This window comes from Amblyomma mixtum, chromosome 1 (assembly GCF_055824585.1).
Source record: "Amblyomma mixtum isolate Tamu chromosome 1, ASM5582458v1, whole genome shotgun sequence".
Lineage (NCBI taxonomy): Eukaryota > Metazoa > Arthropoda > Arachnida > Ixodida > Ixodidae > Amblyomma > Amblyomma mixtum.
The window spans coordinates 201,423,359-201,484,306 of NC_143012.1; the positions used below are offsets into that span (position 1 = coordinate 201,423,359).

The 60,948-nt window shown below is 47.2% G+C and overlaps 1 protein-coding gene and 1 long non-coding RNA gene across 2 annotated transcripts; both read right to left on the minus strand.

Moving 5' to 3' along the window:
- Positions 1 to 15,369: 15,369 nt before the first annotated feature.
- LOC149370545 (uncharacterized) lies at positions 15,370 to 48,826 on the minus strand. The gene is made up of 10 exons (XM_089577970.1): positions 48,677 to 48,826; positions 45,518 to 45,649; positions 44,909 to 45,005; positions 32,953 to 34,020; positions 29,879 to 30,336; positions 26,538 to 26,704; positions 25,827 to 26,123; positions 22,458 to 22,718; positions 20,210 to 20,455; positions 15,370 to 17,409 (listed from the first exon to the last, which is right to left on the minus strand). The coding sequence occupies exons 1-10, from the start codon at positions 48,774 to 48,776 to the stop codon at positions 15,631 to 15,633; spliced, it is 4,605 nt and encodes a 1,534-aa protein (XP_089434096.1). The 5' UTR covers positions 48,777 to 48,826; the 3' UTR covers positions 15,370 to 15,630.
- Positions 48,827 to 49,726: 900 nt separating this feature from the next.
- On the minus strand, positions 49,727 to 60,118 carry LOC149370546 (uncharacterized). The gene is made up of 3 exons (XR_016291464.1): positions 60,079 to 60,118; positions 51,720 to 51,799; positions 49,727 to 49,818 (listed from the first exon to the last, which is right to left on the minus strand). It is a non-coding gene; the product is annotated as an uncharacterized LOC149370546 (long non-coding RNA).
- Between the last annotated feature and the right edge of the window lie 830 nt (positions 60,119 to 60,948).

Consider the following 60,948-nt stretch of genomic DNA (forward strand, 5'->3'; position numbering starts at 1 on the left):
CTTTTTGAAACTATCCTGTGTCTGTTTAATAAGATAAGGGCCGCTGGACGTTTTCTGAAAGCCTGGAAAGAAGCAATTATTATCCCAATATTAAAGCAAGGCAAAGAAGACACACTTGCGGACAGTTATCGGTCAATCGCCCGAGCCAGCTGTTTATATAACCTGTTTGCAAAAGGACAAATCGCTGCCTTGTGCATTTCCTTGAATTCAGTGGTCTTCTTGACCAGCACGAAGCTGGATTTAGGGCTAACCGGTGAACCACTGACCCGCTCGTTGCATTCGAATCTTACGTAAGGGATGCTTTTGGGCATAAACAGAACTGTTCAACTGTTTCTTATATAGAGAAAGCATACAATACAACATGGTGTTTATGACCGGCTCGCTCTATGCATTTCGGGAGATATGGTGAACACCAATTAGGTTTATCTGTCTGAACGAACATTCAGGGTCCGTGTAGGGAATTCCTTATCTAAGCAGTGTTCGAAAGAGAATGGTGTCCCTCAAGGCGGCGTTCTTAGGTGCACGCTTTTCATAGTCAAAATGAATTCATTAACCAGCATCCTAACTAGATCAGTACCCTAATGTGTTTATGTTCACGATTTACAAATAAGCTACAAGTCATGTTGTTTGTCCACCTGTGAGCGGCAATATCACCTAGGAGGGAACAAAGTGTCAAAGTGGGCACACAAAAATGAATTTAAACTCAACTCAGAAAGAACACTACAAGGACTATAAGTGTACTCTTCACATAAAGAAAAACTTGGTATTAGGCCCAACCCCGACATCACACTGAAAAAGAGCACAAATTTATTGGCGTCACAGTCGACGAAAAGCTTACATTCGTCATATGCACTAAGCAGTTAAGACTTGAAAGCATGAAGGCACTGTACCTTCTAAAGATGCTGTCACACCAGTCTTGGGGTATAGATCGAGACTGTTTGCCGAGTCTTCTAAATAGCGTAGTTGTATCACGTGGCCCAGTAGTGTACGAGCCAGCACGAAGGACCACTTTAAAAATGCTCGATGCACTGTGCCACAGGAGTCAGCGGTTCGCTACTGATGCTTTCCGTACAAGCCCAATTGCCAGTTTCTACGTTGAGGTGGACCGATCGTCACTTGAACGACGGCAAAAGTTTAGAAGTATAGCATACGCCACGAAGGTATTATCTCGTGCTGATCATCCATGCAACGCGCTACTGCGATACCAGACCGGTGCACTGCTGTTTTCAAACTGGCCGTCTGAAACTCAACCTTTACCCACCATAGTCGCCACACATGTCCAAGACATATGAGCATACCAGTCTTCAATATTCTGGTTTCCTTCTCCTAAAGACTGAATTTCTGCCTGGGAAGTGCATCCAGTTGACTGTGACACATCTTTTTGTGAGGTTGGCAAGTACGGGTCGCCAATGGGCACAAAGCAGCACTTCATGTACCTTGAAGCAAATTATCAATGCGCAGTTTTTTGCACAGATGCCTCCAAGACTTCTTCACTTTCATCTGCAGCTCAGAGCTGTCAGTTTTCTTAGACAAAACAATGAACAGACACACAACCATATTTACTACAGAATTTCATGGTATCCTCTTTGGTGTTAGATCGATCCTGCAAAAGAAAATCCCAACCTCTGCTATTTACTCAAAGTCCTTATGTGTGGTTGTGGCCCGATCCTCTGGGAACCCCTTTAAAAACCCTTTCATAAATTTCCTCTTGAAATGCCTTCTGTGTGCACAAAACATTGAACCATAAAATTACAATATGCTGGGTACCAGGTCATTGAGGCATTGATGGAAATGAACAAGCTGGTAGCCTTGCTGCGTCAGCTGCCGAACTGAGTCAGATGGATATAAACGAACTTTCATGCCAGGACCTCAGACCACATATTAGGACTACAAACCGCAAAGAATTGCAGCAAGACTGAGGCGAGCAGAGAACAAACTGCGCACATTAAAACCGAGGATTGGAAGGTGTACAGAAAAACAACACAGATGCCAAGAAGTTGCTCTTTGCAGGCTGAAGATAAGACATACACTTATCACACACTCACAACTTTTAAAGAATACACCGGCACCACAGTGTGCGAGATGTGGAGCCGACATCTCAGTTGTCCACGTATAAATCACGTGCCCGAGATTGGGAACAAAGACGACAGCACTTCCCCGAGCTGTACACATTTAAAATACCAATGCACCTTTTTTTTATTTTCCGGTGATGACCGCATGTTTTCATTTCATAAGATTCTTAAATTTTTAACTTATGTAGGCTTTTTACAAAATATCTCTTATTTCAAGTAAGCTCAGCCACTCCTCATTGCTGAAGAGAAGGCTGCTTAGCCGTTGCTGCCAGATGCTTCGCACTGCTGCTCTAGCAAGGACTGTTGAGGTTACCTGGCTTCGCCTTTGATATTTAAGAATTCTTCAACCAATCTTTAGGCGCTATGCACCACTTTAAGCGATTAAACATGAATTATGCACCTTGCTGACACACTATAATCATGGACTTACTCACTACTCTTAGGCCCTATACACCCAGTGTTGATTTTAGCATCTGTACGGTATTTTAACCTGAGCCAACCAAAAACCTAGTGTTTGGCGTTTTTTGACCTTAGATGGCCTTGCGCCAGCTATAAAAACCCAGCATCATCATCAGGATAAGAAAGTCCATCGTTGTTTTGTGAGAATGTTTTCTGAAGATCACACTCCTTATAACCAACTTTGGTTTTACTGCTTTTTAGGCTGCAACAACTTGATGATTCATCAAGATGAACATCTTGTTCTTTCGCAAAATCTAGTTCTACAAAGGAACAACTCTAGCCGAGCAATAAGGAGCCATCGCATTCTAAAAAGTGCAGTCTGACCCAACGTTGCGAACTGAGAAAAACTTAAATATTGGAGAGGCTGTATTTTTGCTCTACCAGCTTTCTTATCTCAAATCAAAGCCCTCTCTCTATAGGAAGTACGTTTCATCTTTCATTCCATGCTGTCCAGTAGCGATCGCATCTGGCTGTTGCGTCCTGTTTCAGGTTTCTGCTCTTCTTATGGAATTTCTTCGTGCTCGCAAAGGGGTGAAAGTAAGGTGAAGAGCAAAGATTAGCGGACAAGGGATGGGAAACGAAGGGCTCGTTTGACATACATGACAGAAGCCAAGTCACCGAAACCAAGGAGCGTTTGGAACATTTTTTACAGTTATTTTTTTTAATACTTCTAAATTAATAGTGTAAGTACTTTATGGCTTAAAGATAATTGATAAGCAAGCAGAGGAAAAACAAGCACATGCTGCCGGTTGGAGCCCACGACCTTCGAATTTACTATTGGGATCCCACGGGCGGCATACAGTAGTTTTTACTTCTGCTTTCTTATCAGTTATCTTTAAGCTATAAAATAACTACACAATGAATTTAGAATTAATCAACACCACACATTTTTAAAAAATTCGCTATGCTCCTTGGTTTCGGTGTCTGTTGGCTTCCGTCATGTATCTCATAACGCGCACACTTCCGTTCCCTTGTCTGCTGAATAGTTTAACAAGGGCCTCAATATGGCAGTCTTGATGCCAAAGGTAGCATAAGAGGGTTCTCGCACAGCTTCAGCCCTCTCCATTGGATCACATTCCTACGTGGCACACGCGGTCATACAGAACGTACTACATCCGCCGCACCGCTACGGACGAGGGTGGCGCTGGTGAACACTCTAGACGTTCGGTTACACTTCACATAAATACCCCTGAAAGCGGAAGATGCGACAGCCGTCGCCGTAGCTCATTTGGTAGAGCTCCGGACGTGAAATTCGGAGCTCGTGGGTTTAAATCCCACCGGTGGCATCTGGTTGTTTTTTTCTGCTCTCTTGTCAATTATCGCTAACCCATTAATGTTTACATATTAATTTAAATTTACACTGCAAATTGAAAAGAAAATCATCTATGCTTCTTGGTTTCGGCGAGTGCTGAATTCCGTAAAATAAAGAATAGCGGCATGCAATAAACTCCAGTTGTTACGAAAAATGAAGACCCCAAAAAATAGTCTTGAAATGTCGCGTGATGCCTTTCCGGTAAACACTCGTGTTCGTTTTGCCCATCAGTTGGGTGCGCAAGGGCAGCATTCTATCGTTTTTGCCTGCATTTTCATTGTGGTTTTAGCGACGTCCTGAAAAAACGCCTGAACAGACCAGAAAGAAAAATAAAAACCTTGGATATTCCTGTCTGCGGCTACGCTGCGCGCTGAGGATGACGTTATAGGCACTGCCTGCGACACCTGGCGCTCCACGTTGCAAGTAAAGAACGTCATTTTCTAAATATGTATTCAGCACATCATAACCACACATGGAAAGCAGATTCTAAATTTGTTACTCAACCTTCCATAGCCAAGGTCTAGAAATTGGTTGTTTTTTAAGTCAAAATGGCACTTTTCACCGGATTCCCCTATAGTCATCCACAAAGTGCGCCACCTATCAGCGCAATGATATAGACAAACCAGTTGTGAGCGAAGCGCCATTCACCGGTCCTTCAGCTGCCATGCACCGGTGGCCCTCGATAGGTCAGCCAGCTATGGGACTTTGGGTGCCCAAACCTCTCTCAAAGACCGAACAAGACTCAACTCTGCAGATCAATGAGTCAGCCTGTTGTTATACACTAGCGGTGTCGGATACCAAATTCGAAGCCCAAGGGTGAAAGGGGGCGCACGATCCTGCAGTGTTTGTCACGGAACTGCACATTAGTCTTTCACATGGAGGGAGGTTTTGCAGGGTGCAAGGTGTTCGTGCCACAGACTCTTGTACATATAGAAGCCAACGATTTCTGCTAAACGCATTGGTTTTCCATTTGGATCATTCGAATCGCGCTTTAGTTTGATGCCCTAAATTGGCTTACAAAACTTGAAAGCTTTTGGCCGACATCTAAAATGCTTTCGCTGTCGGAGGAACATGACAATTACACCTGGTCAAATGTTTAGGGAACCCCCCATTGTGAAGTGAATTTGTAATAAGGCAGCAAATTACCCATTGCCATACTGCTACAAAAGCAAGCTATGCAGCTTCCACAGAAACTTCGTAGTTGAAGCAAAAATTGCCGGAGATTACGTTATTTCCTAATGCGAAATTTGAGCGCAGCACACCAGCTGTTTCAGCTTTTCGATACACTGAGGCAAATAATTCGAGCAAGACATGTGTGTACTATTACAGACAACTTGTTATTTTTCACACATATTAATTCCTAAATAAACACTCCGCCAATAGTTCTTGATTGGCATGAAGGAAGCTTTCTGGTCGGAGCAATAGATAAATATATTCTCGGCTTGCTGCACCAATGCCTGGCCCTCAGATAAGAGGTCTATGCAAGAATTTCGCGAGGTTGTCACAGCGATGGGATGCGTTACAGGTAAGAGAAACGGGATGTTTTCCCACATTAATGGTAAGGAATTCCTGTTTGTTTGTCTTTATATCTAAAGTCCATACCCACTCTTCCACCCTGGCAGGAGGCAATTAATGGTTGATCGCGGGAGTTCGCTCACCGTTGTCAGCGCTAACGCATGCAGCCCACATCGCTCTCTCAACACGCCACGTACCTATAAGCACGATTCCGGCATCCACGGACCCAGGGAGCCAGTTATGCGCACTTCATTTCCTTAAAATGATCGGAGTGTAAAATGTTCTCGACGCCAACGCCAATGAACACAATAAACGCCGATGGCCTATGGCTTCAGCGCCGCATTTCTGGCACAACGTTGTCCATGCCTGCAGCCCCCATCTCTCTCATCACCCCACATACCTATAAGCGCGTTTAAGGCGTCCACTGACCCAGGGAGCCAGTTATGCGCTTGCCTTTCTTTCAAATAGTCGGAGTGTAAAACGCTGTCAACGGAAAAGCCAACAAACACAAAGAACGCCGAAGACCTTAGGCTTCAGCGCCGCGTTTCTGGTACAACGTTGTCAATGCAAACGCAAACAGCGCACGTCTGTCACTACCGCCACTTAGCTTAAAGCAATGTTGAGGTGTCCACTGTTCCAAGACAGCAGTTATGCGCCTTCCCTCTGGTCCAGGTGTGCAGCGAGATGTGTGACACAGATAGTGCGCCATTTCCTTTACTCAGAAACTAGTTTTACCAATTTTGTCCTCTGGTTTCCAAGCTCTCGCTCCATTGCTTTCACAGCTTAAAGCGTGACTAAGGTGTCCACTGCTGGCTACAACGGACAATGGAGACGGACAACGGCGACGGCGACGCCGCGAAACGCAGGAACGGGCGCCAAAGAGTCACCGGAGCGCTCGTTCTGCCAGCTGAGCTAACCGGGACGGCTAGCCGGTACCTCCGCTTTACCAGAGCACTCGCTCACCCGCTGAATTAACCGAGACGGCTAGCCGTTCCGCTCACTTTTGTAGGGCGCTAAGATGCTGCCGTCCAGCATCTACGTAAATTAATACTATATTTTCTTTTAGATTTTCCAAAATGCCACTGTTGTCTTCACTGCAAAGCAAGGAGTTTGCATTACCGGCTCCCCCCGCTGTGCATGTATATCTTAGCCAAACGCATGACGTACAAGAGTGACGCACGATATATTTGGAGGTATAGGAACATGTCGACGACTTCAAGCAACCTTTTTCATTGTATTCAAATCTGCTGAAAAAAAAGTCCACCAGAATCTTCAGGCCGGTGAGTAACGCCGTTCGAAAAAACATATTGCGTTACCGGCTCCGCGCTGGAGCCAGAAAAGGAAAAGAGTGTTCGCCAGAGAAGTATAAAACTGTCGCCGCATCAAGCGCGTTATAATGATTGGCAGTCTCCCGAACTAGCCTTTACGACTTTGACAACGCATGCAGTGACAAAAGAGCCATTGCATAGCGTTGTGCGTTTACGCAAGCATTACCTGAGCCAATAATGCCCCCGCTTTTGGAAATTTCCACACGAATGTGGCGACTGCGGAGATGAGGGCAGGTACACAGCAGGTTAGCTTTAGCCGCATTTTACTAACACTGCGAGAAATTATTTAAATAGGAGCTGATTAATATCTAGATGTCGCCAAGTAGGTTATTTATCTCCGTACAGTAGACAACGCGAAGATCAAGGAGGACGAAGAAACAGAGACGATGCTGTCAGAGTAGACTTGGGCAGGGCATGTGATGCGAAGGCAAGATAACCGCTGGTCGTTAAGGGTAATAACGGAGTGGATTCCAAGAGAAGGCAAGCGTAGCAGGGGGCGGCGGAAAGTTAGGTGGGCGGATGAGACTAAGAAGTTTGCGGTGATATGGCGGCCGCAGCTGGCACAGGACAGGGCTAATTGGAGAGACATGGGAGATGCCTTTGCCCTGCAATGGGCGTGGTCAGGCTGATGATGATGATGAAAGTGTGAAGATAAAAGCGAGCCTGAAGTGTTTTTTAATTCGCTTTTTGTCGAGACAGGATAAATGGCCTACGCTGGCCCTCGTCCTTCCCGCTCATATTTTGGCAGCTATGTGCATTGAAGTCTTAGTGATCAAGCTGCGAACGCTCAGCTGCTGCACCTGTGTTAATTATTTGTTCATTCTGTACGCCCGCTCGCATTTGGCGTTGTGACCAGTTTTGCTAACTCTATACCTTTATTCTCTGCAATCATTATGCCTCTTCGCCTACCAGCTCTGGAAGCCTAAATAAAGCGATCCTCTTTGCCAAACCATACGAAACAAATTAAAAACAGAAAGAATATCAGTTATACTCCTTTACAAGTTTTCATCTCTCGCGCAATTCCTGTACAATGTTGCCCTTTTCTTCAGTAAAATGTTTGAATAGGAATAATTTAAGCCCATGATACGGAGTGTGTGGTTTCCCAACCTAAAACTCGAAAATGTTAAAATTTATTACCATTACGCGTATGCACTGGCTGCACAAGCCACTGTATCTTGCCTAGAATGCAAATCAGGCAGCGTACACGTGCACGATGCGTACTACACTTTGTCATATGCCATATCATTTCTTGGCATTTTGTTTACAGGAAATTGAGAGACGTAAGCCTACTTTTTAACACCGGTGATAGAACGCCTAAAATATATTGTAAAAAATGTCTACCGCTTATACTATGTTCATCCAATAGCGCTAATCGATGTCTTGCTTCCTCTTTTCATTGTTATTTTCTGGCCTCGGTGAACAGGTTTATGTGTCATGAATAAAGTTATGTCTGTTGGTACGAATAACAGTACTGACAACTAAATTAAGCACTGCAGATTTTGGAATTTTTATGGCTTCATCTTTTCAGGGGCAAGCGTCTCCAGTGCGAACAGCGTCCGCGTGGAGGATTCCAATACACAATAGGTACTGAAATAACAATACAGATTTCAATTAATATTCCTCCTCAGGGTTAGTTACATGGCGTGGAGTAATGCTCCAGTCTTTTATACCATTTGGGAAAATATTTGCGCATTTTTTTAATTCCCACGGAAAAAACTGTAACCGTAAGCGCGTCAGTGTTACGCAGCGTATTCTCTCTACTTCTGAGTATGAAATTGAGAACAGCCCGCCTTGTTTTCCTCGACTCACCACCGGAAGCGGCCAGAAATATACTCAGTGGCTCTGGCAATGCGAATGTTTGAATAGGAAGGGTCCGCCGAGGAGAAATTAGCTATTTTAATCGACAATTTGCTTATACCACCGCCACTTCGAATAATTTTTTAATATTCCAGTATATATAGAGTTAATTCTGCCTCGGTTTTATTAAAAATCGTAATCACATTTGACACTACGCCGCTGAAAGATAATCACCGTCTCCTAATTTCAATCGTCCTAAATCAATCCCGTTTCAATCGAATTTAAGTTGTCGGGTAGACAACGCTAGATAGTTATTTAGTCTTTTACATGTATAGGCGCCTGCCAGTGTGCATTTCTGAACCTCTAAATGAAGAAAAGTGACCGGCTGTACTTTCTTCTTTAGATTTTTTTTTGGCGGAAATCAATGCCAATTCCAGTAGCCTTGGTACAGTCGCCGTATCTTTAATATTATGAGCCTGAATAAACTGATGGTCGATTGAACTAGTCGGAGCCCTGCTGAGTCTCAGTTTGCCTGTATGACACAATTATTTCACAGTGAGATTGTGGTGTGTGATAATATGTGCGAGGTAAATTGATTACATATTAGTTCGGCTTATTTTTGCGTGCTTTAAAAATTTCATTTGGCTGGGAATTTTTTACGTAGATTCCACCTTACTATTATATAGACATCCACGGCTTTCAGGACACAAATTTCAAATGTGTACCGAATATGGCAGTATTTATAGCGTCGGCATTCTTAAATTTAGTTTCAAATGTTCTGATCCGTTCCATACCAAGCAAGATGCGAGCTCAGCTTATTCGGGTTCTGATATAACGCTTCGTACATCTTTATTCTAATCCCACCATGGGTGGTTTCTCCGGTTTCCGCGTCTCACACTTACGCAACAAAATCCCTCTAAGCGGTTATTAGCTTTTAGACTGCCCTTTTTATCGTCCCCTTTTCAATGCAGAGAAAAAACGCAACTGAAAAATATTTATTACGATAGCTATTTATAGCTCTGTTCATGAGCTAATGGGCGCCGCCGTCATAGTGTGCCGCACAATAATACTGGACAATAATACTGCTGTCTGGACAATAATACTGCTGCTGGACAATAATACTGTTGTCTAACATGGGGTCGCATTGCCATGTGTGATAAGATGAGCATTATAGCTAGAATGAGCCACTTCTGGACATTATTCAGAGTACTACCACTACTGGCCACTACTCTACTACCATTACTGGCCATGCGTCGCTCTTGGAAGGGTGTGTAATGCGGGTCATTTATCTCCGAAAGCGAAGCGAATTTCAAGCGTCTCATTTCTTCAACATCAGTTTTAAACGTTCGGGAGGCAGCCCTTCGCTAGACATTCCTGTGAAAGGTCAAAGGGAATAGATGCCTTTGAGAAAGCTGTGCTTAGAAGTGGCGACAGAATAACTGAGGCGTTGCCAGCTTTAAAGAGGGCATCGATGTCGACGTCATTGCTGACCTTTTCTACGGGGTACAATGACAGCGCTATTAGTACAGCAGTCAAAGAAGGAGATAAAAAAAACAATCTGTCGAGAAGCCGCTTTTTTTCTTCCAAGAGCGAAACAAATTACTTGTTCACAGTTCCCAGAATTCAAGTGCCGTGACTTCTTCTAGTTGATATGATAAGCCTTGTAGCCTCTATCACGAATCGATTTTCTAATTAGTGCGCTAGCCCCATCGATGGGAGCATCTGCCATTAGCGAGCAGTAGCGCATCTCTTAGCCGCCGCATCACAGCGCCAGGAGTGGTTTGAAGACTCCCAGCGATCTATAAATGTAAAGACGAAAATGACAAATTCCGCATATATGGGCTTATATGAGGGCATATATGGACCCTTTAAAACTATCACCGCATGTACTCAAAGCGGAGTTTATGCCCGATTTTGCCGATCTTTTTGAGCTTGAAAACCAAGCCTCGAACCTAAACTGAAGTGAAAACCGAAGTGCTAGCGCGCCTAATCCGCGTTTGGCCTAACCATGCTAAATCGACGCAATTTTTTTAATACAAAAATAATAGAATTTACAATAAAAACGGATCGAAATCCGCTCGTTCGATTTGCTCCAAGGCTAAAATAGTGTGTTTTTAATCTATTCAGAGTGAATCGAGTTTCTTCAAAGTTTTCGAATACCTCCGGAGTAACTTGTACGGTGTTCGAATAAGATCCGCCGTAGTTTTCTTCTATGACAGTGTTCAAAGCAGGACCCACTCCGACGCCGCACAGCCTGCTTCCGCAGTCGGTCTGAGGGTCGAGCGCCGCGACGCGTGCCGTTGTAGTCGCGGCATGCTTATTGTTCACGCATAGCCTACAACTTTGGGTGACACGGCAGACCTAGACAAGTTCCACAAACCCTGCTTTCATATCCGATCTCCAAGGCCGCGGCTCAATGGTAGTACTCGCCACGCTGATCTACTGAAATGCGGCGCTAGAGAGTAGTAAACCGCATTTTCCATAGTTTAGGTCACTTTATGGGGTTTAACGTCCCAAAGCGATTCAGGCTATTAGCAACGCCGTAGTGAATGGCTCCGGAAATTTCGACCCCCTGGGGTGCTTTAACGTGCACTGATATCGCACACTACACAGCCTCTATAATTTCGCCTCCATCGATATTCGACAGCAGCAGCCGGGATCGAACCCACGTTTTTTGGGTCAGCAGCCGAGCGCCGTAACCACTGAGCCACCGCGGCGGATAGGGTGACCGTCATAGCATTTATACGATGATTTTGTGTTGCACATTCCTTATTGAAGGTGAGTGCTGCATCTTTTGGCAGCTGTGACTTCACAACTATTGTGTAGCGCTATACCGCAGTGCCACCGCAAGCGGTTCTCTTGTCACTAAATAAATCGTTTGCCGCTCAATATCGTAAAGTAGCGAATATTATCAAAAATACTTGAATCACATTCGATTCGGCAGCAACGCTTCACTCCGCGTATTCAACTCGATTTTTATGCGAAGCATATCACTAGACAGATTCACAACAGCGCTACGGAACGAGGACAGAAGGAACACGAAAAACACAGGACGGGCGCTGTCCTAGAGGTACACTACAGCCCTTCGCCGTGGTTACGCGCCGTGCACACCACGTGGTACAGTGAATGTCACACAACGCGACATACCACGTGACACATGACGTCACGACAGAGGAAGACGGAGGTACACTACAGCCCTTCGCCGTGGTTATGCGCCATGAACACCACGTGGTACAGTGACGTCACACCACGTGACATACCACGTGACACATGACGTCACGACAGAGGAAGACGGAGGTACACTACAGCCCTTCGCTGTGGTTATGCGCCGTGCACACCACCGGGTACAGTGACGACACACCACGTGACATACCAAGTGACACATGACGTCACGACAGATCGCCGTCACGTGCTGGGAGAGGGAGAACGATGCCATCGAGCCTAGCCATCAATATGCTTCGCATCTGACCAGGGTTAACCAAGTTAAGCCTCAGCCATTTTTGAATAAGCTCACCCTACTTCTTAGCTGCTAGCCATTAGGCTGAAAGCCTTTAATTGCTCATACTCGTGGTGTCCGCCCATGCGCTGGAATGCTGCTAATTGTGGCCTCTTCTCCACGCAGCGGCGCAACCTCCTCCCCTCCTTAGCAACAGGCGCGCCGGTGGGGGGCGCAGCTGTGCACAGCAACCGTAACGTCACACAGTAGTGGTAGAACGAGAGCGCGCGTCGGCGGTGGCAGCTGCACCGCCGCTCCTTCTCTAGACGTCTCGTTGCAGCCGAGTGAGTGAGATGCATGGCTCCGAAACGGCCCAGACATTCCCTCGTTTACTGCAAGCAACTTTGGGTAATTGAAAGGGATATCGGCGAATACTGTGGCCATTCCACTGGGGCGCCATGTACAACATGGCATATGCAGTGGGTTGACCACAAGGCTTTCGCCAAGCACACTTTAAAATTTCCAAAGTTTCTTCGGTAATTTTTTGTTATGTGGAAGTTGGGTAAACGAAATAATGCAAAAGTTTTCTTTTCTTGCGAAAGCAACACTCCGCGAGTCGCCGAGCCACTTCGTGGAGCTCAGGCAAGGCCATAGTGCGCATGCGCGAGGAGCAGTGACGTCACACGACGCACAGTTGGCGCGTCGCCGCCGTCGCTGCGTGGGTGACTCAGAGGTCCCGCCGCCGGGCTCACCAGTTGCGCATGCGCAGTAGCAGCACATAGCTAGCGTGCCGGGGCCTCCGCCGCTGCTGCGCGCTCTCCATCGCCTCTCTCTCTCTCACTCTATTCGTTGCTTTCGCAATCCTACAGGTTTAACCAGAGCTAAACCACTGCCATTTTTTTCTTATTACTGGTAATAATTATGGCTGCTGCTTAACTAAAGCTGAACTATCTGTCTCGTACGCACAGCAGCACGCGGCGTAATACAGTTTAACCTTTCATCCATAACTTAAGAACTGTTAAGTTGCCTCGACTGCGGGCTCTTAGGTATAGAAGCAATATTTGGAAGCTCATTTATATTTTATTCGCTCATGAAATTCTACGAAAGAAGTCTAATTATTTACGTACCATAGGAAATATAGGCATTTTTGTAGGTTCTTTTCAATGTTCTTGGTATTAAATATGTTAGTCGCAACATCATCGAGCACATCAAAATGAAGTTGAATATACATTTTAGGTACACATATTTGTAAGGAACGGAAAATTATATGTATCCAATACAAACTTCAGTGAAAATTATGGTAAATATTTACAGTCAAGCCCACTTGTAGGGGCCGCAGTAGTAAAGAATGCTCACTTTTTACGAGCTATGGGACGTTGCCTTCAGAAAACATACTAGAGCAATGGCATTGCATCTCAGATACAACGAACGATCATGACAGCGCAACTCGATAAGAGCGAACGAGGACGCTTAGTAAACTCGGCTAAGCAACCGAAAAACGCACGTTTACGGACGGCGTGGAGACCGAAAAGTGTTTCCGTGACGCTCCGTGCCCCTTCCAAAATCACCGAAAGAAAGCTATAGAAAGTCCGCGCTGAGCGCACTCTAACGCACTGAAGTGTCAATCTTTGCATGCACATGAGCAAGTTGGTCTGAAGTGGAAACGGAAGCATAGACCGCGGAACAGGGGCAGCGTTAAATGCGAAGCAACTGCACGCAGTCGCTAATTAATAGCAGCTATCAGAGAACTTAGACTGCCAGTCACATGTTATGCCTTGTTTGCCCTGCCGGTCACGTGACGTGCGTTCTCCGAGCAGTTCGGCAACCTTCGTGGTGCTGTTGGGCGAAAGCAGAGGCGCATACAAGAGGCAGTGCAGTTCATACGTTATGCACGCTGTTGCGTTGCACTAGCTTCACAGCTGCATCCGCAGAACTTTGACGAGCATCGGTGACGCACAAGCCGGCGTAGACAATCAGCTGCCACGAACGCTCATTTATAATTACCAGTATAGCGCTCCTAAAGCAGCTCATTCGCGGCAGTGATGTCGGCGAGAATCACAATTCCACCCATACCCAGCTAATCTGGACAAAAGCATTTTTCAGCGAGAGTTTATGAACGCAATGTTTTCATTAATTCTTAGATTTCACTATTACAATCAACGTATTCGCGAAGCTACCGTCGGCATCATTGCAATTTTATGCTGTTAACGTTTTTTCTATCAGCAAAAACGCTCTCCATTGGTTGTCAGTTCAGTCTTAACCGCTCAATGCGAACGATGGAAAAACTTTAAAGACAGATTTTGCTACGTATCGAAAAATTGCCTATCCCTGCAGAAAAAATTTATACGGTGCAATAAACTCATACAGTTCGTCATACAAATATCAGACTTATCATACAGAATTATCGGTTCGGTTCATGGGGTTTAACGTCCCAAAGCGACTAAGGCTATGAGAGACGCCGAAGTGAAGGGCTCCGGAAATTTCGACCACCTGGGGTTCTTTAACGTGCACTGACATCGCACAGTACACGGGCCTCTAGAATTTCTCCTCCAAAGAAATTCTAGCCGCCGCGGCCGGGATCGAACCCGCGTCTTTCGGGTCAGCAGCCGAGCACCATAACCGCTGAGCCACCGCGGCGGCTACAAAAAAAAATTATCGTACAAATGTCATCATTTCTGTAAAATCATACAGTCATCATAGAGATGTCACAGAATATCACACAAATTGAATGATATATAATACAAATTGTATGATATTCTATGATCAAGCCTCTACGAGGTTACTGCATCATAGAACTTTTTTTCACCAGGGATTCGCAGACTCGACAAATCAACTCAGAAAGCAATAACAAAGCCACAAAAGAAGGCGCCAACAAGCCTTCATTTCTCAGCCCTTGCAGCCCAAAGCCTAGGATAACCACAGTAGGATTCATGTATATGCCACTTCCTTCCTTTCGCCCCTTCTGCGCCCTTAACCCTTCCCGTCCTCAAGCTTACTCTTCCAGCCCACTCGCCATCGTAATTAAATTTGAAGCTGCACACTGGACTCTCAGTTGTCATCCCGGAAGGAGAAGCCGAACAAACTCCAAAATCATTGTTTAATTTAACTTTGCGTGTTTTTCCCTGTTTGCTATATGCTATTTTCAATGCAAAAAGGAATTCTGTCAAGTTGTTTAGCTTTTGATGTCATCTGTGCTCTGAAAGCTTATGTGGGCTATTGAAACTTCTTAGAGCGACTACAGCGAAGCGAGGAGCGGTAGTTGAGCAAATCTCATATATCTCAAAGAAACCTAGCACACTTCAGAATTCGGACCAATCTTGAAGTAATGCCTCTTATGTAGGTTGTCTCAGAGTACGCTCATTGGTCGTTTGGGTGCAGTACTTCATTCTATAAAAATTGAATGCGCACGGGCGCCATGCGAGCACGTAGTCACATTGTTTTCCCCTGTTGCTCGAATGGGCAAGTAACTTATCGGCATGGTTTTGAAGTTCAAGCTAGGACTGTAGCCACGAGGCACATCGTTCATGCATACAGTCTGAAGCGTCATGCCATCAGTATTCCGACAATGATCACAGTTGGTATCTGCACGTAACAACAAGGGAGACTCACGACGATGCATTGATTATCAAGCAGTAATTCTGCACTTGTATTAGGTAAAATAAAGTAGCGAATTATTTCAAAGCAAAGACTAAAAATAAATGCAGCTAAAACTCATTTTTTGTGTGGCTTGCGAGAAAACCGAAAAAAATATGGCGGTCGCTCCGACAGACGTGAAGAGCACGAATGAAAATCTGAAGCCGCGGAAAAGGGACGGCCCCGGAGAGCCGCGGGTCTCGGTGAACAGCAACTGCGGACGGCTGCTATCCTATTGCCTGAGCACGCGTCTGAAGCGTCCCGGCCCAGTACGATTTGTCGGCTGTCGACGCAGGGCACCGCCAGTGACGGCGAGTTCACGGCGCTAGTCTCGACGATGGAAAAAGACGTCGATGACTCGGGCCTGTCGCGATGCAGCTCAGCGCTCGAGCCGCTGCAGTGAAACAGCGTCAAAGACGTTGCTTCTACCCCACGCATGCAGGTTCCGCTGTCTTCAGGACCACAATTCGCTGGGTTCAATGCGTCCATGGAGAGATCGCTGACAGCCTCGGGTGGCGTCCGGACGCGTTCCTCAGGAGGCAAGATTCCGAGCTTGGCCAGGAACGCCGAAAGTTTCCGACTGCTCGTCGCACCACTGAACTCGGATGGGACACCATCGCTGAGGCTATATTCGCTTCTTAGTGGGGAGCGCGAGACATGCCTCTCCGTAGTTTCGGCAATTCCTTTCTCCGTTCTCGATAGACCGCCTGTCGAATGCTTCGACGATGAAGGCAGCACGGCATGATCTTTGGCTGACCTGGTAGAGTTGTGACAAATGCTTCCTAGTGCGTTACCACTGTGGGACATTTCACTCGCAGATGGAAGAGATGATGCGCTCTGAGATATGTTGGGCAAAGAAACTGATGACAATTTCGCGGAAAGCTTCATAGAAGAGCAGCTCACCTTCACACCGCTTGACGATTGCTTTGGAAAGCGGCAATCAATGTTTTCCAAGCACATGGCTCTCCTATCCTTGCTTGCAGATCCTTTTCTGGAGACCCCGAATTCTGTTGTTCCAGCAATTTCCAAAAGCCGTTCTTTTAATTTACGTACCCTGCCGCTAACACCACTCCGCGGTCGTGGCACCGGTGTAAAAGAAGGCGCGTCTTTAGAAACGACAGAGCCGGTAAACGGGATATTCCTGACCTTCCGAGGCAACGCCGTAGGTGGCTTAACAGCTGGCTTCTGTATCTCTGAGCCGCCTTTAGCAGCCGGGTACAGGTGGCTCTGCCTAATCACGACCGAAGCCTGGAGGTCTGCGTGATCCAACTGATGATCCTGCTTCGAAAACGTTCCCAGCGTGTCCTTAGTCGAAGCTTCGCTGCAGTTCGCTGACAATACCGTGTCGCTCACCACTGTGGAGAGGATGGCATCCCTCTGGACGCTGGCCCTGTCAGCACCGCACTTCTCGGCGCAAGGTGGCCTGGCCATTGAAGCGGCAATGCCTGACCAAAAGTGGGGCTTGCAGTACGCGGAAGGCAGATCTACACTGTGTAATGTCTCCTCGTCGCCATCGGCCATCTCGGTGGTTGTTGCGACCGTCGAGACGAATCTGAGCGTCGTTTCCTCGGTGTCATTTGCACCATCGATGCTTCCAGCTGCTGATGAGGCGGCACTCGATGTGAGAGAGGTCAAGTCACTTGAGTGAAGTGCGCCTCGAGAAGTCCGCCACGTCGCCTTTGTAGCGCTGACAGCTGACCGCCTCTGCAGAGGTTCCGAGAAATGTTTGCGCACCGCGAACGGACTTCGCAACCGCAATCGCAAAGGCTCGGATCGGGCGTGAGCAGGGAGAGTTTGGCGCTGTGTACTGCGAGGTGTCACGGTGCGGCGCTCGGTGGAAAGAGCAGTGACGGCCACCTGCGTTCCATCGAGCACAGTAAACATTCTGTGAGAGGAGAATTACTTTTAGACTTTTGTTCAATGCTCGCAAAACATCGCTGAGTTCAGCACATGAAAATGACGCTGTCGCACTTCTGTTTCCGGCATAACACAAAATGGATACGTTATGCATGAGGAAAAGGTCACGGTTGTTCAACATATATGTTCACCGCGCTGTACCGGCCAGCACTTCGACGAAAGTTTACGCTTGAATCCCCGCTTCAGCTTTTCAGGAAGTATGAACTGGCTAACGAACACACAACGTGGTTGGTAACGACGGCGTTGCGGCAATTACGGTAGAATCGAACCAAAGAAAGCAAAAAGTTTTACAATTTTGTTCAAGTGTATACCTACAGCCATGCATCGACCATACTGACTGAAGGACATTCCTTCTCAATCAATTGATTTCCGACACTCGATAAGGCCAGCAGTTGCCCTTGATAACTGCATGATCATTCGCTACACGGGACAGCAGAGATGACATGGTGACTCTGGGCCCAGCATTGTAATTTCTCTTCCGGTTTTAATTGAAATAATTAAATAATGCAGGTTAATGGTATTCAATGTCTTACACGACGAATAAAAAATTTACGTTTGGAATTTCTTTACTTGCTTTAGAAACAACAATTAGCTATTAACCCTGCCCCATATCTGTCGCTTTCAACGTCGAGGTATACAAGCCACCATCATCGTAATTCTCTGACGCCGTATTTTACACGAACAGATTTATTCAAATTTTCATTTTTTTCCTCGCACAGTAACGGACTGGAATAATTTTTTAGTGCCTTTCGCCACACTTTGATGTTTACTAACTTTGTTATTATTGTTTCGTTTCCCATTTTACCCACCCTGCTTGGACCTGTATAAGGTTTGCAGTATTGAATAAAGAAAGAAAGGAAGAAAGAATGAAAGGAAGAAAGAAAGAAAGGAAGAAAGAAGGAAAGCAAGAAAGAAAGGAAGAAAGGAAGAAAGAAAGAAAGAAAGAAAGAAAGAAAGAAAGAAAGAAAGAAAGAAAGGAAGAAAGAAAGAAAGAAAGAAAGAAAGAAAGAAAGAAAGAAAGAAAGAAAGAAAGAAAGAAAGAAAGAAAGGTAGAAAGAAAGAAAGAAAGGAAGAAAGAAAAAAAAGAAAGAAAGAAAGGAAGAGAGAGAGAGAGAGAAAGAAAGAAAGAAAGAAAGAAAGAAAGAGAGCAAGAAAGAAAGAAAGACAGAAAGAAAGAAAGAAAGAAAGAAAGAAAGAAAGAAAGAAAGAAAGGAGAAAGAAAGAAAGAAGGAAAGAAAGAAAGAAAGAGAAAGAAAGAAAGTAAGAAGGAAACAAAGAAAGAAAGAAGGAAAGAGAGAAGGAAAGAAAGAAAGAAAGAAGCAAAGAGAGAAGGAAAGAAAGAAAGGAAGAAAGGAAGAAAGAAAGAAAGAAAGAAAGAAAGAAAGAAAGAAAGAAAGAAAGGAAGAAAGAAAGAAAGAAAGAAAGAAAGGAAGGAAGGAAGAAAGAAAGAAAAAAAGAAAGAAAGAATTGAATACCTATTATATAAAACTTTTACGAACAAACTGGGATGCAACGTTACAGGACGAACGTAAGAACCATTACAGAACACTCACATTCCTATTGAAAGAAATCTACCTATAAATCCAGAATAAATCTACCGGCAAGTTATAAGAGCCGAATGTTTTAAAGAGTCTGCTTTCGCTCGTGAGTCGTGGCGAAACTATTTCGTACGCAAGCACATCCGCCCTTCTAACATCAAGGCAGGGGAAAGGTAGGTGATAATGGACTATAAAGAATTAATAAGTGGTGTTGTTCTACCTTTCCCCTGCACTCTAATCGAGAAACCGTTTTCCACTAGTAAACTAGGTGACCACTCGAAAAGAGAATTATATTCCCTAAACGAAAACAAAAGTTCCTTTGTCAACTTTTGGCTACTATCACTCGGAAGAGTCGAACATAAAATTATTAAACACGTCATTCATAATCTTATATTGATTTGTCCTAAAAATAATTATTAAACACGTCATTCATAATCTTATATTGATTTGTCCTAAAAACAATAACCTTATTGCTTTCAGTCAACTCGTCTTCCTCCGCGATCATTGTGGAGCTGAGTTGTTTGAATTGATAACTGACCATCGCCATATACATAGGTCTCATCACGCAGATGCATCATTTACTGACTTTGTAAAAGCATTCTGATATGTCCCACATTACCCCCTGACACATAAACTTAAGCCAAATATTGCGACTGCCATTCTTGATTAAGGTAAAGTTTTATTGCCGAAAATAATTGAAATATTATTTAGTCAGGAAACTTAGGAGAGTTTCGTTGTCAGTGTTTAACATGATCGCCTCTGCGCTAAGCTCTTAACTTTCACTCCAAAATCAAAAATTATTCTTAGCATCCCTATGAATAGCGTGAAAGAACAGCGAACATATGAGATAACGCCTCAGTATGCACCAGATCAGCACTAGTGAGGAACCAATACGCTGCAGAGATAAGCGTTCTTGGCTTGTCCTCGCATGGTATTACAGTGCTTTGTGTATACAGCAACCACGGGTGGCAGTCTAGATACTGCCTTTCAGAGCCCTGGCTGTGATAAAATGGTCATAGAAGTTTATTTGTCTTATTCTGTAGAAGAGACTCGGAAACATACCAAGAAATGATCTAATAAATAGTGGCTCTATCAAAGTCATTATTTTTTAAGCGCAGATAAGCAGATCCTAGGGGTAGAAACACTCCCAACCTAGCTTTGCCCTGAATTGAGGCTTTGGCTGTGGGTGCTACAGTGCTTACCTGCGTCGTAGAAGAGTGCTCGCTGCATCTGTCAGTCCGGTCTGTCTGACCCTCCAGAGACGTGAAACGCTCCGCCCCACCACGCTCCCCTTCCAGCCCAGCATCGTCCAGTAACTGCGACACAGGTTCCAGTTTCGTGGTCGACGAGTGGCAGAATGCTTCGCCCTCGCCCTTGAACGGCACCTTGGTGCGCAGGGGCACGGGCGGACGGGACAACTCGACAGCGTGCAGCGCTTCGGAAATCACCTGTACATAAGGCATGTACTGTGGAGGTTGTCATCATGCTTGCACATGTGAACAGATCAATCGTCCTGGTAAAATTCCGAGCATACTTTTTGCAATAAGATAAGTACTCTGGTTATAAAACAACGCAGATGCAAGGTCTTTTACAGAAAGCATCAAGCGTCTGCTGCTAACACGTCTTCACAAATACATATTGAACATTATTAACTTTTCTAACGTTGTCGAATGGAAGTCCGACAGAAAGAAGTTCGTGGTTTATTTTATACTGACAAACTCAACAAGCTACAAAACGGGCCCGTGTAGATAATACTCTCACTTGCCAATGTGCATTAGGCGCCTTCAAGAGATTGTGAAACATTTTAGAGGTTGATATTTTAATGCATTAAATCTGAACAGGAAGTTGTGAGCATTCAAGCTTTCTTCCCTTGCTCCACATAAGCACCAAATTCACAATTAATAATTTTTAAAAAGTCCGACGTTGTTGCAGTTAGGGAGGAACAACTTAGTGCGTTTTAAGCACCTATCTCCGTGAAGCGCCAAGTTGATTATTGGCATCACCCAACCAAGCACTGTCATTTTGTTTTGCCCAAATTGCGTCACTAGCATTTAAGTTTTGAGTGGAGCTGTTTTCAGGTAATTTGTTTAATTATTATTATGCTCAATCTTAACAACCTCGAAGGCGATAATACTACATAAAAAAATGTATGCTTTACGAACAAGATGATTTGGAGGCTTCAGCACACAGGTAAGCTTCCGGGATGCTCAAGCTTAGGACAAAAACAACGGCATCATGGTAAAGTGAGTTCTAAGGCTCTGATGAGAACCCTCAAGAAAGAACACACTGGTCTATGCTGCGTACTTGTACTGTGAGGTCGGGATAATGCAGCCCGGCACCTGAGGTAGCGAGCAAAGGTACAGTGATGTTTATAACTAGAGCGCGTCCTCATGTTTACCGCGTTGCCAAACCAAGAGTGAGAGGCCAGGCCTTACAATTGATTTTACACAGTTAGATGGCGCAGTAAGCGGCTGCAGTTGCCTGATGATGAGATGGGTATAGGCTAGGTACAGCCGAACACCTGGAAAAAAGAAAACGTTTGAGCGCTAGCCTTAATGCATCATCGAGATCGATCAGACGAAGCCATAAAAAATTCAATTAGTTTTTTTTTTTTGGAAAGGAAATGGCGCAGGATCTGTCTCACATAACTCGGCGGACACCTGAACCACGCCGTAAGTGAAGAGAGGAAGGTGCGAGTTAAAGAAGAAAGAGAGAGAGGTGCCGCAGTGGAGGTCTCCGGAATAATATCGACCTTTTGGGGATCTTTAACGTGCCCTGAGTTCGCACAGCACACGGGCGCCTTTTGCGTTCCGCAGTATATTTCGTCTGTTCTCCCGTGAGCTTCAACTGAGTGATTACCTTTTGCGTGATATAGTTGTTACGTTTTTTTTAAATAAAAAGCAAGCATTTGTGCGGAACATGAGTAACACTTGTTAGCTCCTCACGTATCAGAGATCATCACAAAGCATTATGTTACAACAAAGCACTATTCTCCGGCACAAGAAAGCCGCCGTTAAATATGACCAATAATCGGAATAATCATTAGTAACTACCCAAGTCTATCTAGTTGCTTGACATGCTGCTAGCGGCCGGCGCCCTGATCACTAATGTACACAAACAAAACCCAATGAATAGTAGAATAAATACGCAAACGAAGCAAATCGTGGCGGTATTCACAGGACGATTCTGCACTGTCCTCATAAAAAAAGCAAACGAATGACGTTACTTCTATTAACACCGCTTAAGAAACTCAGCTACAAGCGGATAAAACATGCAGCGTCATTCTGTACAAAAAAAAAGCAAGCGAGACGCGGCAAATTTCATGGCACTCCATTCCTGGTTGCGCTCTTCGTTAGGAAAGCGTTGAGTGTTCCTCAACCATTCCATCTCCGTTTCGCTGCGTTATCGGCCATCCTCGACGCGACCCTCGGGGATGGCGCCTCAGCCTACCTGCAGCTGGCTCGACGTGGTTCTGCGGTAGCGGATGGACCTCTTCAGCGGCGTCGGGCGGAAGGGCACCGCGGCGGGGGGCACCAGGCGGCTGTTGGCGGTGCGGGCGCGGTGCAACTGGGCCACCGAAGGCCACCGGCGGTGCTCTGAGGGGGAAGAAGACTCTCCTCCGGTCTCCTTGGAGGGGTTCTGCACCCCCACCGGTGTCCGGGATTCGTTCGATGGCCGGCGGACGCCGCTTTCCTCTTCCCTTACAGAAATCTAAGTCCCATTTGGAATAAGTGAACACAGAGTTAAGCTGGTCGCCAAGGCCACGCGAGTATCATTGAAGTGCGTCCGGTGGACTATATGTCCTGAATATACCGCGCGCATATTAGTTTAGGGCGTTCAGAGCGCTTCCACTGCACTGATTAGATACTTGTGATCTGCGCGTTCGGTGTGTTAATAGTTAAAAAGCTTATGTAGCATACAAACTGGACGAACCACATCGGAACAAGGATTAAAAGTCCAGGGGGCAACCGCATGGCAAAATAGTATCAGTTGCACTCCCATCGTGTTTTTAAGCTAGAGACCATTTAGCCTATATTCATCTGCACGCCTCCCTAAAAAAAACTGCAAGGAAATAAATGTTGTGGCTATCTGGTTTACATAACAAGCTCAGCGGCGTTCGTGCTGTGTTTATTGTCGTTTCTTCTCAACTACACTTCGTTAAGTCTAAATACAGCAGGATTTTTGTATCAAATGAATAAACTGTAGAGAAAATAACTTATTTCAGAACTGCAAACAAAAAAAAAGACCTGGTGGCTGCGTTGGATTGCGGGCTCTTTTGTACTGAACACATCAAGAAACAGATGTAAAAGAAATCAGTTGCTAGTTTCTAAACAGATATGTCTTTAAAGGTGCCCTGCGACGTAAATCAAGCATGAGGTCTTTACTGTTTGTATGCAAAGTAAAAAACACTGCTGCACCTTAATGCCCAAAGAGATGACCGAAATCGTAAAATTAAATATATTCTTCTTCTCCAGAAATGATCCTTTCGGGCCTCAGGTGTCGCAATGCAGCGCCCACTTTCCGCAGTTGAAACAAGGTGGCATTCAGATTGGGTGCTGCCTTTCTAACTGATTGGGCGTACAGTTTGAACCTAGTGTCTTTATACTCGCAAAATGGATCCAAAGTATTAAGGCGTAGAGTGCTGTAAGTGTTTCGCATGCCACAAAGCTTAAAAGCAGCAGTGAAACCGAACGAAAACTAAGAAGAACGCTAGGGGCACCACTTTCCATTTCGTTTCAAACTTTCTTGAAGGCGAGCACTGTCGTTCAAACCACACCAAATCGGCAGCAGAACAAAAAAAAAAAAGAAAAGCGGGTGGACACATCTTGCTCAAAAATGGGAAAGGAGATGCCGGGAGGAGATAGGAGGCGAGGTTGGAGGAAGAGGGGGAGGCCTTACAATTCTACCAATTAACATCGAGAAGCTTCCTTTGTAGAGTTAGTCACACCTGCCCTGTCTACGGCGCGTACATGGTGCGTATATTCTAGCCGCGGTTCTGATTGGTAGCGCCCAGTCTCAGCATTGGGTGAGTGAAATGGGCAAGTGAAACGCGTTTTCGTCTGATTGTTTCATTATCCAGGTGGAAATACCTTCTTTTGCATGCTCTGATTTCATTCATTATTTTTTCTCCACTGGCCTCTGGAACGCACGAGGAATCCATTTAGTCAGATTAATTGACAGCGAGGAAAACATCGCGCTGCCCTTTTAACGTCTGAAAGGTGCCTTTTCGAATGAATTGCTATACAAAGCGTGTCTTCTCACTGGATGGAGTGTTGATTACATCAGAGGAGCCACAACGCACTGCTGATTGTGCCGACTAGGTTCACGCGGTCCAGATGGCTTCTGGGTGATAGAGTCGGGAAAAGTGCGTAAATGCATTTCGAGCTCTTTGGTAGGTGTGCCATCAGTAAACACGTGTATGAGTTCGCTCCTGAGAGCGTGTGCACAGGAATTCTTTGCACCGATGTGAACCGATCGGGGGATGTGTGCTTCACAGCGACTGCTATGAGCATACACTCATATTACATATGAACTTTTGTAAATTTGTGCGCAGTTGTGTGCCCATATACAATATGTAAAATTCTCCAGCCACTACGCGTCTATCGGGCTTCGTGTATTCTCAGAGACAAATCAACTCCGTTGAGAAATTTCTGGTATCTAGGGCGAATATAATACCTCGCATTCAAACGAAGTGATCCAGAAATACTGCCCCTTTATCAACTACATTGAATACTAACTCGATTCCTCTAGAATAAACAGATACTGGCAGAAGATTACACCTGGCGGTGCAGCTGTAACTTAGACCACAAAGATCACTATGTGCCCTTTCCGCTACTTTTCTAAATAAAGCCTCGTATTTCTTGCCTCCTGCGGCACGTAGAAGGCATTTGCTCGGTCGTTGAAAACTAAACCCATCAGGGCTGAGAAATCACCCGAAGCATCGCATGCGCTGCACTCACCCTTCTTCTGTAACTTTTGGGCGTGGTAGAATTCAAAGAAATAGTGAAAGCAAGGGCAAAAAAATGGCGTCGAGTAACACGTGCTTCAAGATGCTGTAAGCTTTTCATGCAGGAGTTTGGGAATCTACCTCGGGATTGTTTCAGGAGCATTACTGATAGAATTTTCAAACGACGTACGCAGAAATTGGGCATCAAGTTAGAAGCGACAGTAAATCAATCAAATACATATCTCAGTGGGCGTCTCCTAGACGCGGACAAAGTGCATCTCTGCGAAGGCGATCAGGTATGTTAATACGAATAGCAATATTAGTACCTTTATTTTCCCCCTCACCGATGGGGAAGGCTGTAGATAAAAGCTGGAATGGTCGCCCCCCTTCTTCCGAAAGACAATGCTAACTGAAAACATCACAACAATGAACAGTACAATACCAACACAAAAATAATAGTAAAGCCCACATTACAAATAATAATAAAAACATATTTGCAATCCACAACTGTGAAATGGAAGAAAAGGCAACATTTCGAGGAAGAAAAAAGAATATTCAACGGATAAGCAAGAGCACAGTTAGGGTGGGAAAGATGGAACAAAAGAAAACGCTTTTATCGCATCAGTAATTCTGCAATACACATTAAGCACGAAACAGACGCCTAAAACATGCGCATCCCCTAGTATTCGCGAAAAAAAAAATTGAAAAAAGAAAGGCAGCAGTGCAGCTCATGCTGCTCAAAACAACAAAACCTGGGATTCAAACAACAAAAAAGACGAAATTACTGCTTTTAGTACCATCAATCGGGTTTTATGCAGCTGGACGTGCTTTACGGTAGATGAATGCAGACTGATTCTGAGCCATTTCCTTACCGCGCCTGTAAGCTCTGCAGACTCCGTCAGAGGAAGCAGCATCGATACGGCTGGCAGCTTCGCTGGCTCGGTGGCAGCCGCAGGAGGTGCAATGGGTGGCGCCGTTCCTGCTCTGGTAGCAGGCACTGGCACTAGGACGGCATGCTCCGCTTCTGAAGACATCGGTGCTGCGGAATTGCTGCGGTGCTGCGGTGTGGTGAGCGGAACAACCGGAGTAACCCTGTTCTTCGCCTCCACGGAGTATTCCCGCAGCAGCGTGCGCTCGCGCTGATGGTGTTGGTTGCCCATTTGGGTGACCTGTGTGGCACGCCAGCGGAGTGCCATGATTGTCAACTGGCTTATTTGTACAAGGAACAATAGCGCTTCTATTCAACGCCATGCGGCATCATTCTGACTGTAATGCACTTTTACAAAATCATTCCCTGAGAGTTATATAGACTGCTTTTTGCCATCGCCTAGGGTTCTGTACTCATAATTCTGTTATCTAGGTCATGGCAGAGAAGGCGCTGAAGGCAGGCCGCTTGCCTTGTGAGAGCTCTAGCAATATTACCAAGGTACCAATAAGAACCTTAACAAATCGCTCTTCTCCAACTGAATAGAGAAATGTAATCGTATCTTTCAGAAAGCGAACCTCAGTTAGCGGTAATTGATTGATAGCTATAATGCCTGACAACACAGCCTTTTAGGGCACCATGTAGCGTGCGCCCTCACCTTGATGCTGGTGAGAATTTCGGTCAGGTTTTCGATGTCTGTAGAAGACGACGTGCTCTCCGGCTGTGCCTCTTTGGCGAGGGCCTTGGGTGTGAGAATGCGTTGGTCTATGGACGCGGTGGCCTGCTCACTTCCTTTGTCTGGAGCACTGGTGCTCGTTGTCGCACCTGTTACAGTATTATAAGGCAACCAGAAGTGACGTAACAATTATTTAAGAGTTCAGGGCAACAGAATTCCTTCCGCAAGTAATGTATAAGGTAGGAAGAAGCCTGGGAGGCGTGAGAGGGGATTACTATAGGTCCTTGTGAAACAACTTCCTGCGGGGACTACGGCACCAACCGGCAGTAAAGCAATTTCTACTGCTGCCATTTCTCGTTCCTATACCTTGTTCCAGTTCGCTGCCTCCCTTTCATACGGCTTGTGGCAGCAACGGGAGAAAAAACGCGACAAAATATGCTAGTGATCCAACAACGGTCACTAAACCGCATCTATTAAGGCGGAAGCATTTAATGCCTCATCGTTGTCGACAGAAGGTTGTCAGCAGAGGTGTCGCGCTTTTGGGTTGGTCGAAGTGGCTATGACGTCAGAGTGCGCGGATTCGAAGTAATGAGGTCACTCACGAATGTCTGACGCCCCCTTTTGGAGCACACGACAACTAATAAAATAGTTGTCGTCCGCTCCGACAGGGGGCGCAAGGCTTCCGTGGGTGACCACATTACATACCTCATTACTGCGAACAGAACCATGGACACAACTGAACTCACCGAAGCAGAGAGAGAGACGCGCTAAGGAAGCAGACAAAGTCGGCAGTCAAAGTGTGTAGTCAAATAAAGCCCTAGTACAGAACTAACAGTCTCGCAGTAAATGCCAAACAGTGCGCCAGGAAAGGCTTTCGCCTTGCAGCACTTTAGAGAGCCTAAGTGCCCCCGGAATTTTTTAGTTTACTAGAGTGAAAGATTCTTTTGCGCTCCAAAACAATCATTTCGTCTTTAGAAGTAAGATGTAATACAAGCTGCGTCCGTCACTGCCAATGCTACAAAAGGTTACGGCTTGTCTACTGATTAACGTATAAAGTGATACCAGCAGCTACCACTTATAACAGATAAAGAGTGGTTCTCAGAAAAAAAACCTACAAACCAACCATATGTCAAAAAATAAAGTTACACAAGCAGGAGCTTCCTGCGAAAGTAATTCTTCTGCAGCGATGAAATCCCCGATTAAAGGGAGATAGGTGTTCTCTGAAAACTTTGTTTTGCTCAGTACCGAACGCTGAGAGGAAACGTGCATTTGATAGCAAAATTTAAACGTGAAGAACACTTTTCAGTGACATCTCTCCCTCAATTTCGCAGCTGCCGTATTTGGATGAAGGTCAAATACAAAAACGAGTGTGTTCTCTACGATAGCAGCGGACGTTAAAGAACCGCAGGTAGTCGAATTATTCTGGAGCGCTCACCAACATAGTCCAGGTGTCGCTTCGAGACATTAAACTTCCCGATTTAAATTCAGATTTTCTCTCTGCAATTGGCAAATTCTCATAGAAATGGCTACCTTTGATAACGCCACTGAGCTGTGGGCGCTCCAGTTTGCCTTTTATTTAGCATGTTTTTGCCTGATGCATGCGCCGATAAGTATCGCTGGCTAGGCTGTATAATTTATTTTCATTTCTTAGTTGAACATCACTCTTGCCAGCACTTCTGCCTTTTCTGCATCGATCACCACAGTACATTTCGCCAAAGCGGTTTTAACCCTGTAATTAACAAGCACTGAAAACTTGATATGAAACCTATGAACTCCGGGATTTTTCAACTAACGGTCCGTTCATTGCAGAAGCGAAAAAAATGAGAGAAACATTAAGAAAAATATTATTAAATCAAGCAATTTTTGATCATTTTGAGTTAAAGTTCAGGGACGCTCGTACTGCGCGTATTTAAGCAGGCGCATACAATAAATCAACACAAAAATTCCTAATCGTCTATCACCTGCCTGTGCGGCATTATGACCACGGAAATTCAAAGGGTATCCGAAAGCGGCTCATAGTAAAGGTGCGGTATTCCTGGAAAGTTACAGCACTCTGCTTCACGAATATCCTTCAGAATGAATATTTTTTTAAAAGCGTTTTGTAGAAGCTGGATTACATGTAGTCAAAGATTTAATTTCAGCGCCTTCGGGCCTTTCCTTCTCTCGTCACTTCTTGCACGCTCAAATGTCAACGCTCTCCGTCGGCCCCACCGCGGTAATTCTCCGGGGGGACGGAGCTTCCTGACCCGCTGGAGCGACGCTGCTGACTCGCTGCGGCCATGGTAGTTGTATAATGCCTGAAAGAATCTAACCAATAGCCATCTCTGAACGAAATTACGCAGCAGTGTGAAACGGAGCAGAGCGTGAGAATGAGAGTCGCCGGAAAGGAACACATGCGAACTTTTGCGCTTGATTGTGAGTTCTCTGCTGCGTGTAGAAGTGTATTATTTGCTTCAAGTGTTCGCGGCAAGAGAATGTACTGATTGAGCGAGTTTATGTACTCTCAATAAGTAAAGCATGCGAATTAAGGTGCCTGAAGGCGAAATGAAGATCAGGCAGGAAAGCGCGTTGAACCGAGATGTTGTTTTTATTTAGTTATGTCAAAAAGAACCAACTGGCCCACCAAAAATTTGTTGAATTACGACTCTCCTCAGGTGTTTCAGAGGCGTTACAGTCAGCTTTTTCATGAATTAATCTTCAGCAGATTTTCTGAATCTCTCGCAACAGACACTTCATCCTTGGTTGAATAAGTAAGTGGGAAAATGACACGAGGTAGCCGGAAAGGGCACGGCCAGAAAAATGAGCAGAAGCGTAAAGGAAATTTGAGTAAATACGGCCGCAGCTGGAGCAGTTGGTGGTTGATGTCTTTGTCCTACAGCAGGCGTAGTTAGACTGATGATATGATATTAAGGCGTTACATCCAGCAGTAGCACCGAAGCGGTTACGTTTCAGTCTAGGCCTGCTGATTGTACGCCCTGTAGTTGCCAATGCCCGTGGTTTTCACGGACCAGTATAAAAGAAAAATAGACATCTGGGCAAGTTGGTACGGTGTCAGCTTGAATTTACGGCGCGAAAGACAAGGATCATAATCAGGGCGGTTTTCAGGGCTCTTCATCAATTTTGATTTCCTGTATACTTATCGGTGATTGCGCGTTTTTCGGTGTTGCTTGGCGTGGCTAAATAATCTGTTAGCTTCAATGAACCTAAGTTGCTAGTCACCGCTGGATTTGACTACTTCATGTCGCTGTCTTGCGGGCTGTAAAGTCAAAATATGATCGCATGCCTTTTCAAGTTCACATGCAATGAAATCGCTTGCTGCAAACCTTTTTCCGGGACAGCTGTAGTCGGAACGGGAAAGAAATGCTTGAGCATAGGAGCTGCTGGTCCTGGCAAGCCATTGTAACCCCACCGTGCTTTGATCATCCTAGCAACCTGCGCCTCGTTGTGACCCGCTTGCGCCGTGCCGCTCAAAGGCAGCGCTGTGGGCGCGACGTCGCTGGAAGACACGTCCTCCAGAGCGGTGGCCATGAACTGTTCCACCAAGCGGGCGTCCTCCTCCTTATCGGCAGCGTCTTCCTTCGGTGGAGACTCGGCCGTCCGCAGCGCAGCGCTCTCGATGTCCGCCCTGGGCAGCAACTCGTCGCTGGACGAAGACGATGTTAGGAAAGAGAGCGCGACGGATGCAGACTCCGACAGGGGGCCCTCGTCCACGAAGGGAGTGCCCACGCCCAGACGGTTGCGCTCTCCGAGCGTGGGAGAACGCCTCGGGACTGGCGGGTCCCTAGGGAGGCGAACAAGAGCAAAGAGGTGGGATTGAAGTGTTTTTTTCTAGAAAACAGACAATATACGTGCTTGGGCGTTCAATAGAACTTGACTGCGGGTGCGTTTTTATGGTTTCACCAAGCTAGGTGCATTAGCCACAGCAGTATTTGCAAAGCTCTGCTGCATGTTTGACTACCAGCACAGCGCCGCAGCAACGAAGGAAGGAAGGACAAGCGCTTTTCCTTTCCTGTTGGTCTTTTGTCACGGCGCTGTGCTTGTAGTCAATGTACCAACTAGCTCAACTCTAAGCTTTTCTGTTGCTTGTGTTTCTTAGGGGTAACAGGCACGCAGAAAGATCGAAACGCAACCTCAAATAGCAGAAGTATGTGTGAAATCCGCCCGTATATTAGCTCACCGTACAGCAGAAACGAAGTAATTATAACCCGCCTTGGTTCAGTGGCTACAGAGCCTCGCTGCTTCTCTTAACGTTGCGGACTGAACCCTGGCCACGGCGGCCGTATTTTTTTGCTTGTGTGCTTGTAGAGGTCAGCGCTCGTTAAGAACACCAAATGGTCGAAATTAATCTGCATACCTACTACGGCGTCGCTCATGACCCGTGCCAGCTTCACGGGGTTGAATGCTAACGAATTCATAAAGGAGGAGGAGGGAGAAAAGAAATTTCTCGTGGTTATCCACATCGATCCAATTTTTTTCTGCGAATGTATGTTTCAAAACATGCATTGTGCATTCCTGACCCCCCCCCCCCCCCCCCTCCAAGGCTTGTCCGTAGATCCGCTTCTGCCGTAAATAAGATCATTATATAAACGTTCAATGTGTTCCCGTAAACTCATGAAATTGCGTGTTCTATTGCACTGATGCACGCCACATTAAAGGCAGAAGTGAAGAAGAGGTTCGTCTGTATTCAGTAGCTAATTCTGTAATGGAGAAAAGTTAAGCCGCGTGACACGTGGTTTTCTCCACGCTAAATTTTTTGAAGGTATCCACAGTGATATGCGTCCCACTGGGAGGGATGAAATAGCGGTTCACGATTCAGTTGGAATTCGCACTATTAAATTTATTCCGTTGTACATAAGCATCGTACGCCCTTTGGGCAACGCCACGCAAAATAAACAGCAGCCGCTCACTTCTACCACGGGGCCAACTTGGATGCTTTCGCGACCATCAGACGTAGACATGAACAGGTGCATCAAAAGTAAAACGGAGCACGTGAGCGGTGTCTAAACTGGACAAAACTGCATGACAACGCGCTCTATCATCAGATGTCCAGCAAACAGCGAGGGTGCGTCGGCACATCTCGCTGAGCCATCTCGATGATCCGATGCTCGCCTTATCGTCGGGTCGAGCGAAGTCGCGGCGCTACCATCGCTGCCCGCGAAGAGCGCTTTCAGGGCTTCGTCAGGAATGGCACTATTTCCAATCAGCATGATCGCCGTGGCTCGCGCATCACTTGGCGGCGAGTTTGTTGCGCTATGGAGCATACATCCTTTTGCATCGGTTGCACAAGTGCGGTCAAAATTTTGCTTGCCTAAAGGGAACGCATCAACAAAAGAATGGCATGCATGTATTGGCTCCGCTGTCTTTATGATGCAAATATATGATCAACGGCATAGCTGATGAGGTAATGAAGACCACTTGCTTCAACACAAATTAGCTTTCTTACACTAGAGAAAGCAACGTTAAACAAATTTTCATAGAAAATAAGGTTTTCTCTGATTTAGTCACCTTGGATCGGTTATATTTTGAGCACCTATTTATATCATAAAGACAACGCAGTCAATACATGCATGCTATTTTTTTTTCATGCGCTCCCTTGAGCCAAGCAAAATTTTGACCACACTTGCCAAACCGATGCACTAGCTCTTCACAGAGTGTTGCATAGCGCGCAACAGACTCGCCGCCAAGTGCATTGCAAACCACGGCTGTCAAGCAGACTTAAAATGGTGCCATTCCTGACGAAGCAGAAAGCGCCCGCCACCGAAGGCCAGCTTTTCTGCACGATGCGGGCCAACAAAAATCCCTTGCTAGAAGCATTCCAAGCGCTTCTGGCGAGCAGTGGTGGTATAGCAACGTGGCTTCGCTAGTGCCGACGATAAGGCGAGCATAGATCATCGAGATGGGTCAGCCGGATGTGCCGATGCCTTTTCGCTTTCTGCTGCGCACCTGTTGATAAAGCGCACTGGCATGCAGTTTTTCCCAGTTTGAGACCGCTCGCGTGCTCCGTTTTCCTTTTGGTGCACCTGTACGAAGGCAAATGTACGAAAACAGAGTTCTAGCATTTTCTGCCTTATGATTTGGACAAGTTATGGAACACCTGTGGAATACGGGTTTCAACGTTCCACAGGTGCATTTGGGGACTATAAGGGACGCTACAGTGTAAGGCTCCTGGTCAGTTTCGACTGCCCGGAATTCTTTAATGCGTATTCATACTGAACTGCACGTCGGCAATGTCTGCGGGTGGCATTCATCGAAATGAAGCCGCCGCGGCGATGCTGTGATCCAGCGAACTTCACCTCTTCAGCCAAACACAAAACCCATTGAGCCCGAGCACCGAACTACTTCCGTCATCTCGAATTCGACCGCTAGCAAAAACATGGAACAAGGGGCAGTTTCGCACCTACTGTCCACGGCGTTGTGACAGTCGGTCCTCGACGCTAGCAAGTCATTCGTTGCGGCTAATGGTGGCGCTGACTTCCATTGATCACGGCGCCCGCTCGCGCCCTCGTGATCTTGCGCACACAGTGGCCGTGCACTCTGCGACTGCCAGCGAGCTCCGGCCTTTAGCGAGCCCAGCCCCAGGCCACCTTGGTCTACACGGGAGCTGGATTCGAGCTTCTTCGGGGTTGGAAAAGACCCGGATGGAACGCCAACCTGCGACCTGTGGTTCTCTGACACGAGCGCCTTCGGAGAGGCCTCGTCCTCAAACGTGACGCCCTTGCTTTGGCGGCGAGACGACTGGGTAAGACCAGGCGGGTTTCTTCCGTGGTCTTGTGGACGCATGCCATCATTTCTGCCACTATTCGCAGCAGGCGGCAATGGCGAGCTGATTCCGAGCACATTTCCACGGCTGATCGCCGATGTCCCCCAATCGATAGGTAGAGAAGCGCTACGCTCTTCACGGTTGTGGTCAGCCTTCCGAAAGCGGCTCATCTCACGTAGTTGCGAACCTGGCAAGGGGATGAGGCTGCCCTGACGCCCCAGCGGAGGCTTTGATAGCGCAGCCATCGGCCCGCTCTTGTCTTCTCGCTGGATGCGTATGACGATGCCGTCGTCGTCTGCGCTGTCGATGCTCGAATTGATCAGCTTCTCCACGAGCCGTGATGTGGAGAGCGGCGGTGGTGACCGCAGCGACGGCTGCTTGCAGGCCCCCGTTGGTGTGGTGGTCGACGACCGCAGCGCCGTGGTCGTGCTCATGAGTTCCGGAGAGAAGGAGTTCGCCTTCTGAGCGCGGTCAGGCGGCCAACGAATGAGACGTGGAAGCGGAGGCGTCGCCTTGCGGCCCACATTGCTCTGGGAAGACGTTCTTCGCCGCCCGTAGGGGTGTGCCCCCATCGGTGGCCGCGCTCGGATAGAGATAGACGTGGTCGCAGTCCTGGACCGAGATCCGCCGTACACCGTGTTTGGATGCTGCCACGGCCGCTGCGGATCGCCTCTGCCGTCTGCGGTTTTTCTGTCGGAGAACAGTCTGCGGAACCACAGGGAGAAAAAAAAAACATTTGACAATGCGCCATCAAAATCGGGAAAAACAGATTCACACACTAACGTGGCGCTATCTCGCTCGCCTAGTAGAAAGTGAATGCCATATCAAAGGTATGGTAAGTTCTGGGTGTATTTGCCAATTGAAAGGAATTAGCTACTTGTTTATGCACACTGCTGGTACCGGAGGGGTCTGCTGTCACAAAATATTCTACTTTTGTTTGAGAACCACAGTCGACCCAGGCAAAAGCCTTGAAGGTCGCTAATCATCAGCCTGGTTATGGCAACTGCGAGCTCTGTCCTGGAGTAGCTGCTGGCACTCATCACACCCCTGCCTTTCAGAGGAGATTAACATCAGCCTACATCTACTGAAGGATATAGGCCTCTCTCAGATCCCTCAAATCAACCCTGTCTTGTGCCAGCTACGGCCAACTTATCCCCGCAAAATTCCTAATCCCATCCGTCCCCCTGATTCTCTGCGAGTTCCCCTGCTGCGCTTGATTTCTTGAAATCCACTCCGTTACCTTAAGGCCAATCGGTTTTCTTGGCTTCGTACTGCATGCCCTGCTCAAGCCCATTTCTTTTTGATTTCGACTAAGATATCACGAACTAACGTTTCTCTCCTAACCAGTTCTGCTCTACTACTGTCTTTTAGCGTCATTTTTCTTTCCAAGGTTTGCTGCGCTGTCCTCAAATGAAGTTAGAGCCTTTTCTTTAGCCTCCAAGTTTCCACCCTATAGGCTAGTGATGGCAAGATACTACTGTTATATACTCTCTTGCTCAAATATTTCGAAGAATCCCCGAAGATGGAGTAGCTTTGTAGTAAGCGAGTGATTACTGACTGGCATACACCCAAGCGCAGCCATACGGCAGCAACGGAAAGCACTACACCTTCCACAGAAATTCGTTATTGAAGAGAAATTCGTCCTCATCCAGAGTTTGAACCCGGGACCACCGCTTCACAGGAGGAGTCACCCTACCAACTTCTTTATCACAAACCTGCTCCACCTTGGCGGATTACCCTAATCATTCGACCAACACTGCTCCCTCTTCGAGTTATTGATCAATTTTCTCTCGTCCTATCATATGCTAGCCGTCCCGGTTAGCTCAGTTGGTAGGGTGACTGCTCCGGTGAAGCAGTGGTCCGAGGCTCGAACCCCGGACCAGCAAGAAATTTAACTACGGAAGCTGTATAGCTTTCCTTTGTAGCCATATGGCTGCGCTTGGGTGGATGCCAATCAGTAATTACTCCCATATATTTTCATGGGGCATAATTGCAAGCTGCAATGATGATCTGACAATGCCTGCCAAATGCACTCCACCCCATTCTTTTTATCACTCTCATGGTCCCGATCTGCGCTCACTACCCGTCTACAGTAGACAAATACCTTTGCCACTTCCAATGCTTCGCTATCTATCGTAAACCGCTGTTCCCATCCCAGTCTGTTGAACGTAGGCTTTCTCATTATTTTAGGCCAACCGGTCTGACTTTCGCGTCTTGGTCCTCGATCATGTTCTACAATTTGTCTCCTAACTTAGCTGAGCAATATCAGCAGCAGATCGGAGATTACTATGATCATGGTGGCGGGTACAGTGCGAAACAGACGAAAGGCAAAGGTAGAAGACGACCCCGGTGAGAGATGGTCTGTGTCGTCTTCTACTTTCGTCGTTATCACACATGTTACCTAGCACTTATACGTGGAACAAGACGCTAGCGTGCGTCCTGTTCCACCTCTCTCAATCTGTGTCTGTGTGTAAGCGCTAGCTAACATGTGTGATAATGACAAGAGTAGAAGACGACACAGATGAGCTCAGGTCTGTGTCGTCTTCGACTTTTGTCGTTGTCACACATATATCATCCGTGTCTAAGCACACATAGTGCTTAGACACGGACAGAGAGAGGTGGGACAGTACGCACGCTATAGCGTCCTGTCCTGCCTCTCCTCTGTCACACATGTCAACTTGAGCTTCAATTGGGCTACTTAGTTGTCGTTATCACGCATGCTAACTAGCACGTATACACAGAGATGGACAGGGAGAGGTGGGACAGGACGCAAGCGTGTGTCCTGTCCACCGTTTGTCTGGTTCCTGTGGTCGACAGACGGCGAAATTTGCGGCGCTCTTTACATATGCCGCAATGGACAGATTAAGCATAGCGCGAATGTCCTAGCGTAGACGCGTGTACTGAATTACCAGGAACCTCCTACACACGCGTTGTGCCAGAGGCGAGTCCAGATGCGCATGAAAGTCCTGCGCGCATTCGCAACCGGCGCCCTGTAATCCGGTAAACATCTACGTTACTACGCCCGCGCTATGCGAAATCTCACCAATGGCGAGGCTTGCTTTTTCTTTGTAGAGTTCTGTTGTAAGTTCATGCTGGCTTCTGTGAGGAGTGAAGAACAATAACTCGCTTTACCGAAAAAAGTGACAAATATCACATATCTCTCGCGCCATTTTATTTCAGTGCCGGAAGTAGCTGCGGGAATGCGAGAATGAGCTGGTGATCTTCACTATTACATTTTTGTATTGTAACAGCGTATTGAGAAGAGTTGTGGTGCATATTAGAGCAATCATCTGCATCGTGAAGCCATCGTGCGGAGAAGGCATATCAGTGTGTGCATGAACCTTGCTCACTTACTGTTGACTACCCGAGGTGATGCTACACATCTGAGAATAGCTGATTATATAGTGTTTATTACACACAAGGTGAGGTCACGGACCCATTTTCCATACATTTCACACCAGAAAAGCCCAGAACCAGGCCAAGGAAAAGCTTTTACCCGTATCACGGAAGGGTGCCCGGCGGCACTGGGGTTCGAACACCGAACTTTCCGCATGCGAAGGCGGTAGGCGAATGCGTACGCATCCGAGGCGGATAGTGTAAAACGGGATAGTGTAAAACTGCTCATGACATGATTTTTTATACTCCACCTGATTCCAGCTGACTCGATGTGCGGCTCCTGAACACCGGTGCAAATTTCAATGTTAGTTTCGCCAGATCATTGTCGAACGCCGCTGAGACCTGGAATTTTCCTTTCAGAAACGTGCATAACCCTCCTTTGGATGTCGGAACTTCATCGGGAGTTAAAAAAAATTGCGCCTCTCCCGTAACCGAGAGTAGAGTAAGCATGAAATGTTTACGGGCCTAACACAGGCCCCATTGCTCGGCTTAAGCAGCTGTGACGGTGGCGGCATTGAAATCCAGGACGATGCAGAAGCGTACGCGGACACGAGAGACGCAGGCCTGACAAGAATGTATATGCAGCGCGTTCGAATACTCCGCGAGCGTGTATACATCTGCCTGTCAGAGGGGGAAAGGGCATGAAGGCCCTGCGGCCGGTCTTTTACATGCGTGAGTGTAGGACCGCAGCGCCATCCTTGGGGAGGGAGCGAAAGTTTTCCGCCGAAAGCCCTTCTCGCCCTCTTCCTCTAAGCGGCCTTCTCTCAAAGCCCCTAACAGATCACGTATGACAACGAAGTGTATTGTGGCATGTATGTGCTTTTTCCACGCGTTATTAGAAATCGGAAATTATAATTCCGTGCATTATCAAATGCATAGCTCGACTGATATCTTGATAAACATTGAGAAGACACTGGCAGCAGTTCATTTTTTGTGACTCGTTTGGAGAGCAACCGGCGCTTGTATGCCGGTCCCGTACGAGGGCTTAGAGAGTCTCGTTGAATCTCCTTAAGTCTCGTACGGTGCCCGGATGTTCTCGTTTCAGAACCCGGATGAGCGGAATTCAGTGCCCGGATGAGTGGAATTCAGTGCCCGGATGATGGCTCTCGGTCTCGGCGTGACGTCACCACAATGCCGACAACGGGAGCTAAAAGCATTTCATGCTTAATAATTTCATGCCTGAGAAATATTCAGGCGATCGCATCTGCGTACCTGTTCAGTTGCAAGTCTTGTATACATATATTTGCGCAACTAAGGAGGCTTGCGACCTCACCCCCGGGGAGAAAGATCCTGAGCAACCTAGGATTACATGATAAAATTCCGGAAAGAAACGCGCAGGCAAAATTACAGACCAAAGTTAGAAAATTACTCACTATTAAACCACTTCCAAAAAACATGCACCCTGCTTTTCACGAAGGCAGGAGGAGAGCCAGAGCAAAGGCCCTTGAAGCCAAGCTCGAAGGCTCGGAACACACAACCTATGTAGACGCGGCGGAATACGAAGGAGGCGACTCCTTTGTGGTCGTGGCCGTGAACGACTCGGGTGAAACATTAACGGCCGGTTCGGTCAAAACAAAAAACTCAGGGACAGCGGAGGAGGCGGCTATCGCCATGGCAATGGCCAGCACCAAAGCAGTCACCATAATTAGCGACTCCAAGGTGGCTATCAACAATTTTGCGCGGGGTATGATCTCCCAGGAGGCAGAACGAATATTAAGACATAAAGACTGGGACCAAAGAGAGGTGGAACTAATATGGGTGCCGGCACACTCGGGGAACAGGGGAAAAGAGTTGGCTCACAGTATAGCTCGAGGTTATGTCAGCCGAGCAGTGAGCCGGGTCGAGTCCGCAAATTTCACGAGAGATGCATTCATATCATTTCACGAATACACCAATCAGTTTAAACTGGAAAGGAGGATCTATCCACCACCAGACAAAAAGCTCGACAAAAGCCAGGAGGTAACGTGGCGTCGGCTCCAGACGCGAGCCTTCTTTAGCCCGTCGAGACTAGCACACATGTATCCAACACAATACAACGCTACTTGCAAACAATGCGGCGAGATAGCCGGATATGACCACATTTTATGGAGCTGCAAAAAGGCGCCGCCACCGGCGGACCTACTACCAGTCCCTTCTCTAGAGCGGTGGGAGGCTATACTGGCCAGCTCAGACCCGTTGACGCAAGTCCGGGCCACTGAGTGGGCTCACAAGGTCGCCAAGAGCCATGGGCTCGAAGCCACCTAGTATAATGCCCACTAGGGCTCAGTGCTGACAATAAACGTTTTCCAATCCAAATGTATACAGTGCTAGGCGGTGAACAGTCTTAAGTCTGCACACATAATTTTGTCAGGAAGCATGCAAAGACACGTGACGCAAGGTCTCAAAGAATAATGCGCTTGTAATGTGTGCAGTTTTGTAACCAACTATGTGATCCACAAAGAGCATTAGGAGAGGTATTAAGGCGGAAGCCTTTAATGCCACATCGTCATAAGCAGGAGTTGCCGACAGAAATGTCACGCTTTTCAATTGGTCGAAATGGTCTTGAAGTCACAGTGGGCGAATTTCAAACGCGGCCAGTTGTACTTTGGCTAATAACCATGCAACCAATTACAGATATGGTATAGTGATGCTCCAAGTAAGTGGGTCTGAGGTTAGGTAATTAACCAATTAGCCTAATTAACCCTTCTAATCAGACCAGATAAATAAATAAAACCGAGTAGGAAATTGGTCGAGTTGGGGAATCGAACCAGGGTCTCCAGAGTGCGAGACGAGCACGCTAACCACTCCGCCATGCCAGCTCGATGGTTTGGAACGAAGGGAAGGGAAGGGAAAACTTTATTTACACTAATGGTTTTTCCTGCGGTTTGGGGGCTTCTTCAGAGACCTCATGGTTCTACCCCCGGAGCCTTCTCTGTCGAAGTCGTCCGCCTCTAATCAGTGGTCGGTTGCCCTCAGTCCAGGGCTCCGCTGGCCACTGCCGCCCGTTGAGCTCGCTGTACCAGACCTTGTTGGTCTTCGCAGCGGTCGCTGGACAGCTGAGTCTCCCACTGCTCCGCACTCGGGTTTTGTATTTTGGGGACCACGTCTATGTTTTGGCAGGCCCATGTGATGTGGTATAGTGTAGGTTTTTCGTCGCACCAGGGACATTTGTTCGTGTATATCGTAGGGTGCATTTTGTTTAGTATATGTAGGTTTGGGAAAGAGCCTGTTTGTAATTGTCTCCAAGTGACAGCTTCCTCTCTGCTGAGAGATTTGTGCGGTGGGGGATATCGCATTCTTCTGCCTCTATAGTTTTGTAGTATGGCCGAGTATTCCCTGGGTGCTGGCGCGAGTTCCGCGGTCTCGTCGGAAGCTCGGAAAGGCGCGTCTACTGAATACGGCGTCTTCATTTACTCCTATCTTCCTCCCATTCATTACGGCAAGGTTCAGGTGTCCACCGAGATATGTCAGACAGATACATTTCCTTTCCTCAAAAACCAATTTACCGTTGAGCAAGGCGTAGAGCCGAAGGGACGATGGTGTTCTGTGGACTCCCTGGCAACGTTGCAAGACGCTGTCGCGTTCCACTCTTAGAGGCGAAGCTTAACATCTTGACCACACATCAGTGACACAAGCAGCAACACAGCACTTAAGGCTTTCGCCTCACCGCACTTTAGGTCAACAAAGTGCCCCTCTGAATTCGATTTAAAAGTTAGTAGTAGGAGACCTTTATTCGACCATAATTTACAGGCCGAGCATGTCGACCTCCTGGGCGACCAGAAGTCGCTGTTCTTCCTCCCTTCCGCGCCAAGCCAGTCGAGCCAGGTAGTGATGGATAGAAAGGGGGGGGGGGGGTAGGAGCCCGATTACTGAGCAGCCGGGCAATAGAAGAGGCAATGGGCCAGGTCCGCTTAGATACAGGGGCAGTTGGGACAGGAAGGGTCCGATCGACAGCGATAGAGAAAGAGGCGGGACGGGGTGATGACGGCATTCATTTGGATGTGCCGAAGAAGGCAAGCCTCCGGCACCGTGAATGATGGATTAAGGGGAGGGTAAAGGCGTTTGTCAAGGCGGAGCTCGAGGTAGGCCTCTTTTATGGTGCGGCGAAGGGTGTCTCCCACCGTCCTCCGAGGGCTCGGGCCAAGGGGATCAACGGTGCCCGGAAAAGTGTGTCGCGGGCGAGCTGATGGGCCAGCTCATCAACCGTCAATCTCTGAATGCCCAAGAACCCAGCGGAGGAAAACGATGGAAGGCTGCAGTGCGGGGACCACTCGTTCGACCTCCTGTTGGAGAGAAGGGGTTAGGGTGCGTTTCTGTATGTGGTGTATAGCGGCTTGTGAGTCTGAATAGACTCTGTACTCTTGAAGAGAGGGAAGGAGAGCAAATGACTGGAGGGCATGCGCAATGGCGAGGACCTCGAGGGACAATGCGTCCGGAGGGCGTAGATACGGCACGCTGGTGTGGGTTTCAGGAGCGGGGAGGTGGGGATGGTACAGGGCGCAGCAGCAGGAACCCCGAGGAGCCACGAAGGAGGCATCCGTGTAGGCTCCACCCTGGGTATCAAAGAGAGGGACGCGCGGACGCATGTCGACGGCCGGCGTGCAGGACGGGGGACATGTTGGTCGGGAGGGGGAGGATATGAAAAAAAGTTAAAAACGCGCAGATGGCTGACCAATTTTTTAACACTTTCAAGCCGACGCTGGCTGTCAGTAAGTAAACTAGACGGCTGAATCAAAGATTTTGCAGCATGAACACATACTATGCCCATTCACACAAACTTTTTCTGCCTTCCGCCAGCTCGTTATCCACAGTGGGAGCCAGGACAACACATTGCAGTAGACCGTCATAGTGTGGGCAGCCGTCGTAGTCCCAAAGCCCGAAGGCCGCTGTTGGCGGAATGGTCACTTCAGCAAATATGGCGGCGCCCATGCTGTCACATTGTATGGTGTCTGTAAGCTAGCAGCGCTTCACCTATACTTTGGGCACGCGCCTGGACGATAACAAACCTCAGGACACATGGAACATACGGTGCCGCACGAAGGCAGTGGGTTCAAGAAAAGGGATGTCGGAGTGTTCGTCAGCCCCAATAATTTATCAACCGCCGCGTGTATGCTCGCAAACAGCAGAGAAATAACATTGTTATCAAATAATCGTATTAGTAAAGTGAGTAAGAGCTGACACAATAAATGCTGCAGCGAGAAGGAAGACTTGGATGAACGTGTTGAAGGACGCGTTTTCACAGGGGAGGCAAGGCGGCAGTAAACAAAAGTCAAAAGATACACATTCAGATTTAGTGCTCTACCTTCGACCTGTCAGAGCAACAAAACAAAACAGCAACCTGCGTCGTAACCCGACCCAAGCTAACTGAAGTCCCAGCAATGGCACCAATGAATGGAGAGTGATTAATTCCGCGTATATGGACATCAACCCATTATCGCTACCCGCAGATTTGCCATCCGTGAACACAGTGGATCTGTACACCAGAACCGAAGTGAAAACCGAAGTGCTAGTGCACCTAATTTGCATTAGGCCTAACTACGAAAATCGGCCATCATTTTTCTTCTTTTGTTTGCAATATTAACAAATCTACTGCGAGAGGCTCATCAGCGATTAGTAATTTTCTAATCACGCAGCCAAGTAAATTTGTAGTCGTGGGCACAAATATTCAGTCCAAACCCTTCAGTATTTGACGGCAGTTTCCGAATCATTGCAAGCTACAATCAAGCAGAAAATGAAAGGCCACAGTATACAGACAGATCATCATCAGGCTGACTACGCCAACTGCAGGACAAAGGCCTCTCCCATGTCTCTCCAATTAATCCTGTCCTTTGCCAGTTGCGATCACCGTATACCCGCAAACTTCTTAATCTCATCCGCCCACCTATCTTTCTGCCGCACCCTGCTACCTTTGTCTTCTCTTGGAATCCACTCCGTTACCCTCAAGGACCAGCGGTTATCTTGCCTTCGTATTACATGCCATGCCCAAGCCCATTTCTTCCTCTTGATTTCGGCTACGGTGTCTTTAACCCGCGTTTGTTCCCTCACCCACTCCGTCCGCTTCCGAACTCTTAAAGGGCAACTCCGGCGATTTTTCGATGTTCAGCGATCGAAATGAAATTTTAAGTCTGTATTCTTTATGGTAGTCTGATGTCTGATGTAAAATTATACCCTTGAAAGTTCCGTAGTTTTCCGCAAGCGAATTTTGAAGACAAGCGCTCCTCGACGCGAGCTGACGCGAGAGGCACCCATGATCGAGCAACTTCTACAAGCCACCCTGTACTGTGACGTCACTGGCGTGTCGGCGCGTCAAGCTGGTAGGGCACGCGCTGGCGTTGGCAGTGCAAGGGAAAACTGAAAATAGGTTTTGAGGAAAGTAAATGACGCAGTAACGGACACCCGAACCATGACGTAAGGGAGGAGTAAAAGAAGAAAGGAAGAAAGAGGTGCCCTAGTGGAGGTTTCTGGAATGATTTCGACCACCTGCGCAAATTCGGGCCATCTCAACGTGCCTGGTGTGATGTGCACGCCAGATTGATGGATCACGGCATAGGATAGGATAAGAAAACTTTTATTGTCCAACAGAAAGAGGGTAGCCAGAGGGCTACCCGCCTAGACGACGGCCGAAAGGTCTTGACTCTCGGCGGCGGCTTCGACCAGTCGGACGAGTTGTAACTGAGTCGCCGGGTCGGAGCCCAGCAGTAAGGTCTCCCATTGATCTTTTGTGTTTATGCCTCGTCCCTCCCGGGGAGCATGAACTTCTGTTGTGCTGTGGGGTGCACAAATTCTTCATCGGTGACAATGGGCGTGATCTGTCATAGGTTTCCTAGTAATAAGAACCTTCGCGACAAATGGGTGAGAGCTGTCCGCAGTGTCAACTGGTCTCCGAGGAAGCATTCGCGCTTGTGCTCGGAACATTTTGTGTCAAATTGCTATGAAGACAGCGTGTACATCAGAGAGAGCTTTGGACTCGCTCAGGCTTCCTTCAACCGGCGCTTGAAGGCAGATTCTGTCCCAACGTTATTCGAGTAAAACCGCCCATGGCAGCGGCCAGCTGAACGAAGCGCGCCCTTCAAGAGGTAGCGGACCACGGTAAGCGTGCTAAAATTATGTCGGATTGTAGAACTGTAGCTGGCGTGATTTCCAAAAGCTCGCCGTCGAGACAAAGCTTCGCCAAGAGAGGACTGTTGGTTATGCATGCCCCTGTAAGGACGTTGTGCACTGAGGCAACGCTCCGGCAGCAGATTCTTTCATCAAGCTGGGTCGGCCGGCACTGGCCACACGAACAGCTGTCAGCGGGAGCATCTCATTAACTTTTGTTCTACGACTGTGTCACAAATGCATGCACGAGAAATGACTCAGTTAGTTACTTCTCCGAGTTCAGACCGCCTCCATGCTGCAGGTGACACGGCCTGTGGTGTGACTCGGCTTCCTTTCCTGAATCGCAGCACCAATCACGAGTAAAGGGAGAAAGAGGTCCGCCTCAGTACACGCGCAGGGTCGCACAGAATTGACCTGCTATTACTCGAAGCGGCTACGCTGTCGAGAAAGCTATGCGAGAGTGGACGTGGAGCACGTAGTAACGTGTGAAAGCCTGTGGTTGTCCCCTCCCTCTTCAGCATCTTCGCCCTCCTTAGAGAACTTTCTTTTCCTTCACTGCCCTCGCCATCAAGGTAGCTAAAAGAGGGAGTCGAGGTCCTAGGCTCCAGTCAGCATGACGAGGCTACAAACTTCTTCGCGCTCATTCGAGAATTACATTTATTTCTGTTCTTGCACAGGCAATCCGGGAACATTCTGACGGCTCCGGCGACCTTGCCAGCACCAAAGCTCTAATTGCTTTACTTATAAGTCATGAAGAATCACAAGGTAGGATCTGTTCCTTCGTACCGTCGATAGTCAGCATCAACTTATAACCCAAGCTGCTGTTCGGATGGATACATAGCATGTATTGCGTTTAGGTAGCCTTCATTAAATAACAGTATGCAAATGAACCAAGAATTTTAACGCGACCCATTCTTGATTAGTCTACGCCCAGAGTACGCCCAGATTGCGCTCAGAGTATTTTCTTAGTTATATCTTCTGATTAGGGGCGTACCCGATGTATCGTTACGCTTATAGAAGTCTCACTATTGTTTTAAAGTCGGTAAAAGATGCTTCAGAGAGCAAAAAATTCCTGAGTTGTCTGTTAAAGCAAGTTGCACCGCGGACCGAAGCCACATACCTCCGAAAGATGAAAGCCGCTCCCAAGGCAAGCGTGGTGATAAGCAGAATGGTAGTTGGCGTCACCGCAGCGATAAGCTTTGTCATGGACTCTCGGGCTGCAATTCAGAGCGAGAACTCGTTGAGCATGTCACCACTTGCGATCGCACATCGGCAGTCAGCTGCAGAGCAGTTTGAGCATGCTGAAACTCCGCTTCGAAAGTATGTTATGAGTAGCCGCACCACGACGGGTAACAGATCTTTGCGCCACCAATGAGTGAGGAGGCCAGCTATTGGGGCCGCCCTTCAACTTGTATTCCACCACTCTATTCGTGCTTTATGCAGCGCCGAGCAGTTCGTCTGAATGCCGCACATGGCGTGACAGCAAGTCTGCTGGCACTGAATTTCGTCCCCATTAGAGCACCATATTTTGGGGAACGGGTTCTGTGGCGTATTTCGCGACTCATCTAATCAGATAACTCTTGATAAAGAATAAAAGGTTGAATAATATCGCATCATTCTAGAAAAGCTATTGCGGAACGCATGGGTTAATAGCCCGCTATGATCCCCCCATTTAAATTATCTTGGGCATGTGGAGCAGCGCACCCAACTCGGCATGCAGTGCACTCACGCTCCAGGCAGTCCCCGTTTCCGCGCAGCTCGAAGGGCAGCGGGCAGTAGCAGAGGAAGTCGACACAGCGCAGGTTGGTGCTCCGGTGGCTGCACTCCTCGTGGTGGCGGCACGACTCGTACAGGGACTTCGCTGCACACGCGCGCACAGCGTTTTAGGTGCGCTGTTAGGTGCGCGTAAGGTGACCTCTTCGCCTTTTTGGCACTAATCACAATACATTTGCACCCATCGTGGAGCGACATTGGCGGGTATGTTTATGTTTACCAACGGAACACCGTGTCCTGAACCTGTTCAGACCCGTTGAAAGTGTTGGTTAGGACAACAGGTCAAGAGCAACCTATAAGAAATGATGGTCCGTGTGTACAGTAAGGTACACCGCCCCCTTTCCTAAGTTCTCACATCGCAGAGGCTGGCCCGTCCATCAGATTTCACCGTGATGTGCGTAATGTTTCAGTCACATGAGAAAACTGTTCGTTGTACAAAACACAAGAGAACAAAAGAACCATTGCTCACACCTACGAATAGCTCGCGGGGATGGCGTTCTGGCCTTTCCTTTCTTTTGCTTGTCAAATGTTGGCGCCAGTTTGTTTCACTCGCTGCAAAGTGAATGAGCCTATAGAGTCACCTATTTCAAAGCGCTGCGGCCTCCTACTTCGAGATTAGAACATACAGGCAGCAGTCGGCTGGCACCATTGTCCTAGCGAACATCCTTACCCTCCGCATGCCTTTGAATATATTTTACTGTGAGTCGTGCATTGTGCTCAATCGTGACCCGAATGCAATACTGCTGAGCCGTTGCCAATATTCGCCCGACAGCAACCATGTAAAGTACTTTCGTTTCCATAGGTAGCGACACAAAGATTTGTGTGAAATAAAAAAAAAAAATCGGTGCCTATGAAGTTAACTCATTACCATAACATTTCCCATCCCTGTGACGAGACGCGTCAGCACATAGAGGTACAAATGCGCATTTATTCGCAGAACTGATAGTAGCGCTAAAACGTCTTCTCTACGTGCACAAAGGCCTATAGACGAGCATTTGGAGCATGCGCCAAGTGGGGACGAAATGTCAGTTAGTGCGGCTACGGTATGTTAAAACACTCCACTGGTGTCCTGATAGAAACAGTGTAGCTGACAGCAGCCCTGCTATCGCTACTATTACAGCGTCTGCCATGAATTAACTACGCACACGGGCTGCACAAGTACGCATTCTGCGCCTGACGAGAGTGGTAGTGGTGTAAGAGAAAATGGTAAGCTAAGACACTCTACTTACGTTATAGCCACAACAGACTAATGTGCCTTGCAGATGGCTGCTTTAACTGTTTGATCGCGCATTCAGATATGTGCTGTTACAGCTACACTTTCAAGAAATTTGCTGCTGTCGTTATGAATAAAAATCTCATATCGCAAGCAAGTGTCCAGCCGCAAGGAAATATACAGCACACAATATAGCACACAATATACAAACGGAAGATGCGTGACTATGTATGGTGGCTCTTACAATGAATTAGTTTGGCGACAAGTGTGTGCTTCAGCAGAACAGCCAATATTAGATAACTTTTTTGCACATCCCGTATTACCCAAGCAAATGCACTGAGTTGAATACATCCTGTCAAAAAGTGACAGACTGAATCCTCTGCTGTATATCAGAGTTGGGTAATATCAGAGAGACGAGAGCTAAGCATTTCCAGCACAACAGTTGCGTAAAAGACTGTTTTACTTTTCTTCATTGTTGAATTTCTAAAGGCAGATGGTGAGTAATTGTTTCACACACTATGAGCGCACACCGGAAGTTCAGACTTGGTAGCAAATTCTTGTTTATAGATTATGCTTGTTAGCACTCTGATCTGCAGAGACGCATGGTACCCATTAGTTTTCCAATAGATACAAGCACTCCCCTAGCTCTGTGCTAGGCTTTCTCTGCAGGTGAAATTCTGCCGAAAAGCTTTGTAGTGTTCATTTGCTCATGCTCAAAGCCGATGGCACGCAGTTTTGTCAGTTTATTTCTTATGTGGATACTTATTTGAAATTATTTTAGCCGCGCGCAATTTGTTTTACGTTGGTAAAGGTTGTCGTTGGTCATCACCTCACCTTTTCTCAAAAGTTCTTCGTCGGCTTTGAATTGATCGCAGTCGAGAGTGGCGGTGATTATGTTCTTCGGCGACACCGAGCAAGATTGTTGCGACCGCCGCCGCCGAGTTGTTCAGCTCTGTAGCCGCAAGTCAGCCCATTAAAGAGTTCCTCTTGGAAGCTTTTCAATGTCTTTCCGATTGCTGGGCCGCCGTCACTATTAAGTGAAAATATGCTGCGGAAAATCTGAATCTGAGACTACCTTGTGCATACCAAATGCTTCAGCCATGACACTCTTTGTCCAAGCTTTTCTTACGACCTTTGAAAGAAATAACAAGTCAAATTCCAATTACCTGCTTTCACAGCGTTATGAAAGCAGTCTTCAAGCATGTATCCAACATAGTAAATTGATATAATTCAACGTGCTCGTCCTTGGACATTGCCACTCGTACTGCTTCTAAATAACGCGTGAGCGTTTGCTCTGCAATGAGCAACAAGTTTGAATCGATCGAATCGGTCGCTATAAACGCCATTAAAAACCAAAACTCAAGCATCAAATCTAAACGCAGAATAAGTTACTTCTTTCACGCGCATAACCCTGTGATCTTTTTCTGAATCTTTTTCACCTCTAACGTCACAAGCCGCGCCAAAAATATAGAGAGAGGTCTTTCTATTCGTACACAGGGTGTACGTTGTCCCACCAATGCTCCCAGCGAATAGAAGTATAACAAACCAGCATTACTCATCGCTTGGGGAGATCAAAACTGGTACAACTGGGGTTCACTTAAAGCGAGCCCATTCGAAACAGACGAAGCGAAAAGGCGCTGGAAATTCCTCTTTCCACTTAAAATAGCCTGATGATTGTGAACACGAGTGTCGCTCCTGATAAATATGCGGAATAGAGATTCTAGCCAGAACTTACGTCGAACCAATTAACTCTTTGTGCAACAAAGGTTATGAGTGTAACGAGAAACCCAAACGCCTTCTGCAGACAGTAGCCGATGAATGCTTCGAACTGCGGGGCGCGTTGTCTTCGCGCTGAGCAGGCACCAGCACAGAAACGCATAGCCACGTAGAAGTGCACGAAACCTGGCAGGCAGGTGTCCGTTCCGTCGTAGCGCACTCTGACCGGCGACTCGGGGGCGCAGGCGCACCGCCACTCCTGACAGGAGAGGCCCCGACTCGCCATGCACTCGCCGTCACGGGCACACGGCAGGCCCAGGCCCCGGAGCGGTTCTGGCTCTGCGCGCCAAGTATAGGTGGTCACAGGGAACGAAAGAGCGGTTATAGTCAGAGGCTCATCACCACCGGCATTCTATGGAGCAGAAACCTCATACTGCAGTGCGATCCCGCAATGAACTTTAAAAGGAAAAATAGCGGACACCGGCAAAATTTAGTTTTCTAAGCGACTGTGGTATTGGATGCAGTTTCGTCTGCAGTGCCCTATGATGTGGGAAGTGATAAGTGTTGGTTAGAGTTCTTTGAAAAGATGCTTCATTCTAGGGTTTTCTTCACGAAGAGCAAACAAAAAATGTTTAGTGATGCATGTACATTTTTATCTATTTATTTACCCTACAGGTCTTTTCAGGTAAGATATGTTGTGAAGAAAAGGCTGCACACAGGGCAAAATGCAGCTATATAATACTGCAGTCTACGGGGGCCTGGGTAATTAAGGAAAAACATTTCAGAGATGACACGCCTGGATGTCGTCATGAAAAAGAAAGCAATGCTCATAGCAGCGCCTCTATTGTGCTACAGCCGTCACAATGGACGTCCCTGGTCATGTATTCAATGGTGATTAAAGAGGTATTACGGGCTACCAATAAGCGACTATGCTGGCCAGTACCTTGGTAGGCAGCCAAACACCTCTCAAAATTACGTTTCATCGTTTTGGTGTAAAACTCAGTGCGCTGCGCTTTCAGGTCGAATACTAACTGCAGTGTGTTCTCTGCGCTACAGCTAGGCCTCCTTTATCTTACTTTAGGACTGCCATTTTCCTTTCCATAGATCGCCACACTGCTCTAAACCAAGAACATAAGCCCGGCATGCGCCCTGGATGGATGCGCAGTGCTTCTTTTCCCAGCATCCTGATAACGCAGGGATGCGACCACCAACCGACTGGAAGAGGTTGGGACGTGCCTTGTTCCGATGCCGTCGTCGAGGCAGTGACGTTGGGCCTCGTGGCTGTGGTCGCGGCCTCGGCTTCTGGCGCCTCGCCTCCCAGTGGGAGCCTGCGTCGTGACCAGTGGATATTTCTCGCCAGCTGTGTTTTCTGTCGTGCACCGAAGGGTTTCTTTTTAGCACTCCGCCGGCTCCGCAGCCGCGCTGCCCATGCTTGAGCGCCGTTTACGCATGCAGGCAATTTTAGCTATTCCTACTTGCCGTTTTTTGAGGGGTTCTACATGTGAAAAAAACAAAACAGGATAGAAATAAGCTGAGTGAGATCAGAAGGAGTGTTTTATAGGTGGCAATTATTTTGCTTGGGCTACATCTCCAGTCTGTCACCTTAAAGGGTTACTGAGGAGGAACTGAAGTTGGCTGGTGTCGGTAGAATACCAGATCATAACCACGAAAACACCTCTCTTACTGAAAACAAAGCTATTTTAAAAGCAGAAAAGACCAAGAACTAAAATACAGGTATCGCCGCCACAGGGCAATCTCGCAAGCATACTAGTGTGATGATGAAATAGGAGAAAAGATTCCACATATCTCTGATGCTGACCAATGTGCATGAAGGTTCCGTGTTGGTTCGATATTGAAGTATACAAGTTTTGTTTTGAAACCGCTAATACATTTTTATCACACCAGGAATACGGAAGAAAAGACAACCTGAATGTTGGAAGTCAAAGAAAACCTGTAATTGGCGGCGCAACACAACAGGCAGCCGGCTGAGTTTTTGGTGCCTCGCGGCTATGCGTTTTGCGTGCCTGCATGGTTCCGTTACACGCCTCGATTTACGAGGGCGGAGCAGCAGAGGATTAGCTCCAAGTGCCCCTCTATGATAGCCTTGCATGCTTATGCTCCACTAAACCCAACACAACACAAGTGCCCCTCTAAGTGCTCCTCGGACGAAATTCGTGCAACGGCGCGCACCTGCGACAAGGAAAAAGAGCTGTGGGTAACTATAGTATTCCATGCGTCTCCACGCTAACAAACGCATCACTAGGGGTGTTGGCTTCGTCAACGTACGTGGACGCTGGGCTGCATAACCAGCCCTACGAGGACTGTTATTACATAATTTAAATGTGCCCGCACGTACCATTCTCTAAACACCAGCCGTGATGGTGGCTCGGCGGTGACAGCGACGCTGCGTACTCCTAGACGCTTAGATTTTCTTGCCAGACCCGCCGCCTCAGCCTTCAAAAGCACCGCACGCTGTGTGGGGTCGAGGTGGCTGAAGTGCAGGCCGCAGTTCTTTGCGAGAACTTCATTGTAGGAATCGGGAACGGGATCCATCGTAACGTTGGTGCAAACGTAAACGAAGCGACGGCGGCTGATAGACGCCTTAAACTGCCGGCCGGAAGTAGTTTTCATTTTGGCTGCTGCTGGGCGGCAGCGCAGCGCTCGCAGCCAGCAATCACGAAGTCATATTTCCGCAACTTTACGTCACGTTTCTCCTATTTCGTCATTGAATCGGAGCGGCGGGAAAAAGTTTGTCAGCTTCGAATCCAAATCTCTGAACAATACACCTTTCGCTGCCGGAGAAACGGTAACAAAGCCGCTATCAAAAAATTGATAGCGTTTCCCGCAGTGTTCCTCAACAGGTGTACTGTCGATGCAGTAAGTATAAAGCGCCGAGTTTCTCACGAATACCATCTAAACAATCCTGCCCATCCTGCAAGGTTACTTTTTGGAGAAAAAAACGGCCGCCGCTTGAAAATAACTGACTGCAATAAAATATATCCTGTCGGTCAACTGTTGTTTACATTCCAAGCATGAAGCCATTTAAAATCCTTCGCATGCAAGTAAACTGAGCTGAAATATCTTCTTTTGCCGCCGTTACCAGCTGCAGACATAATGTTCTCAAGAACGTTCCCATGTAATTAAAACCCTAGACGACCGACCATTTCATGCTCGTGACTGCCCTAGCCGAGAGAGGGCCACTGTCTTGCATTCTTCCTGGCTCACTTACGGCACATCTCCGGCTTTTCCGTCAGTATTGGTCGGCTGCAGCAGGCACAGAGCAGTGGTGACGAAGGCTCTCAAGTAGACCTGTAATAAATAAAATATGTCACTGAGCCTACTGTGCGCGAATATAAGACAAAAGCTCGGCTGCAGCCTTTAAAGGGACACTGCCCAGGGTCCGGACATTTTTGAAAAACAAGCCCACTGCATAGATGAGGCATCGAAGATAACCTCTGCAAAATACTAGAGCCATGCGCGCCCCGAAAAGCTGCGAAAATTCAAATCAAAGCCCGTTCGTTCTTTCCTTCCTTCAAAAACGGGCCCGGCCCACTACTCTGCACCCCGCTGACGTCAAGGGGGGCTACTTTCGCTAAAGGCACTCCATTGGTGCATCGTTCTGACTGACGGGAGAAGGTTGGGCGTAGCCTTGGCGTCGCGTCGTCTGCACAAGGCTTTCCGCAGCGCCTTCTGTTCTGGCTCATGCCTACAAACCCACATGAAGGAACAAAAAAAAAAAAACTGCGGAGGGAGCGTGCGGCGACAGCCTTGAACCCTAGCCATAAAAAGTAAAAAAATAGTAAAACTGAGGGAGTTGGTTCGCCCCCCCCCCCCCCCCCCCCCCCCCGCCGTGATCACGTCACGAGACGCTCTGCGTGCGCGCTCCCTTCTCAGTTTCTTTTCTTCTATGCGAGCCCCCCAAAACAAGGTTTTAATTAGTAGTGCAGCAGAGCCTTTCCCTCGCTTGCCCACTTGACCGCTCCGCACACACACCCCTTATCTTTCGTGCATCTTGCGTACGCCTTGACTCCAATGAATGACATATGCTTTGGAGCGGAGAAAAGACACAAACACACAGAACACAAACACGCATGGAGAAAAGCAAACGGGCGGTTGCCGGGTCCGCGCTTCGCCGTGTGTTTCGAACACAACCGACTTCCGCCCCTCCGCTCGTGAAACGGTGGGGAGGCCTAAAAGAAAATGAAAAGGTGGCTCGTTAACTGGGAATGACAAACAGATGTATGAAAGGATGCGCTCGCTAACAAGTCTAGGTGGTCGAGCCGATCGCGCCTCTCGATCGTTCAGTGTGCGGAGAAAATGCAAAAACCAAGAAAAGAATTCTACTGAAGGCGGGGCCATGACGTCACCCCGTGACGCACTCCACAGACACCACGCCTCCGGCTTACACCGGAGAAGGAAGGGGTGATTTTGCCTTGCCGAGCCTACTCGACGAGGAGCGGGAGAGAAGAATTTCGAGGAGGGAATGGAAGGAGAGGAGGCTCGCTCAAAGAGAGGTAGAGTGTCTGCTGCGCTGGGGTGGGCACAGGCCCTTTAGAGCATCCAGCACCCACTAGCTCGCTCTTTGTACCAAGCTGCAAGATTCCCGCATCAATCTTTCTCGAAATGAAATGAATTGGTTTTTGAGGAAAGGAAGTGGCACAGTAGCTGTCTCAGGTATCTCGGTGGACACCCGAACCACGCCGTAAGGAAGGGATAAAGGATGGAGTGAATGAATCAAGGAAGAGGTGCCGTATAGTGGAGGGCTCCAGTATAATTTCGACCAACTGGGGATCTTTAACGCGCACTGATATCACACAGCACATGGGCGCCTTTTGCGTTTCACCTCCATCAAAACGTTGCCGCCGCGGTCGGGTTCGAACCCGGGTGCTGAATCCCTTCCTCGTTTTCTTGTCGCTACACGCGATTCGAACATAATTTTCGAGAAATGGTGGGGCTGCATCTCCGAGCAGCGAGTGAATCCCTGACCTGTCCTCAGCTTCTATCAGAGGCCACCCTGTCCCATACTCAACCTCCCCCCTTCAATTTGGTTAGCCGGAACGGTATGCGCCATCGCAAAGAGGCTCAGTGGCACCATAAGATACTTACAATGGAAGGAGCGAAGTCGGTCATGACCGCCACTATGCCAATTAGTCTTCTTCTTCTTCAACTCGTGGCACGTTTCTGTGGGTGACCGCCAGTTCCATCGGCGTTCTCTTTTTCTAATTAACTGCCAGATAATTATTCTCGCAGTGAATAAATGATTTTTTAGTAAAGATAAAGCAGCGATCTCGGACCAGGTCACTTAAAAAGACGGCTAGAACCTCTATGACTGACCATGCGGAGTCTCCACATGTTCATTCAGGCTGCGCTGGCATTCGGCCGTTATTCTAGACAGCCAGTCGGTCAGTAAGGGGAGAAAGCGGGTGCTTTGGCATGCCTTCTGGGGCGGTTCGCAGGTGGCCAAGTGACCAGAGGTGGTGGGCTCGAGCGAGCACGTGCGCGCTCCTTCCCTGCTTGAATCTCGCGCACAGGAATCGCCAAGATGATAAAACTAAAGCTCGTGCACCCGTGCTGATGTCTCCGGCTCAGCAGCAGAACGTCTTAACCACTGAATCTGAAAGTAAACGCCATACAAACTCTAAGTACGACATATAACTCCACGTAATTTAGACCGGATAAAGAGCAGTAGGCTTGATGTTACGTTCCAGATGGTGCAGAGTCTGCTTTTCCCATAGGAACGATCGGTTCAGTCGGGCCCAAATGCGAGCTGATATCAACTTGTTCATTGGTAAATTCTCTTCTGATATATTTTACTGGTCTTCCTCTAAGATCTTCTTTTATCAAGACTGTAGTAGCTAGATGATACTGGAAATTTAACTGGATTTCGGCACGTAGAAGAGCGATTTTCTCTGTTGTAACTTCCTGCCCTGTCTTTCGCATCAGTTATTAATTGCTGGTATGCTTGGTTTTAAGTGGCATATCGTCTGTTTGGTGCGTTATCGGATTTAAAACAACGTGGTCATTACTGAAAAGTCTATAAGACACAACATTTGTTCACTTCCAGCAAAACAAAAGCCTAGACAAGAATTAACAGTGCGAAAAGGCTACTTTGAAGAACGCTTTCAATTACATTTGAAAGAACTGCAAGAACAATTACCTTTGTAAAAAATCTAGCACCCGTCCTTGACATAGGCGCGTAAATACTGAATAATTAAATTTAGAAGTGTTCTTTTTCAAGTGTTCTTATTTGTTCAAGACATGTACCAACACGGCCAATTTTCCACGTTCTTCTTTCTAAACTTTCCTTGGTGAATCTTATCAAAACCTCCACAGAAACAAAAAGATATCACATATGTTTGTTGTGACATATTTGGTTCTTGAGCAAATATGTGCACGGTCGAAAGCAGGTTAGAAATTTTACACGCGTCTTGTCTTACACGACACAAGATTGCAATGTGATAAAAATGTTTAGATGTAGTTTACGACAGCATGTTCTGGTTTGGTTTATGGGGTTTAACGTCCCAAAGCGACTAAGGCTATGAGAGACGCCGTAGTGGAGGGCTCCGGAAATTTCGACCACCTGGGGTTCTTCAACGTGCACTGACATCGCACAGTACACGGGCCTCTAGAATTTCTCCTCCAAAGAAATTCAACCGCCGCAGCTGGGATCGAACCAGCGTCTTTTGGGTCAGCAGCCGAGCACCATAACCACTGAGATACCGCGGCGGCCTACGACAGCATGTTCTAGCCGCATACACGTGAGATCGGTAACATAAAGAGAATGGCAGTAATATACTCGTAATAAAAGGTAACAGAAACGGGACGGTAGTAATATAATAACAATGAATAAGGGTTTGGGTTCGACCACCTGGGGTTCTTGAACGTACACTGACATCGCACGTTAAAGGACCTCAGGTGGTTAAAATTATCCGGAGCCCTCCACTACGGCGTCTCTCATAGCCTTAGTCGCTCTGGGACGTTAAAGCCCATACACCCATATTAATTCATGAAGAGCATATTACTGCGGTCCCGTTTCAGTTACCATTCATTATAAGTGTATTATTAGCATTCATTATTAGTATAATGAATGCTCCAGTCATCTGGCAGATTTCCTGCTTTTTAGATTTTGAGAATAGCTGAAATATGGTTATTTCAGCCATTCTTAGCTAAAAATATTATCCGCATTTATAAGCATCGTTTTCAATACCTTATATGAAGCACTAATATGCACCCATACAGCACTGGGTGGCACGAAAGAGACAGGGATAAGGAAGGCACATATGTAGGCAACGGCGCAGGCGCCATCCGTTATTTTAATGTGCCGCCCTTGCCTCGGTCTTTTTTGCGCCACCATTAGAATCAGGTCTAGCTAAGAACCAACTAGCCCCATCCAAATTACCACTTCAATACGCTTCGATCCCGAATTCACTATTCACCTTGGTCTACAGCGTGCCAAGATATTTCAGGAATTCCAGAAATACCAGAAATTGCAGCAATTCGTGAAACGAACGAAAAAGTGCTGATTGTTTGAGCACAATAAGGAACGCACGAGCCGACTGTTTTTCTAAGAATATGCCACAGAACAACCTCAAACGGAAACATCGCTATTATCGTAATCATTATCGCGCGGGTAGTGTCCACAAAAAGAAAAAGTTCTCTCGAAACGACGCTCATTTCTTTCTTGTTTTGCGGCAGGCGCCGCCGTGTTGTGACAACAAATTTCCCTATCGCATGACTCCATCTGACTTTCGGCACGGCTTGATTGGTAGTACATTTTGAAATGCCGCAATAAACTTTCATGACATGCGCTGTTTGGCACCTTTGAGAATGCCAAATGTTGTCTGACCCTGGCAGAGCGAATTTTATTTTGGGTGTGTGTATCTATGCAATGTGCAGAAATTTTTATGTTCGCTTTATATCATAGCGAGAATGTAGTGACTCAGGACGGTCGGTTTTATTTGCCTGTTTGGTAAGCCTTTTCATGGTCTCGCTTTCGGTTTATTTTATAATTCAATACTCCTGTTGTTGCATATTTGGCCCCGTCATGAGAAGTTCCAGCGACCGGTCGACGCAAAGGTGACTACGGCGTCCAGTTTCTACTCTTGTTTGTTTGTGTGTGTGAGCAGAAACATTTTATAATTCCGACCAGCGTGGTCACAAATAATACAAACTCCTATTTAAATTCAGTGAGCATTAAAGGGAAGCTGAAACGGTTTTCTGAGAATTCGAGGTTATTTAAAGGGAGACTGAAGCACTTTTTTTGAAAATCAGGCTGGCAGCGGCGTCCTATAGTTTTTCATGCTGTATACTAGAATAACGCATCCAAATAAGGCAAAAACAAGCGCGAATTGCCTAAATTTAGCAGAAATATGCGGCCTGTGCCGCGGGGCACACCGTGCGGCGCGCCGCCGCCCGTGATTGGTCAAGAGAGGTCGTGAAGGCACTTTGAGGACCGGAGAAGCTGCCGATGCGGATCCGGCGCTGCGTTGAGTGCAGATCGAAGCTTTCCGTGGTGTTGTAAAAGCGAATATGGCGGTTATCTTTTTTACTGACCTCCAAAGAAAAGGATACTACAGTTTGTTAACTCCAAGTATCACCTGAAACGAAAAAAGACGCAAGCAAAAAATTCTACGCCTAGCACAAGCATACGCCAGCGTGAAAGACGCCTATGCATACCATGCGTAAAAGGTGCCAGTACAAGCCTCGGCCCGTATTCTCGGAAAGGAAGGTGTGCGAACAATACTCAAGTCAATTACCACCAACGGACGCCTCATGGCTCGCCCGAAAGAGCGTCATCCTAAAGAAAAGGCCGAAAGCGCTGTGTACAAAAAATCCTGTTCTCAGTACCCGTGGTTGTAGGTTGGGGCAAGGAAGTATTTCAAGGAAACGATGGAACAGCACAAAGTTGATGTCAAAATTAGCGAAGCGCAGTGGCCAGGCGCTGCGAGGCATGTGACCACAGGATAGTGACGCATTCATTGTGCACTGGAAACCAAGCCAAATACGCGCACAAGGCTGCTGCTTCACTCGTGGCGCGTTCAGCAGATGCCAGAAAATATTAATCGCTCGCTCAGAAATGTTCGCCCTTCCTAGATCTGCAGTTTAGGTTCAGTGAAGTGGTGGCCAACCTTATGTGTGTTTAAAAGCCAAGCTAGCTGCAACTCGCCCGCTGCCACAACTTGATTAAGATACCGAATAAGGTTGCGAAGCATGGTGTTTTTTGCAAAAACTTGGTTGGCATTCATTTCTCTCTTAAATTCGCATCCGAAATCAGAACGCCGAACGCTGTCGAACGCTTTAATTTTAATCGGTTAGCTTCGATTAAACGGGATGCCGCATATGAAGAGCTTCGATGCTTGCTTGCTTGCTTGGACACGTCGAACCGAGTATAAAATCACTAACCGAGCCTTGCTGAGCACGCCTCAGGTGGTCTGGCCGCGCCTAAGCTGAGAAGAGCGACAAATGCTTTAGCCTCTATAACGTTTCTGCAGGGGCTAAGTGAGCATGTTTCTACTTTTAGAAGAGGCGCTTCTTCGGAATGGTAACACGCCTGTCATGCGCGAGAAAATCGAAGGAACTGTGTCATGGTTCAGCCGTGCCTTTTCGACAGAAATCTCCAGATATCACATTAGGGACAAGCTCTGCATGTAGCCGCTCTCACGAAAGTGCTTCGAGCAGAGTACGCTTGCTTTGGTCGGCTTGAATTCTTCGTCACAACAGCGAGCGCTTGCGCTGCGAGCTTATGATCTTGCGGAAAACAGTGAAAGACGACCCAGTCGCGGCCGTAGTTGCTCGTGCACACGAACGCAGAGTAGTACCTCGTGTTGAACCTGATTCTCAAGGTCGGCTGACACTCTTTGTACGTCACAACGCACGCAGTACGAGGAACAACGCATGCACAACGCGCGCTGAAAGCTCGCCCGGGTGCGCTGAAGTATCCCCGACTCCTCAACGTGACGTCACGTTGGCCGACACGGACGAGGTTTCCCTCACCGCTGTTCTCCTCTCCCGCGCTCGTGCGGGGCGCGGCAGATTTAAACATCGCGCTTTCAATTGGTGATTGCGCCACTGCTTTAGCCGAAATCGAAAAAATAATTTCACAGACGTCATCAGCAATGACACTACTTAAAAACCCCGAAAAATCAGCTGATTCGAAAACCGCCTCAGTATCCCTTTAAGAATTCTAATCTATGAAGCTTCTGGGTAAATCATGCAAAGTATTTTTGCCCTAGCATTTAAAATCGCAAAATAATCGCAGATTAAAATCCCGTCAATGTTCAGGCTTCTCCTTACTACGTTGGAGAATGCGTGGAAACTCGTAGTGACGTCATTATCGCCGAAATTTCACATGTCCACTGCCTTCGCCTGCATGTTGCTGTGCGTCATCCAATGCCGCCAAACAATGCTTAGTGAGCTTCACCTTCGATGGCATGGCTTTTATTCCATGAAACAACTGTTTCTTCGCCGTAAACTACACGGCGTCATAAGTGACGTCATTATCGGAGCCCCTGCCCGTCGCTGTAGACTGGAGAGAAGCCTTAGTGCCAACGCTGCTTTATTCGGCGATTACGCCACCATTAGAAATGGTCGCGTGAAATGATTTCGCAGGCTTCACCTGCATGTTTCACAAAATCGGCCATTTTAAACTCATCGAATTTTAAAACTACTTCAGTTGCCCTTTAAGAATGGTTGCAAAATAATTACATGTAACTTGAAAGGAAACATGCACTGCCGGTACTGTTAGCTAGTCGATGAAACGAAATCGCTTGTACAAATGGCATGACTGTCTACTATGGTGCTCTTTCCGACTCACGACAAAGCATTTTTTCGCGTTCGAATGACCCTTTGTATTAACATGTCAACGTCACAATAGCGTCTGACATTTAACACAGCCTGCCTGTACGACAGCTGCGGAAAAGTCGTTGAGACGTCGGTTTAAGCCTCGTTCCCGTCCTTAGCCGTCCTAAGGTGTGAAATAACAGCGACGCAGTTAACAACACCTCCCGCTAGAGAGTACTGTACTCAGCATTTCGCTCGCCCTTTCCAGTTAACCCGTGCTTCGTGAGGAGTTCCAGTTAGCTTCGTGAGAAATCCACGTGAGTCCCTTTTGTGGCATCTAATTGGCTTCATTGCGATGCCAAGAGAATAATTAGCTTGCTGTGAAAATTTGAAGTCATAATTTCCAGCCTTCTGCAACGGCAGGCGTTTCTTATCATTGAGGCAAACTTTCTCGGGGCGCAATTTTGCAACCAAGTTCGCGCGACAGGAAGAATAGGTTCAGGTTACAATTCTTATCGGTTAATTTCTCGTCTGGCTAATCTCTTAGTGTTTAATTTAGCGTAATTTTTTCCCGCACAGAAGTTGTAGAGCCTGTCGAAATATGTCCAGTTCAGTTGTTTCCTTCCGAATAACATTAGCATGGTTCTTTCTGGGCTTGCAAAAAACATTTCGTGGTATAAAACTGTTGAATTACTCTCGATGCCGAGTACAAATGGGCATCAGTGCAGCTAAGTCGGTTCCATTAAATTACAATAAATGAGCTGACCTGCGGTCATGACAAATGATCCGTGAAGAGCGCTGTGGCTTACTTTTGCTAGAATCAAGATGCTGCATCATAGGCATGGCGACATCCGTCTGCAAGAAACATCTGCTATGACGTAAAACAGCCATTACGTGGTCGCGCTCCTGCTGTAACACCACCTGTTGGATCCTCTCAGAGCGTGCTCTGCTATTAAATATCGGTCCTCCTTAGCAAAATGCCGTGTATAGGCCTTCATTACTTGCGAAAAATCACTCAGTTAAGTTTAAGCACTATGATCGAATAAGGAGAACATTAGCGAAGTGAGCAGGAAGTCTATGCCAATATAACAGAAGCTACGTTTAGAGTCTGGAGATCGACCATTGTTCTCCACAAGGGAACTGAAAGAACAACACTTTCGAATTGCATATGGCAGGACAGCCCCATGTTTCCGTGCGTATTCATTGCACCTTACAAGAGGCTCTCGGAGGGTTTGATTGCTTTCAGCGAAGTATAATATAGGTAAGGAAAAATATCTAAAGGTCCTGTTTGCAAATCACAGTATGGGAGGAAGAAACAGTACAGCATGCCCACTTACACCTGAAACAAAATATAAGCAACACGGCGTACTATAGCATCAAATATCAGTCGGCCAAAACATGACAGAAACATCGTCAGGAAGGGCAACCGAAGTCTACACTACTTTATATGCATGCTGAAACCGGATTCCACTGACGCGAAACAGCGTACAAATGCTTGCACGCCAGATACTGGAATGCAATGTGAAGTACGGTGAAGTAGCTTGAGGAGGCACAGAAATATATAATGTCGCGCTTTATTTTCTTATGCTACCGACGGTTGAATTTTGTGGCCCTTTATTACAAACCAAATTTAATTGCCTCTCATTTCCCACAGACGAAAAAAAAAAAGACTAACTCTA

Excerpts from the sequence above, each read along its gene's own strand:
- LOC149370545 (XM_089577970.1), bottom strand. The coding sequence starts at position 48,776 with ATGGCGAGTCGGGGCCTCTCCTGTCAGGAGTGGCGGTGCGCCTGCGCC. Across the intron at positions 45,006-45,517 it reads AAACGGGGACTGCCTGGAGC|CCCGAGAGTCCATGACAAAG; the intron begins GTGAGTGCACTG and ends TCTGAATTGCAG. Across the intron at positions 30,337-32,952 it reads CACAACGCCGTGGACAGTAG|GGACCCGCCAGTCCCGAGGC; the intron begins GTGCGAAACTGC and ends TCGCCTCCCTAG.